Raw genomic sequence first — 72,089 nt, 5'->3', positions numbered from 1 at the left:
TCCGGCTGCAATGAGGCTGAGGACCATATGTCTCGCAAGTACTTTGGATCAGTCTCTTCCGATGCCAAAAACCTTTAGACAATGTCTACTTTCTTCAACTGCCATTCATTCAATTATATTAATCAATAATAACATGAAATTAATTCAATCCAGGACAAACATGACCTAGAAGGTAACTCACAGCTCGTAGCTTATCTTCTGAATTATGAATTGTTTCAATCTTGTCTTTGATTAATTTATAAACAAATTGATCTACGATTTTCATATTCTTCCTTAATGCTGCTTCTGATTCAATGTTTAAGAACCTTGTGATCTTCCAGGAGAAATCAACATAACCATACATAGTGCTTTCGTTTGCCACATCAAAAGAATTGGAAAACCGGGTACCTTCTTCATTTGTCCCACACACAGTGTCTAGTTCGACATCAAGGAGACTGAAAGAGAAACATATCCACCAATAGTCGGCTCCTCCAGCAACCACAAAGTGAAAGAAACCAAAGGCCAAGGTGTTTCATTCAGCTAATAGCTTGTATACCTCAAACGCCAAAGTCTTACCGGCACATAATCTATAGCATTAACTGAACCAAAAAAAAAAAAATAGATCACCTCAGTTGCAACCACTACCACGTCTCTAGAATTGTATTTGGAACAAAAATTAGAGCAGTTTCAAGAGAGAAGATTCTTACATGATGCTAAGAATACTTTATAGATGATCGAGTCTAGAACTTAGTTCTATCTCTTTAAGACGAAATTGCCCCCTCACAGGTGCTTTTAGGATTTTCTTGACAAACGTCTCTCAGGATACAACGATCGACTTCTTGTTGAAGTAGCACTACAATCCCCAAGAAAAGCGAACTCAAACTTGTATATGAATTCTCTCTTACTAACTCACTATATTTCTGAAAATATAATGCTATGAATGCTCTAAAAACTACTATTGTTGGATGACAATTGGATGAATGAAATGTTGTAGAACCTTCTCTATTTATAGGCAACTAGGCCTCTAATCAGAAAAGATGTGACTGAAAAATATCAACTAATGTGTCTTTTCATATTGCAATTTTTCACATAAAGTATTATTATTTTATTCAAAAACAAAATAAATAATATTTTATTTTTCCTCGGTTAAGAGCATGACTATTCCCAATGAATACATATCAATTCATAAAAGTCACGTACTTAAAGTCACAGGTCCCACAATTTAATTTCCATTCAATTATTAAAAAATTAAATATAAATATTATAATTTTCTAACAATATATTCTATTATATTATACAACATTCTGATTGTTTCCAACAAATGGTCGAGAGTCAGTTTAGATTACAAAAGATGTCCCACAAGAGCAAGGGCACATAAAGACCATATCTTCCTAATTGGCCGGCCCCGCGGATAAGAGATAAGGGAGAACCTTAAACATACGATCCCTTCCCTATAAATAGTACATAAACAATGTTTCCATATTTGCAAAGCAAAAGATCTGAAATTCTTTTACACCAGTACAAATCATGTCGCAAGAAGCTGGTTCAGCATCTCAATCAAAAAATCCTAAGCCTGATCAAATTGTTCGACGGACAGCAAACTACCAACCGAGCATTTGGGGGGATCAGTTTATCAATTTTGATTCTGAAGACATTGTAATTTATATATCCTACACACTGTTTCAATAACTAAATGCATGTTTTTTTTTTTTTTTTGTTCCAAAAGAAATTTGACATGTATTTTGCCCATTTAACGTACAGATAAATTATGCCCATAAGGAAGACGAAGTTGATGGACTAAAACTAGCAGTGAGGAGGGAAGTGTTCACAACCAGTCGAAATGATTTTTCAAATCAGATGAAGCTAATTGATGCAATCCAACAAAGGAAATAGAAGAAGCACTGGAACATATATATATGCTGCAAATCATTTCCATGATGATGATGGTGATGGTGACCTATACAATGTTTCCCTTGGTTTTCGGCTACTAAGACAACATGGACATAATGCTTCATGTAGTAAGTTATTAGAGAAATTAATCTAACGAGATTGAATTTGGCCAAAATTATTTCTTAATATTTATGTGTTATGTGTCCATTTGCTACAATCGAGCAGGAATATTCAACAAGTTCAAAGATAGTAAAAATGGAGGCTTCAAGGAAAGCCTAATCGCTGATGTGCCGGGAATGCTAAGCTTTTATGAAGCAACACATCTGAGGGTGCATGGAGAAGATATACTAGAAAAGGCTCTTGTTTTCACGACAAAACATCTGGAGTCGGCAACAACCCATGTAAGCTATCAACTGGCAGAACAAAAAGCTCAAGCCCTAGAGAGACCGCTCCGAAAGAGCCTAGAGAGGTTATGCGCCCGTCGGTTCATGTCCATCTACCAAGATGGAGCTTCACATAATGAAGCTCTATTAAAACTTGTCAAGTCAGATTTCAATCTTGTTCAGTCTTTCCACAAACAGGAGCTCAGTGAGATTATTAGGTAGGTTATCTTTTAATTTTGAGAGATTAGCACATGTAATTAAGTTAGTAATTCATTAACTAATATTAGCAATGAATTAGGCGGTGGAAAGAAGTAGACTTCAAAAGGAAGCTGCCTTTTGCAAGAGACAGAATTGTGGAGTTATACTTCTGGGTTGTGGGGGTCTATTTTGAGCCTCAATACCTCGTTGGAAGAAACATTCTCACGAAAGTGGTTGCCCTGATAACAGTAATGGATGATATGTACGATGCATTCGGTACATTTGAAGAACTCGAGATCTTTACGGAAGCAGTTCAAAGGTTGGATGAATTTTTATAAGTAAATAAAATAGAAAAATTTATTTATATCTAAATTTCTATTGAGGAGTAGAGTTTAATCTTCGGATTTTTTGGTGATTTTGATCTAAGTCCTTTGATTTTTGTGCCACATAAAATTACATTCCTTTTTAAATATTTTCTGGTGTAATTTTTTTATTTTTTATTTTTAAAATTATTTTTTATTCCAATGTTGCCCTTTATGACTTGAATCGGGTAATAATCATTTATGTCATATGGCATGTTGCCTGTTGCATATGTATATATATGTTTTTTCATATTTTCGACAATGTGTAATAGTATTTTATGTACCTTTTTTTTTAGTATACAATTTTATTTGTCTATTTTTTGTATCTGACTTATAGGTAGTCTTCTAATTTATGTTCTTCACTTATAGGTAACGCGATTTATCACTAAGTTTTTTTCATTGCTAATAATAACATTATTTACATGTATGTTATGTACATAATTTAATGTGTGTGCTTGTCTGATAGATTGGTAAAATATGTAGGTCTTTACTTTTTATCGATTAAATTGTATTTTATCCATATATCAGGAATATTATCAAGGAAAGAATTCAAAATTTAAATTCTGGAATTCAATTACAATGAAATAATTCATTAAATTTAGATTTTCAATGTGTTTTCCTTATTTACCTCAAAAGGTAAAATCGACACAACAAAAAAAGTAATAAATGTCAAAAGACCTACTTCTACAACCAAAAACTTGTGGACTAAACCCAATGACGGCTAATCTTTTTGGACATAGATCTAAAACCAAACCAAACCAAATTTTAATTTTGCTTGGCAGATATGCTTCAGATGAATATGGTGTGTGCAATTTACAGATGGGATGTCAATTGCATGGATGAACTGCCAGAGTAGGTGCAAATATTCTACCGTACGCTTTTGAATGTTTTCAATGAAATTGAGGAGGAGATGGTGAAGGAAGGAAGAGCATACGGAGCTTACTATGCAAAAGAAGCAGTATGTAATAATTAACCAATTAAACACACAGCTTAATTTACTTTTCACTATTTTAATTAATTTACTTTTCACTATTTTAATTAATTTACGTATTATTTATGTCCCATATATGCAGTGGAAAAATGCAGCCAAAGCTTACTTTGATGAGGCCAAATGGTTCCACGAAGGATACATCCCCAGCATGGAGGAATATATGCGTGCTACAGCATCTGCTGGTAACACCACGCTTACAACTATATCTTTACTTGGCACTGGACACACTGTAACCAAGGAGTCCTTTGAGTGGTCGTTGAATGACCCTAAAATTCTCAGAGCTTCCAATACCATTATTAGGCTCATGGATGACATTGTTTCAAGCAAGGTACAAAGCAGCTATTGTAGTTCACTATTACATGATTCTCACTTTGGTCTCTCAACAGTTACTAAATTTTATAGTCCTCACATATTTAGTAATGCTTCTGCTTTGGTCCTTCCGTAAAATTTTGTAAGTTTTTTTCTGTACTTTTTTCCGCCAAAAATGTTTGCTCACACCAAATATTTTTCCCCGGCTTCTCATTGTCCACTTTTCGGTTCTTATATTTCATCCTCATTTGAAGTTTGAAGTTGGAACTTCAATTCTACATGAAAAATGTCACTAGAAATGAATTATGAGAAGAAAAATGTTATTAGAATGTCATTATTAGAACTTCAATTCTACTTGAAAAGTTAGAAGTTGGAACTTCAATTCAATTTAGTAAAGACTTCTCTTACAATTATGGATGCGCTATGTATAACCAACTAAATAATTAAATATTTTAGATTCTTATTGTTATTGGATTTTGGATTATATTTTTGCAGTTTGAGAAAGAGTGAGGGCATGTTGCTTCTGCCATTGATTGTTACAGGAAGCAATATGAGGTGTCAGATGAGCAGGAAATAATTGATGCCTTCAACAAACAGATTGTGGATTCGTGGAAAGATATCAACGAGGAGTTCCTCAGACCAACCTCTGTGCCAATGCCTATCCTTGTAATTGTTCTTAATTCAACAAGAGTGGTGGATCTCCTCTACAAAAAAGATGATGGCTTCACACATGTTGGAAAAGTCATGAAAGAGTGTTGCTTCTTATTTCATTGATCCGGCACCACTATGAGCCTATGAGTCTGGATTGTATGTATGAGAAAGAAGAAAGAACTAGAGCTTGCTTTGCTTCTTATGGGAGGGGCCTTATTGGGTTTGATAAGTCCATGTTTCAAACTTCAAATAATGAGTGTGACCTGTTGATTTCTAAGATATGTTTGGGCTTTACTTAATAAAGATATTCAAATTATCCATTACTTTTGACTTACGTATGTGATAGAGAAAACTACTATAATTTGGGAAAATTTAATGACTTTAAATGGATTCTAATACATGACCTTTTAATGGATTGTGTATTTTACGTGGTAAAACCCCACCTCTGGGGAAAATTCACGGGACTTCTCAGTCCAACACAAATCCACCATAGAACGATGATTACAAAAAGTACTCATACACTTATGTACCGACTTCTTCGTAACTCAACTTTTGTCACGGGATGATCTTTGACACTCTTTATGTTGAACGCAATATTGGTCACGATTGCTTCAAGCTCGCTGGAAGAAAACCGCCACCACGGTCTTGGTAGGGACCCGATAAGATGTGGGGACACCTTATAGTATTTACCCAAAAAAAGAAGTATCTCCTCCTGATTGGTAGGGACCCGATAAGAGGATAAGGGTAATAATGACCTAAATCTGATAAATGGTCTGAGCCCACTTGAAATTACAAAAGATATCCCACTAAAAAGTTGACATCCCTTCCCTATATAACATGAGTACATAAACAATCCTTTTCATACTTGCAAAGCAAAGATGTAAAAAAATTTACACCAGTACAAATCATGTCACTAGAAGCTGGTTCAGTAGCTCAATCACAAAGTTCTAAGCCTGATCAAATTGTTAGACATAACAGAAGTTACCTCAGGTTTAGGGACAGTAACGGAGTGTTCTGCCTCCACTTCATCCTCAGGAACAGTAGCTAAGTGTTCTACCTCCATATCATCAAGGAGAGCCAATTCTGAGCCGGTGGGTTCTGCCCTCTGAGCTTTTTGATGCTTCTTGGCCTGTGCAATATTTTTTGCTATCACTTCAGCAGGTATCGCCTACATCTTGACCTCCAATATTCCTTGTCATAGAAGGATTTTCCATAAACAAACAGAATAGGGCTTAGAAATTTCCACTCATGTAGAATATGATAAAACAGGATAGGAAAGGGCAAAATTGAAAATCTACCTTCAATCACTTTTGTATTGATGTCCTTGATCATCTGCACCATGAATTGCTTGGATGCTGCCTCTGCGTAGACAGTCCAAGAGTCCCAACCATCAAAAAGCACTTTGGTTGCAGAACTGGAAGCAGGCAGACTATGGAATCTACCCTTCCACCAAGCATCAAACTAGGCAGAACTGCAGGAATTTGGCTCCCAAGACGGATATAAAGCATCCACGCTGTTGTTGATCTTGTTCATAGAGCATCTGCAGTCCTTGTGCACTTCCAGATCATCTGAGTCTCTCTAGGAAGTGGCCCGATTGCAGTTTTTGTAAGACTTGAGTGGGATCAATTGAGGGCAACCAAGTTGCCTGGCACAGAAGTTGGGGTGATACACTTCTACCCCCAAGTGATAGTTGGGAGGCTTCCCACCTCCAAAAGGTAAGTCCCGGGGCAATGTCACACTCAGAAACTTCTTCCTGAAGTATGTTCTGGCCACTTCTTCTTCGGGTTCCTTCTCAAATGGTCTGAATCCAGGTTGGAACCAAGGATAAGTCCTTCTGATCACCACTTGCCACTGAGAGGTAGACATTCTATTGCATGATTGTCGACGCCATCTCCAGTGAGATAAGCAGGAGATAGTGAAGAAAAAGAACCCTTGGCACGAGTGTTTGGAGAAGACATTTTTTCGAATTCAGATGAACAGGGAAGGATTGAAAGGAACAAGCCAAAAAACAGAGGGTTTCAAGAAAGAAATGAAAGCTGAGACAAGATTAGGTTTGCCGGTGAACAGTAATGGAGTTCAGTAATTTTTTCTAAACTGAGAAATAAGATCGTGGGGAGAGTGGGAAGAAAGGAGTTTCACTTGGATTTAATTAGCCGTTAGAACCCATTTCCCCACGAAGCCCAATTGAATAGGCAGACGAGCACTAGTGCAACGGCAGGAAATGGTGCGCATCATTGAGTCTGAAACTGTTTTAAAACGATTCAGACTTAAGGGGGTATTGTTTGGGCCTGAGAATTCCACACACCAACCCATTTTTTACAAAGAGACCCAGGAACAGAAAAACAGAAGACTGGGCCTTGGCTCCGGAAAGCAGCCCAATGAACATTAAGAAGCCCACGTCTTTTTCAAAAAATAGCAGAGTTTTAAGGAAAAAAACAACAACAAAAATAAATAAATCGAATTACCAATTAAATGGTAATTCGTCACCAAGCATGTCGATAAACTTCTAAAGAAATTGGACTAGGCCCAGCTTTTAAATTCTCACCGTTGATCTCAATCCCAGAGTGCAAGCCAGCAAATTTTTTTGGAAGATCTTTTCTCAGAAAAACCCACGTCACTACTAGACTTTGAAAAAGTCAAAAATTTCAACTATCACAGCAGAGTTGACAGAGAGTTAACGAAAGCAGGTATAAAAGGAAGACTTCTTTGAATCTTTGCAGCCAAAAGATCAAAATCCCTTTCTATATACAGAAAAATTCTACACCAGAGCATATGTCATTTCCAAGGGATAAGCAGACTACATTTTCTAAGGAGATAAGTAGGGAGTAGAGAGTTGTTCATTAGGAAAATCAAACTAACCATCATGACAGGCTGCATTCTTACAAAGGGCAGTTAAAGATTAAAAAGGGATTAGGTTTTCTTTCAAGAAAACGAGAGAAGTGATCACCATAAGAACTAACTGTTGATGGCTTTTCTACCAGAAAAGATAAAATTCCCCTTTTCTTGACATTTAAAATAAAATATATTTCTTTTGGAAAATCTGCCGCCCATTATTAAAAGATTAGAAGCCCCACTCTAGCATTTTCTATAAATATGAGAGGAGGTGAACATATCAAAAGAAGACAGCCAAAAAATAAATCAAAACAAAAACTCTCAAGATCACAATTGACAAACTCAAAATGATCACTTGATCTCAAAAGCCTTCAAACACTGAAGTAACCAAAGCTCATTGAGTTACAAGAAACAAGTCAGCTATAATTCAAAATTTCTAATTTCAGTTCAGTTTAGAGAAATATTTCTACAAAGCAAGATTTCTCTCATTATAAATTTGGTTCAGCATAAGCCAAATCAAGCAAAGTTCGGTTTTCTATAAATATGAAAACCTCAACAAATTTTTGGAAAGCCCTGATCAAGCAGAATAGGTACTACAGTGCAGTTCCAGCTCAGTAATCATCAAATCCAGCCACTTCTGCCCCTTTCAGACTGAAGAGGCTCCAATTCTGCCCTTTCAAAAAGCCTTCCAGGGCTTGAAATAGATAAAAGCTCTGCCAAACTCGAATGTTGGTATCGATTTACAACTGAAACTTAACGGTTGAAGTTGTTGATGGTCCAATCCAGCACAGACATACCCAATCCAATCCGGATCAAAAGCAGTTATCTAGGCAGAAATTGAAGTCCAACACTCTTTTGTCTTTTCTAGAGTTGGTCTTTCCCTTTCCGGGCTTTGTAAAAGGCGGTTCTACCTGAAACAGTTCACTTTCTTATCACTTATTATGGCCAGAACTACCAGTTTTGTATTGTGAAAAATTGTGAAGTCCTCACCAGTCTGAGGTAAGAAAATAACTTACTTGGGAGATATTCCTCACCCAAATTCACAATAACTTGGGGCGCAAGTTATCTCTTTTTAAGAAGTCTGCTAGGGTTTTTATTGCTAGTAGCAGCACGCTCATACACAAAAGAAAGTTGACTTGTTGACCACAAATGGTTTTCAAGCCAATGGGGAACTTTACCCTACCATTGCAGGAACAAATCTAAAACGGGTGAACAACCTCGTCCAAGGCCATAACTGCGTAATCCGTCTGATCGATGCTTTTTTCCGCTAGGTACTTGATTGGGATTGTTTAGGTAATCCGTCAGAATATCAATCCTCTCTCTCTAGTCATGCGGCATCTCAGTAGTTGTGTTGGTGTATTAGTGCCCGACCTCTAGGTCGCACGGTATCTCCTTACAGGCTCGGCTAGAAGGCCTCTTAGCGACACTTGGGGTGGTCAACCTGGTAATCTGTGTGTTGTGCCCACCCTTGTTCTAGACTAGACGATTCATTACAATAAATAACCGATTAGGGAAATGTTAGAACGCATTAATTAGTAGCACATTATGCATGAGCCCAAGGAAAGTAGTAGCTTGCCTAAACTGCAGCGCATGCATGAGCCCAAGGAAATTATTAGCTTGCCTAACCTGCAGCGCATTCATGATCCCAAGGAAAGTAGTGGCTTGCCTAACCTACAGCGCATGCATGAGCCCAAGGAAAGTAGTGGCTTGCCTAACCTGCAACGCATGCATGAGCCCAAGGAAAGTTGTACCTTGCCTAACCTGCATGAGCCCAAGGAAAGTACGTAGTAGCTTGCCTAACCTGCAGCGCATGCATGAGCCCAAGGAAAGTAGTAGCCTAAACTGCAGCGCATGCATGAGCCCAAGGCAAGTATTAACTTGCCTAACCTGCAGCGCATGCAAGAGCCCAAGGAAAGTAGTAGCTTGCCTAACCTGCCCCACATGCATGAGCCCAAGGAAAGTATTAGCTTGCCTAACCTGCACCGCATGCATGAGCCCAAGGAAAGCATTAGCTTGCCTAACTTGCAACGCATGCATGAGCCCAAGGAAAGTAGTGGCTTGGCTAACCTGCAGCGCATGCATGAGCCCAAGTAAAGTATTAGCTTGCCTAACCTGCAGCGCATGCATGAGCCCAAGGGAAGTTGTACCTTGCCTAACCTGCATGAGCCCAAGGAAAGTTGTACCTTGCCTAACCTACATGAGCCCAAGGAAAGTGCGTAGTAGCTTGCCTAACCTGCAGCGCATGCATGAGCCAAAGGAAAGTAGTAGCCTAAACTGCACCGCATGCGTGAGCCCAAGGAAAGTATTAGCTTGCCTAACTTGCAGCGCATGCATGAGCCTAAGGAAAGTATTAGCTTGCCTAACCTGCATGAGCCCAAGGAAAGTAGTACCTTGCCTAACCTGCATGAGCCCAAGGAAAGCACGTAGTAGCTTGCCTAACCTGCATCGCATGCATGAGCCCAAGGAAAGTAGTAGCTTGCCTAACCTGCAGCGCATGCCCAAGGAAAGTATTAGCTTGCCTAACTTGCAGCACATGCATGAGCCCAAGGAAAGTAATAGCTTGCCTAACCTGCAGTGCATGCATGAGCCCAAGGAAAGTATTAGCTTGCCTAACCTATATGTTGTGCCCACCCGTGTTCTAGCCTAGAAGATTCATTACAATAATTAACCAATCAGGGAAATGTTAGATCGCATTAATTAGCAGCGTATTATGCATGAGCCCAAGGAAATAAGCAACTTGCCTAAACTGCAGTGCATGCATGAGCCCAAGGAAAAGTATTAGCTTGCCTAACCCGCAGCGCATGCATGAGCCCAAGGAAAGTACGTAGTAGCTTGCCTAACCTGCAGCGCATGTGTGAGCCCAAGGAAAGTAGTAGCTTGCCTAACCTGCAGCTCACCAATAATAATCAATCTCTATGTTGTTTTATGCATGTTTCTTCATCCAAGTTAAGCGGTCTTGTATACTTTGATCCTTTTAGATGCCACTATATATAAACCAAACTGGTTTCTCTCATACAGTATGCAGCCAAACACAACTTGTAGATTGGTATGTAACCAGTTTAATAGTTGTCATACAACATAATGGAATGGTATTAAATGTCATCGAAATGCAATTTTTAGAGAATTGACTTGAGATAGCGCCACAATAATATTCTCCACACAAGTAAGTTTTTCCCAAGCCTGTCATGCATTAAATGTTAAGGCTGATCAATTTTTTCCATATATACTTGCAGAGGTAAAAAGATCTGACAGTTTTCCACCACAACTACAAATCATGGCTCTAGAAGCTGGTTCAACAGCTCAATCACAAAATTCTGAGGCTGATCAAATTGTTCGACGGACAGCAAATTACCAACCGAGCATTTGGGCGGATCAGTTTATGAATTATGATTCAGAAGACACTGTAATTTATATATCACACAAATTGTTTCAATAACTAAATGCGCATGTTTCTTTGTTTTGTTTCAAAAGAAATTTGACATGTATATTGCTCATTTAACGTNCAGATAAATTATGCCCATAAGCAAGAAGAAGTTGATGAACTGAAACTAGTAGTGAGGAGGGAAGTGTTCACAACCAGTGGAGATGATTTTTCAAATCAGATGAAACTAATTGATGCAATCCAGCGCCTCGGCGTGGCGTACCACTTCGAAAAGGAAATAGAAGAAGCACTGGAACATATATATGCTGCAAATCATTTCCATGATGATGATGGTGATGGTGACCTATACAATGTTTCCCTTGGTTTTCGGCTATTAAGACAACAAGGACATAATGTTTCATGCGGTGAGTTATTAGAGAAATTAATGTAACGAGACTGAATTTGGCCAAAATTATTTCTTAATATCTATGTGTTGTGTCCATTTGCTGCAATCGAGCAGGAATATTCAACAAGTTCAAAGATAGTAAAAATGGAGGCTTCAAGGAAAGCTTAATTGCTGATGTGCCGGGAATGCTAAGCTTTTATGAAGCAACGCATCTGAGGGTGCATGGAGAAGATATACTAGAAGAGGCTCTTGTTTTCACGACAAAACATCTGGAGTCGGCAACAACCCATGTAAGCTATCAACTGGCAGAACAAATAGCTCAAGCCCTAGAGAGACCTCTCCGAAAGAGTCTCGAGAGGTTATGCGCCCGTCGGTTCATGTCCATCTACCAAGATGAAGCTTCACATAATGAAGCTCTATTAAAACTTGCCAAGTCAGATTTCAATCTTGTTCAGTCTTTGCATAAACAGGAGCTCAGTGAGATTATTAGGTAGGTTATCTTTTGATTATGTGAGATTAATTACGAGCACCGACTGTAATTAAGTTAGTACCTCACTAATTAAAGCCGTCAATTAGGTGGTGGAAAGAACTAGACTTCGGAAGGAAGCTGCCTTTTGCAAGAAACAGAATTGTGGAGTTATACTGCTGGATTTTGGGGGTCTATTTTGAGCCCCAATACATTGTTGGAAGAAAATTTGTCACAAAAATTATTGCCCTGATGTCTGTGATGGATGATATCTACGACGCGTTCGGTACATTTGCAGAACTTGAGATCTTTACCGAAGCAATTCATCAAAGGTTTGAAATTATTTATTAAAAAAATTTGTTTTGTTTATATTCTATATGCTTCAGATGAATATGGTGTATGCAATTTACAGATGGCATGCCAATTGCATGGATGGACTGCCAGACTACATGCAAATATTCTTCCATACGCTTTTGAATGTTTTCAATGAAATTGAGGAGGAGATGGTGAAGGAAGGAAGAGCATACCGAGCTCACTATGCAAAAGAAGCTGTATGTAAATTAATTAAAGAAACACACAGCTTATTAATTTTCACTATTTTAATTAATTTACATAATATTTATGTCCCACATATGCAGTGGAAAACTACTGCCAAGGCTTACTTTGATGAGGCCAAATGGTTCCACGAAGGATGCATCCCAAGCATGGAGGAGTATATGCGTGTTGCTGCAACTTCTGCTGCTAGCTTCGCACTTTCAACTACATCTTTAGTTGGCATGGGAGATATTGTAACCAAGGAGTCCTTTGAGTGGTTGTTCAATGACCCTAAAATTCTTAGAGCTTCCAATATCATTGTTAGGCTCATGGATGACATCGTTTCGAGCAAGGTACACAGAAACTATGTACTAAATTGTGCTTTAACTATTACATAACTTAGGTCTCTCAATTCATAACTATTTCATCACTTGGATTCTTTTTTGGGATTCTGGATTCCATTTTTGCAGTTTGAAAAAGAGAGAGGCCATGTTGCTTGTGCTATTGACTGTTACATGAAGCAATATGGGGTCTCAGATGAGCAAGAGATAATTGATGTCTTCAACAAACAAATTGTGGATTCGTGGAAAGATATCAACGAGGAGTTCCTTAGACCAACTTCTATGCCGATGCCTATCCTTGAACGTATTGTTAATTTAACCAGAGTGGTGGATCTCCTCTACCAAAAAAATGATGGCTACACACATGCAGGAAAAGTGATGAACGATTGCGTCGCTTTGTATTTGATTGATCCGGCACCAGTATGAGCCTATGAGTTGGATTATGAGAAAGAACTAGCTGTGCTTTATATATTCTCTGTTTGAATAATATGACCTAATTGGCTTTCAGTTAGCCGTAGTGTCAGTTTAGTATTGTTGTACTTTTAAAAAAAAAAACTGTTTATCTTGAGAATAATCAACTTTGAAATAAAGCAGTTGAGTGTAGTGAAACTGTTGTGAGTATAAACAACACTATCAAAGTGTTTGGTAAACTTTTATGTAGAATCATTGTGGTTGTGTATAATAAGAAGAAAACTAATTTTTAGTACATACAGATACATATATTTTGAAATTATCAAAGAGAATTTGAAAGAACCAAATAATATCATTAACATCAACAAAGCATAGCCTAGAAGCATGCCTGCAAATCCACAATTTCCGAAGACCCTAGGTCTGGCTCAGAAGAATTTTTGTCATAATGACTTTTAGTAAAGCATGTGGCACGGTAAATTAGGGTGGTGTAGTACGCTATAAAACATAGGGAAAATTCTACCATGGGCGTGGTGTATCCATGCGCCCAAATTATCAATCATTGGATGAGTAAGTTGAGATGTGGGTTAAATCCACACCATTGAATGTTGTAACCGGTTAAAAGGGTTGCTGTAGGTAAAAGTGAATAAAATAAAAATTGAACAAAAAAATAAAAACAAAACAAGAAAAGAAAAATAGAACGATACAAAGGGAGAAAGGGCAAAGACGATGTTGAACTACTGAAGCAATCCCACCAACTCTCTCTTTCATCTCTCCCTCTCTTCCCCTACCTGTGAATCGCTTGATTCTGTGGATGAAATTGAGAAGATCTTAAATCTCTTGGTCCCTCTCTCTCTCTCTCTCTCTCTCTCTGTCCATCTCTCTCTTCGTCCGTCTCTCTCTTCGTCCCCCTCTCTCTGCTCCTCTCAGTCATCAGTTCAAACCCTAGAAAATTGGGGATTTTTCCAATATCAAAGGTCAGTTTGCTTTTTCTATTCCTTTTGTCTTTTGGTTTCTGGTTTTTTTTTTTGGATAGTTGGGTTTTATTTGTTGGTAATGTGATTTTTTGTTTAAATTTGATAATGGGTTTCTTTTGATTCCCCTGTTCCTGTTTTGTGACCTTGTTGTTCCAGAAACTCAAATTTTATGACTGGCATAGATCTATTATTGTGAATTTGTGATTAATTAGGATAAGTAGTCCCAATAGATGAAAGGTTGAGAAGCTCATATGAGAATTTTTATGGCAAGGCCAAGGAGAGGGAAATAAGTGCAGTTGGTGAAGTGGGAGTTAGTGTCAAAGGATGATTAGGGGTACTATCGTATTGTAAGTGGTGGTTCACACGTTAGATGGGTCTTTATGCTATCCATAGAAGAACTTGAGCTGGAACGATTTAGGAATAAAGTTGGAATGACCATTTTAGGACTGAAGTTGCTAGAATGAGTATTGATTTGTGTATATTGAATCTAGGAAAGTCTATTTATGTTGTTAAACTGCATGCAAAGTCTGAGATTTTGCTATCGATTTTCTTATCTTCTTTCAATTATTGTAATCTGAGAGTTCATTTTTGCTCATATAATAACATATGTCATGGTTTGGTTTTTATTTTTTTCTTTTGTAGGATTGACCAATCTTTCAGTCACAGGTTAGAATCCATCCTATCATTCAACTCAATTGTGTTATCCTTTTCCTTTATTACAATCATTAGTATTAGCTTGGCAACAAGGTCAATAGAACCTGTTAACAAATATTTAATAACCATTAGAAGCTTTCATCCACTGCTTATGGGAAATGCCTCCCCGAGTTGTTTATTGCGAACTATGTATAGGTACATGGGTCTGTAATTATTTTTGTTGATGAACAGATAGTGGAAGTAATGACCCAGATTGTGGTTGAAAAAGTGCTTAGTTCATATTTCAATATGTAGGCATATGTTGAAAATTTTGGAGCGGAGCAAGGGATGTGGAGGTGGATCTTATTTGGGATAGGCTTCGTTTTTGGGATTCCCTTTGGCCGTTGGTATCTTCAGAAGTTAAGGATTGTTCCTTTCAAGGTATATTGTATTATTAGAATTCTGCTGTCAACTACAAGTTTTGTTCGTCTAGTGCCATGTATCTTTGTTAAGTTGTTTACCTAGTATAGCTAGACCAGTGGACAACTTGTCCCTTGTATTGTTATGTTCTCTTCTTAATGAAATTATGTTTCTTATTACAAAAAAAAAAAGACAATGAAGTGATTGAGAGAGACAGTGAGTTGGAAATTGAACAAGAATAATGCAATCGTAAGTTCGAAATTGCAATACCCATCCGTAATCTTGTAATTGAGTGTTCCATAAAATTGTAAAACCCATCTGTTTTGGACAGCTGTGTTTCATAAAATTGTAAAATCCATCCGTAATCTTGTAATTGACAAACAGTTAGTGGGAAATTGAAACTGAATAATGCAATTGACAAACAATAAGTTGGAAATTGTAAACATGCAGTTATCATGCGTGCCTATTTTCTTCACTTTTGACTTCGTTTTCCACATGATTTCACTTCCCATTCCCCATTCCTAATGCTTTTGTAACCCCAAAGTGAAGAAGTTTTTTTTTTGGGTCAAAAAAATGCGATTTTTGGCCTTTGTAAATATGTTGTAAACATGTATTTAAAATATATTAAAATTAAGAAAATAAATTTATAAAGGGAAGGTGGGACATTAGGGAAGTAAATTAGGTCCTTATCCTTGTAAACCAAAGGGTTTACAATAGTAAGGACTCGTATGCAATTGACAAACAGTTAGTGGGAAATTGAAACTGAATAATGCAATTGACAAATAGTAAGTTCAAAATTGCAATTGATAAATGGTAAAGTGGAACATTTGGAAGGTACATTAGAGAAAATTCTACAGTGCGCCAGGCACACTGATGCGCCACTTATTATAGACCATTGGATGAGTAGTTGGGGCATGTGGGGTAATCTAAAGCGTTGATTGTTGGTTACCGGTTAAATTGATTGCTGTAGGTAAAACCAAATAAAAAATAAAAAAATACTTGCTCTCTCAGTCAGAGACATTTCAAGTTTAGGGTTGGGTTTCTCATTTCTTTATCTTCGAGTTTGATTCCTTCTACAGCAGCTCCTCTCCTCCTTCTGTGACGACGAGACGATGCCGGCGACCACATCTCCTCTCCTCTCAAGTAGGTCATGCTCCTTCTTCATTTCGTTCTCCTTTCGAGGGTTTTTGGTCTGGGTATCTTCCTTGTTGCTGCTGCTTCATCGCTGGTTTCTTTGTTTTGTTTTTTTAGGTTTTCATAGTTATGATTTCCCTTTCTCACTCTCATCTGGATCTCTATGGCTGGCTTTCTCTCAACCTCTCTGTGGCTGGCTTTCTCTCAACCTCTCTGTGGCAGGTAAGAACTCTAATTTTCTCCCTCTCTTTCTAACTGTGCGATTTAGATGATTCGCATCATAGCAGAAAGTATTTCAACTTTGAATTTTGGTCTAGACTTTCTAACAAAATGATTTATATGTCCTATTTTAATTTAGGGCTTAATGATTTGGGTATTGAATGGCAAGTCCTTATTTATTTTTTTTTGGTAATATTTTGGATTTATATAGGAATTTGGTAATTTTTTGAAATTATAATTATGTTTTTTTTTTCTTTCGAATTGTTCTCTCTCCCACCTCTCCCCTTTCTCCCTCTCAGATATATCGTTGCTAATTTCTTACTTTTTTATTATTTGAATTTGAGGGTTGGAAGCTTGAGAGTTGTTCATTCTTGATAATGATATGGGACTTTAAATTGATGGCCTTGAGACTGCATATTGTTCAAACCAAAAGCACTGGGTTCTTGAAGGAAGATGCTAGAAGATGGAGATAGGATTGAGACATTTTATGTACTCTGTTTACTTGAGATCTCAATGTTAAAATAATGATCTAGAACTTGAGATAGGATTGAGACATTTATTGTCCTCCACGACAATAGAGCAAATTGGTGTCCGTTACAACCCATGAGATCCATGACTTCTTATAATGTATTATTTTTGTGCTTGAGATAATTTAGTCTGAATTGTAGAGTAATATCTTTAGTTTCTTATGCAGTTTTAGAGATGCTCAACAACAGAGCATAGAATGTATGTGCTGTAAGTTCTTCATCCAATCTTCATATTTGACATGAATTACGCTATAGAATTTCATTGATAAAGTGACTGAAACTGATTAGTGATCATTCATACATCATTTTCATGTTCATATTCAAAAGATAAACAATTGATCATTGTCTCTTAATGCGTCTAATTCTTCGACTTGTGAGCCGTCCACCATCACAAATGTGCTCCTCTGTTTCCCAACTTTTTCTCTGCATTCACAAAAACAAAAAACAAAAATGCTATCATTGATGTGAATTTATGAATTTGAATTTATCTTCTTTTATGTATGAATTTGAATGTGTGAGATGATTCTCATATTATATATATATGTATATATATATATTGGCAATGTGTGAAATCATTGAACTCTCTGGCCTTCTAGGGGTTGATTTTAGATTCTCATTAGTTCATATTTGTAATAGCCACTTATCATCCAAGACCATCTTACAGTATTTTGGAATTGGTTAGCTTAGTCTTCAACAAATCTCTTGGTATTGAAAATGTAATCTTCATTAGCATGAACTGAAAGTACTCGGTACTGGCTTTTACATTGGGGAGAATTCATAATATTTTATTCGATAAAAAAATACCTTGTGAAATACAATTGAAGCTAACGAAAAGCTAGATAAGTAGACTTAGATTTATAGTCTAAGTATTCTATTAAAAAGGAGATGTGCGCCTCTGTATTCAGTTCATCCAGCAATTCTGTTAGAAAAGGGATTTCTTGTAGCATCTCTTGTTTTAAGTCTTTCAAGTGCTAAGAAGAAAAGAGTCAGTGTAAACAAATGCCTATGCATCATAGGGTTAGTTATATATATATATATATATATATTAAAAGAAGGAAATGAGAGCAATGGATATTCAGGTTACAATACAAAACTACATTTGCTAGCTGATATACTCTTACTTAAGTTATAAGGTGGTATTGCTTAAGTTATAAGGTTGTATTGCTCTCAAACCTGAAAATGTTGAGGCACTAACTTGTACACGAGACTGGATATTTATTTGTTTCTTTTTATCATCATCTAAAGTCTTATTTGGGCAGTTAGCTATAACTATTGTTTTATTTGGCTTGTATATTTTCATGTTTACAGGACTTCCCAACCCATTGAACATGAAACTTCACTGCAATCAATGGTACCATGATATGAAGAGTCCTAATTTACACGACTTCTATATCTTCTACATGGGAAAGGGACTTACTCTTCTTGGGCTTCTTAATTTCAAATTGGTTTTGATTATGTTTTTCAGTTAGGTATTGTTTTGATTTTGATTTTGGATTTGCAGGTATTCCAACTAGCGGCCCATCCACCCTTCCCAGCATCTGATAAGGGTTTTTTTTTTTTTCCTTCAAATTTATCTCTCTGTCTCTGTCTTTCATTTTGGTGAATGGTTGAGGATGTTATTTATTTATTTTAGTAATGCATGAGGAATATATATATATTATGAACTGCATGTTAAAAACTATCATGCTACATTGGAAGTGGTATTATTTGCCTAATCTTGGCATAGTGCTAAGAATAGTTAAGTTTGGAATCACAAAATGAGGACGTAAAGACAAACACCAGGCCATTGTACATTGCATTGGAGATATGGTTGAAGCTGGTCCCAGCTTTTGGCTGCTTTCGTTGCACTTTTTTGTTTGATATTCAAAGCCTATAAGATTGATGATCGTTATACAATCCAAAAAGTAAAAAAAGGAAAAAGAAAAGAACAAATCTCTACCCCAAACTGGCATTTTGCTTTCTATTCAAGTTAATTATGTTGTAGGTTTGTTCTTTTTTTGTTTACAATGATGAATTTCTAATTGTTTTCATATTAGCATATTGCTTTATGTTTCCATTCATTTTATTGATAGTTTCGTGATTGTTTTTCAGGTTGGGGTAAAGAATTAGGCCAAGTACAAGACTAATATACTATTTTGGAGTCTATTTATTTGGCTACTTGAATTTGTAATATTTTCATTGTATCTGGAGATTGTATTTTTTTATTATAAAAATATACATAATGACTTAAGATTTTAGATTTATAATTATTGGTTATGTAGAGTGAATGTATTGAACAATACTTTCAATTACATGAATGAAGTTTATGTTGGCTTTGATGAGGATATAGTACCATTGAGAATAAGCTTTTAAAGTAAATTTGACTGTTATATCATAGTTTATGTGCCAATTGAAACAATCTTCCCATTAGCATTGTGAATGGGCATTGTACCATAAAGTTGTATTATGAGATTAGTGTATGCATGTTATTGGCAGGCTTTTTTATTTTAAGAAAGTAAACACAAAATGTGATTTGTCAATGCAATTGACAAACAGGTAGTGCCATTTGCATTCCAGTCGTGCAATTGACAAAAAAAAGTAGTACTATTTGCATTCCAGTCGAGCAATTGCCATTATCTGTGCACAATTAATTGAAAATTTAAATTTAATATGTGATATGTCAATGCAATTGACAAACAGGTAGGGTAATTTGCATTCTAGTAGTGCAATTGAGAACTAAAGTAGTCCCATTTGCATCTAAGGCAATATTAACAGCTCAACGACATTGAAAATAAGCTTTTTACAAAGCAAAAAAAGCTCCCAACCCTATCCCCCCTCTCTTCTAGGGCCGCTAGGAGGGGAAGTGGTCATTGACCCTTCTCCCCTCCCCTTCTTGCCTCCTTGTTCCTCATTTCCTCCCTTCCCCCCCTTCCTTCCTTCATCTCCCTCTTTTTGGTTCTTTTTTTTTTTTTTTTTGCTTTTTCTCCCTCTTCTCCCCCTTTATTTCTTCTCTGGTTCCCTCTCCCCCTCTCTCCTTCGTCCCCCCTCCTCTCCTTTCTTTTATGTTCTCTTTCCCAAATCTCTACCTCACTTTTTTTTTTTTTTGGCTTGTGCTTTCTTTTTCTTTTTCTCTCCTCTCCTTATTGAATGAAACTCGATTTAGACCCAAAAAAAAATTTATATAAAAAGGAATATAAAAAAAAAAAGGTAGTCCCATTTGCATTTCAGTCTTGCAGTTATCATTATCTTTGCTCAATTATGAAACGTAGTATTTCTCACTAATGATAAATCCTTCATAATTAATTGTATGTTCAAAAGATTGTAATCCATGACCAAAAAACTTAGTAGAATGCATAAAAACGTTGCTTAATAGAATGCAATTCGTAATTTCTGTCCTTGCAATTGAATTTTATGCACATTATTGCAAATGTGGTTGCAATCATATTATACATTTTATTCCTAGAAATGCATGCTTTATAAGTTTAACATTTTATTCCTACAAATGCATGCTTTATAAGTTTATCTTGAAAATACAAAATAAAATTAAACTATGTATTTGGATAAGTTTATTTCCGAAAAGGAACATTTGAATTGATTAAGGGTAATTTGTCTCATGTTTGACAATTGCTTTTGATACCATAAAAAAAGGAAAGAAAAAAATTATGTATGATTTACGAGGTTTTGCAGCATGATTACAACTTTAAGGTTCTTATTAATCCCTAATCTTGTAATGTGGATCCATAACATTGTAAAATGGTGATTTACAATATTAAGGATTTGATGAACCCTAACGTTGTAATCCAGGAGCAAAATCTTACGAGTTTAGGGATTCTCCTTACGACGTTAAGGTACCATCGGTCCTTAATCTTGTAAACTATTGTTTACTAGAATAAGGACGGATTTTACATCCCTAAGGTCCACCATTACCAATTCCTTGTAATATGGATCCATATCCTTGTAAAAGGTTGATTTACAACATTATGGATTTGGTGAACCCTAACGTTGTAATCCATTAGCAAAACCTTGTAAATTGTTACCAAAAACTTGTAAGTTACGAGTTTAGGGATTCTCTTTACGACGTTAAGGTACCGTCGTGTCCCAAAATTGTAAAATCGGCCCTTTATCTTGTAAACCCTCATTTTACTAGAATAAGGACCCCAATTTACATCCTCATGGTCCGGACTTACCTGTAAACATTTGTGTTTACACATACAAGGACCCAATTTACTTTCCTAATGTCCCTAGTTACCTTAATATTATACTAGAAGTCATTCTCTTTGTAAATGACAATATTACAACATTAAGGATGTGTTTTACAATGTTGTGGAACATAACTATCCATAAAAGAGTAATACGAGCCCTTAATATTGTAAACATCCGAGTTTACAAGTAGAAGGACCTAGTTTACCTTTCGAAGGTTCTCCTTTACCCTAAAATTGTACTACATGCCTTTATCTTTGTAAATTATGATATTACAAAGTAAGGATAACTTTTACAATGTTGTGGAACATGACTGTCCTAAACAGAGTAATCTAAGACCTTAAAATTGTAAAAATTTGTGTTTACACTTATAAGGACCCAATTTACTTTCCTAATGTCCCTAGTTACCTTAATATTGTACTAGAAGTCATTCTCTTTGTAAATGACAATATTACAACATTAAGGATGTGTTTTACAATCTTGTGTAAATCACTGTCCAATTATATGCCAATTGCCAAATAGGAAGGGATAATTGTATGGCCCTTATGCAATTGCATTTTTAAAATAATGAAAACTTGATAACTTCATTTACAACATTATGGATAACTATCCATAAAAGAGTAATACGAGACCTTAATATTGTAAACATCCGAGTTTACAAGTAGAAGGACCTAGTTTACCTTTCGAAGGTTCCCCTTTACCCTAAAATTGTACTACATGCCTTTATCTTTGTAAATTATGATATTACAAGAGTAAGGATAACTTTTACAATGTTGTGGAACATGACTGTCCTAAACAGAGTAATCTAAGACCTTAAAATTGTAAACAATTGTGTTTACACTTATAAGGACCCAATTTACTTTGCTAATGTCCCTAGTTACCTTAATATTGTAATAGAAGTCATTCTCTTTGTAAATGACAATATTACAACATTAAGGATGTGTTTTACAATCTTGTGGAACATAACTATCCATAAAAGAGTAATACGAGACCTTAAAATTGTAAACATCCGAGTTTACAAGTGTAAGGACCTAGTTTATGTTTCCAAGGTTCCCCCTTACCCTAAAATTGTACTACATGCCTTCATCTTTGTAAATTATGATATTACAAGAGTAAGGATAACTTTTACAATGTTGTGGAACATGACTGTCCTAAACAGAGAAATCTAAGACCTTAAAATTGTAAAAATTTGTGTTTACACTTATAAGGACCCAATTTACTTTCCTAATGTCCCTAGTAACCTTAATATTGTACTAGAAGTCATTCTCTTTGTAAATGACAATATTACAACGTTAAGGATGTGTTTTACAATCTTGTGGAACATAACTATCCATAAAAGAGTAATACGAGACCTTAAAATTGTAAACATCCGAGTTTACAAGTGTAAGGACCTAGTTTACGTTTCCAAGGTTCCCCCTGACCCTAAAATTGTACTACATGCCTTCATCTTTGTAAATTATGATATTACAAGAGTAAGGATAACTTTTACAATGTTGTGGAACATGACTGTACTAAACAGAGTAATCTAAGACCTTAAAATTGTAAACATTTGTGTTAAAATTGTAAACATTTGTGTTTACACTTATAAGGACCCAATTTACTTTCATAATGTCCCTAGTTACCTTAATATTGTACTAGAAGTCATTCTCTTTGTAAATGACAATATTACAACATTAAGGATGTGTTTTACAATCTTGTGGAACATAACTATCCATAAAAGAGTAATACGAGACCTTAAAATTGTAAACATCCGAGTTTACAAGTGTAAGGACCTAGTTTACGTTTCCAAGGTTCCCCCTTACCCTAAAATTGTACTACATGCCTTCATCTTTGTAAATTATGATATTACAAGAGTAAGGATAACTTTTACAATGTTGTGGAACATGACTGTCCTAAACAGAGTAATCTAAGACCTTAAAATTGTAAACATTTGTGTTTACACTTATAAGGACCCAATTTACTTTGCAATGTCCCTAGTAACCTTAATATTGTACTAGAAGTCATTCTCTTTGTAAATGACAATATTACAACATTAAGGATGTGTTTTACAATCTTGTGGAACATAACTATCCATAAAAGAGTAATACGAGACCTTAATATTGTAAACATCCGAGTTTACAAGTGTAAGGACCTAGTTTACGTTTCCAAGGTTCCCCCTTACCCTAAAATTGTACTACATGCCTTCATCTTTGTAAATTATGATATTACAAGAGTAAGGATAACTTTTACAATCTTGTGGAACATGACTGTCCTAAACAGAGTAATCTAAGACCTTAAAATTGTAAACATTTGTGTTTACACTTATAAGGACCCAATTTACTTTCCTAATGTCCCTAGTTACCTTAATATTGTACTAGACGTCATTCTCTTTGTAAATGACAATATTACAACATTAAGGATGTGTTTTACAATCTTCTAGAGCATAACTATCCATAAAAGAGTAATACGAGACCTTAATATTGTAAACCCTCATTTTACTTGAATAAGGACCCAATTTACATCCTTATGATCCGGAGTTACCAATTCCTTATAATGTGGATCCATATCCTTATAAATGAGTATTTACAACATTATGGATTAGGTGAACCCTAATGTTGTAATCCTTGTTCAAAAACTTGTAAATCACTACTCAAATCTTGTAACTTATAAGTTTTATGATCCTTTTACAATGTTATGGTACTCTCATATCCAAACTACTGTAAATCACTATCCAATTATATGCCAATTGCCAAACAGGAAGGGCATAATTGCATGACCCTTATGCAATTGCATTGTTAAAAAAGTGAAAACTTGATAACTTCGTTTACAACAATATTATGGATTAGGTGAACCCTAATGTTGTAATCCTTGTTCAAAAACTTGTAAATCGCTACCTAAATCTTGTAACTTATAAGTTTTAGGATCCTTTGACAATGTTATGGTACTCTCATATCCAAACTATTATAAATCACTATCTAATCATATGCCAATTGCGAAACAGAAAAGGCATAATTGCATGACCCTTATGCAATTGCATTTTCAAAAAGTGAAAACTTGATAACTTTTATAACCGGTAACCAATTTTTAAAATTTTTTGAAAATATCATAAAGGACAAATGGTGCATGGGTGCACCTGGTGCACTATAGAAGGTGCCTAAAACATAGGGCTCATATACGGTTCTTTTTCTTTTTCTTGTTTCTGTTTTTTTTCTTGTCTCGCAGATTTCCATTACATCCAATCAATCAATCTTATAACTCTTTAAAAATAATATAAGGAAAAAAATCCAAAACCCCCAACCATATTTCCACCTCATAACCCTCCCTCTCATGAGCGTATATGATGTGACACTTACTCCCTTGGAGATGCTCGCCTACAATAATTCTCAGCGTATGTGACGTGACATACATAATAGTTTTGAAAATATTTGACATCGAAAGCTTGCCCGATGCATAATTTAATGCAATAATTTATGTGTTATATGATTGATTGATCGGATATAATGGAAATTTGCCCGAAAAGCAAAAGAAAAAAAAATAGAACCTTTAAATTCTAATCAGCAATTATTGATTGATGTGTATCGAGTGCTGCTATTTTCATCTATGTCCTGTTTTCTAACTCATCTTATATTGAAAATGTTAAAGACAAATTTATCCATGTGTAAAATGATATCTAAGAACTTAGAGTTTAACACCATAGTGGATTATCCATGTGTAAAACCAAGCTAGTTCATAGCTCCATAGACTAATTTTTAATATAAACCAAATAGGGTTTAATAGCATAGTGGATTGAACATCTAAGGCTTTTTACCTAGATTGACCTTAGATTCCTTCATGCATTCATATCATACATGAAAAGTTGTTTTATGTAAAAATATTGACTAAGTATGAAAAATTGATTTTTGGAATAATCTTTTTCTCAAGAAAATTTTTGGCGGCTTTTATTCCTTACACATCAAATAAGAAAACTTGATTTTATGGGAATTTAGTATGAAGTATATATTGACTTAATGAGCCATCATTTTTAGCCTAAATCGTATTTTGCATTAAAATCGATTTTTCATATATTTTGATTTTGTGGGAATTTGATTTTCTAGTATTTTTATTTGAATCCAAACGGGGAATACTTCCTTATTTACATTGTAAACTTAAGTAAATGTCTTTGTCATTTTACTTTTTACATTTAATTAAATGTTGAAAATAGAAATAAGGTAATCTGTACAGCGCCACTGATTGGGCTAATATTGAAAATAAATTAAATATATAGGTTTTATTTATTTTTTTCTGAAAAAACCACACTAGGCTACAGCCCACTGTAGCCCTTAGTGTGGTTCCGCCCATGTAGTGGTGCTTTTGGAAAACTAGAGGCCTTTCCCTGCTTCTTTGAGGGATTTTTGTCAAGGGGTAGGTGGTCATATTGCCATGTGTTTTGAAAAAGTGTTAGGAATTAAGAAAGCCGGAATTCTTAGTATAGATATGATCATATGACCTGCAGAAGCAATATTCCATGGCATAAAAGACATTCCAGGTATGATTTCTGGCGTAATAATAATCACTTAAAGAGTTAAAAATGTTTTTAAAAAAAAAAAAAAAAAAGTCTCTGTTTTGTATGTTTATTTACTCGAGAAAACATTTAGACAAGAGAGTTTGTGATTTGGTGATAATTTCTGCTTCACAAGGTTTGGGTATATGAAAATTTTCCCCTCAGAATCTCTTGTTAATGGGATTTTTTCTGTGTCAATATGGCAGGTTGATTTTGTTATCTTGCAAGTTCAGAACTTTGATTCCTATTAGAAGATTGCAAAGCTGCCAACAGTTGTTTCTGGGAAAAGCACCGAGGCTGATCCTATTATAGTTGATAATTATACCGTCAGATTTCTTGTCGCATGGAATAGCTGATGCCAATCTCATAGCATGGACTCGCACCAACATTTTGGATTTGGTGTGACTGGTGCAGGATTTTCATATACAGCTCCACAGTCCACTGTTCCATCTTTACCTACACAAATCCTTGGACCCGCCTGTTAAAAACAACAAATTTATTTAGAATTCCCCATAATTTATAAGTCTGCTCATCCTTTGTGCATGTTTTAATAAAATGTGGCATGTGTTACTGATCATATCAACATTAATTTATTTCTTACACTGAAGGCTGTGAATTTGAAAGGGCTTTCTTGTTGGAAAAGACCATTTTCATCAAGCCATCTCTCTGGCCGAAATTCTTCTGCATCATCACCCCATATATATATATATTTCATCCTGCCCATGCCATAAGCATGGTATGCCACCACATCACCTGTTTTGACACTAAATATCCATTTAGCCAGGTATCATCAGAAAGACAAACCTTCCCATTCTACGCATGGCCGGCCTTGAGATTTTGGTGGCCCAGGGCAAAGTTAAAAAGAAGGCCCTATAAATGCAAAACTACTTATAAATAAAAATATTTCTTTTGATTTATACGTGTGTATATAGAGTAGACCTTTTACAACTAGTAACAAAAATTAGGCCTTAAAAAAATTCGTTTTACTTGTGGAAAAGTATAAAAAATTTATATATAAAGCAATATGATTGAACCCAACGAAAATTTTTTGAAAGAGATTGGAAGAAAAATATGACATTTTAAGTAGTAGAATGCACCAAAGGAAGAAAGAGGGGTAGAACAATATATGTTAATTATATCAACCACAAATTACTCCTTCCAAAGTCAACCACTGTCGTTTTTTTTTTTCCCAAAAAATAGTCCATTTGATACATTTATAATAAGAACATCAACTCATCAATCATCATTAATATAAAAAAAATGAAGCCATATTTCTTAACGCTAGTGGATTTGAACATAGATTTGGTTTGAATAAAATCAAAGAGAACCCATTAATGCAAGATGGAACTTCAGAAATCTTGATGTTAGCTTCTTATATATACTCTAGACCTAGTATACTACTGTACCTCATATTTAAAAACAATTTTAAAAGCAACTTTTAAAAAAAATAATAAAAAATTAAATATTTTGTGGCCCCCCCTTGAGATGGGGCCTAGGGCAGTAGCCCTTCTCGCCCTGCCTCAGGGCCGGGCCTGATTCTATGATAGCATCAAACAAACTTGTTAAAAGTAATTGTAAAGATTCAAATTCAGAAAGGTCAGCAGACAATGTTGTTTATATCAGCTTAGCCTTGCAATTGTGTTTGAATTAGAATTACTAGTGGAAAAGCAGGGTACAGCCTGGTTGTCTCATTCAAAACTGCAAGGAGATATTGCATTTTCTCAAGGGCCTCATCAGTAAGGTTGTCTACAAGCTCATCAATGCTTGAATTATCTTTCAGATTTGTTGCTTCTCTAACTTCCTGTGAAATCTTTTCTTGTATATGAGGATGCTCGCAGAGCATGTAAATAAACCATGTAAGACTGCTAGCCGTTGTGTCTTTTCCGGCTGCAATGAGGCTGAGGACCATATGTCTCGCAAGTACTTTGGATCAGTCTCTTCCGATGCCAAAAACCTTTAGACAATGTCTACTTTCTTCAACTGCCATTCATTCAATTATATTAATCAATAATAACATGAAATTAATTCAATCCAGGACAAACATGACCTAGAAGGTAACTCACAGCTCGTAGCTTATCTTCTGAATTATGAATTGTTTCAATCTTGTCTTTGATTAATTTATAAACAAATTGATCTACGATTTTCATATTCTTCCTTAATGCTGCTTCTGATTCAATGTTTAAGAACCTTGTGATCTTCCAGGAGAAATCAACATAACCATACATAGTGCTTTCGTTTGCCACATCAAAAGAATTGGAAAACCGGGTACCTTCTTCATTTGTCCCACACACAGTGTCTAGTTCGACATCAAGGAGACTGAAAGAGAAACATATCCACCAATAGTCGGCTCCTCCAGCAACCACAAAGTGAAAGAAACCAAAGGCCAAGGTGTTTCATTCAGCTAATAGCTTGTATACCTCAAACGCCAAAGTCTTACCGGCACATAATCTATAGCATTAACTGAACCAAAAAAAAAAAATAGATCACCTCAGTTGCAACCACTACCACGTCTCTAGAATTGTATTTGGAACAAAAATTAGAGCAGTTTCAAGAGAGAAGATTCTTACATGATGCTAAGAATACTTTATAGATGATCGAGTCTAGAACTTAGTTCTATCTCTTTAAGACGAAATTGCCCCCTCACAGGTGCTTTTAGGATTTTCTTGACAAACGTCTCTCAGGATACAACGATCGACTTCTTGTTGAAGTAGCACTACAATCCCCAAGAAAAGCGAACTCAAACTTGTATATGAATTCTCTCTTACTAACTCACTATATTTCTGAAAATATAATGCTATGAATGCTCTAAAAACTACTATTGTTGGATGACAATTGGATGAATGAAATGTTGTAGAACCTTCTCTATTTATAGGCAACTAGGCCTCTAATCAGAAAAGATGTGACTGAAAAATATCAACTAATGTGTCTTTTCATATTGCAATTTTTCACATAAAGTATTATTATTTTATTCAAAAACAAAATAAATAATATTTTATTTTTCCTCGGTTAAGAGCATGACTATTCCCAATGAATACATATCAATTCATAAAAGTCACGTACTTAAAGTCACAGGTCCCACAATTTAATTTCCATTCAATTATTAAAAAATTAAATATAAATATTATAATTTTCTAACAATATATTCTATTATATTATACAACATTCTGATTGTTTCCAACAAATGGTCGAGAGTCAGTTTAGATTACAAAAGATGTCCCACAAGAGCAAGGGCACATAAAGACCATATCTTCCTAATTGGCCGGCCCCGCGGATAAGAGATAAGGGAGAACCTTAAACATACGATCCCTTCCCTATAAATAGTACATAAACAATGTTTCCATATTTGCAAAGCAAAAGATCTGAAATTCTTTTACACCAGTACAAATCATGTCGCAAGAAGCTGGTTCAGCATCTCAATCAAAAAATCCTAAGCCTGATCAAATTGTTCGACGGACAGCAAACTACCAACCGAGCATTTGGGGGGATCAGTTTATCAATTTTGATTCTGAAGACATTGTAATTTATATATCCTACACACTGTTTCAATAACTAAATGCATGTTTTTTTTTTTTTTTTGTTCCAAAAGAAATTTGACATGTATTTTGCCCATTTAACGTACAGATAAATTATGCCCATAAGGAAGACGAAGTTGATGGACTAAAACTAGCAGTGAGGAGGGAAGTGTTCACAACCAGTCGAAATGATTTTTCAAATCAGATGAAGCTAATTGATGCAATCCAACAAAGGAAATAGAAGAAGCACTGGAACATATATATATGCTGCAAATCATTTCCATGATGATGATGGTGATGGTGACCTATACAATGTTTCCCTTGGTTTTCGGCTACTAAGACAACATGGACATAATGCTTCATGTAGTAAGTTATTAGAGAAATTAATCTAACGAGATTGAATTTGGCCAAAATTATTTCTTAATATTTATGTGTTATGTGTCCATTTGCTACAATCGAGCAGGAATATTCAACAAGTTCAAAGATAGTAAAAATGGAGGCTTCAAGGAAAGCCTAATCGCTGATGTGCCGGGAATGCTAAGCTTTTATGAAGCAACACATCTGAGGGTGCATGGAGAAGATATACTAGAAAAGGCTCTTGTTTTCACGACAAAACATCTGGAGTCGGCAACAACCCATGTAAGCTATCAACTGGCAGAACAAAAAGCTCAAGCCCTAGAGAGACCGCTCCGAAAGAGCCTAGAGAGGTTATGCGCCCGTCGGTTCATGTCCATCTACCAAGATGGAGCTTCACATAATGAAGCTCTATTAAAACTTGTCAAGTCAGATTTCAATCTTGTTCAGTCTTTCCACAAACAGGAGCTCAGTGAGATTATTAGGTAGGTTATCTTTTAATTTTGAGAGATTAGCACATGTAATTAAGTTAGTAATTCATTAACTAATATTAGCAATGAATTAGGCGGTGGAAAGAAGTAGACTTCAAAAGGAAGCTGCCTTTTGCAAGAGACAGAATTGTGGAGTTATACTTCTGGGTTGTGGGGGTCTATTTTGAGCCTCAATACCTCGTTGGAAGAAACATTCTCACGAAAGTGGTTGCCCTGATAACAGTAATGGATGATATGTACGATGCATTCGGTACATTTGAAGAACTCGAGATCTTTACGGAAGCAGTTCAAAGGTTGGATGAATTTTTATAAGTAAATAAAATAGAAAAATTTATTTATATCTAAATTTCTATTGAGGAGTAGAGTTTAATCTTCGGATTTTTTGGTGATTTTGATCTAAGTCCTTTGATTTTTGTGCCACATAAAATTACATTCCTTTTTAAATATTTTCTGGTGTAATTTTTTTATTTTTTATTTTTAAAATTATTTTTTATTCCAATGTTGCCCTTTATGACTTGAATCGGGTAATAATCATTTATGTCATATGGCATGTTGCCTGTTGCATATGTATATATATGTTTTTTCATATTTTCGACAATGTGTAATAGTATTTTATGTACCTTTTTTTTTTAGTATACAATTTTATTTGTCTATTTTTTGTATCTGACTTATAGGTAGTCTTCTAATTTATGTTCTTCACTTATAGGTAACGCGATTTATCACTAAGTTTTTTTCATTGCTAATAATAACATTATTTACATGTATGTTATGTACATAATTTAATGTGTGTGCTTGTCTGATAGATTGGTAAAATATGTAGGTCTTTACTTTTTATCGATTAAATTGTATTTTATCCATATATCAGGAATATTATCAAGGAAAGAATTCAAAATTTAAATTCTGGAATTCAATTACAATGAAATAATTCATTAAATTTAGATTTTCAATGTGTTTTCCTTATTTACCTCAAAAGGTAAAATCGACACAACAAAAAAAGTAATAAATGTCAAAAGACCTACTTCTACAACCAAAAACTTGTGGACTAAACCCAATGACGGCTAATCTTTTTGGACATAGATCTAAAACCAAACCAAACCAAATTTTAATTTTGCTTGGCAGATATGCTTCAGATGAATATGGTGTGTGCAATTTACAGATGGGATGTCAATTGCATGGATGAACTGCCAGAGTAGGTGCAAATATTCTACCGTACGCTTTTGAATGTTTTCAATGAAATTGAGGAGGAGATGGTGAAGGAAGGAAGAGCATACGGAGCTTACTATGCAAAAGAAGCAGTATGTAATAATTAACCAATTAAACACACAGCTTAATTTACTTTTCACTATTTTAATTAATTTACTTTTCACTATTTTAATTAATTTACGTATTATTTATGTCCCATATATGCAGTGGAAAAATGCAGCCAAAGCTTACTTTGATGAGGCCAAATGGTTCCACGAAGGATACATCCCCAGCATGGAGGAATATATGCGTGCTACAGCATCTGCTGGTAACACCACGCTTACAACTATATCTTTACTTGGCACTGGACACACTGTAACCAAGGAGTCCTTTGAGTGGTCGTTGAATGACCCTAAAATTCTCAGAGCTTCCAATACCATTATTAGGCTCATGGATGACATTGTTTCAAGCAAGGTACAAAGCAGCTATTGTAGTTCACTATTACATGATTCTCACTTTGGTCTCTCAACAGTTACTAAATTTTATAGTCCTCACATATTTAGTAATGCTTCTGCTTTGGTCCTTCCGTAAAATTTTGTAAGTTTTTTTCTGTACTTTTTTCCGCCAAAAATGTTTGCTCACACCAAATATTTTTCCCCGGCTTCTCATTGTCCACTTTTCGGTTCTTATATTTCATCCTCATTTGAAGTTTGAAGTTGGAACTTCAATTCTACATGAAAAATGTCACTAGAAATGAATTATGAGAAGAAAAATGTTATTAGAATGTCATTATTAGAACTTCAATTCTACTTGAAAAGTTAGAAGTTGGAACTTCAATTCAATTTAGTAAAGACTTCTCTTACAATTATGGATGCGCTATGTATAACCAACTAAATAATTAAATATTTTAGATTCTTATTGTTATTGGATTTTGGATTATATTTTTGCAGTTTGAGAAAGAGTGAGGGCATGTTGCTTCTGCCATTGATTGTTACAGGAAGCAATATGAGGTGTCAGATGAGCAGGAAATAATTGATGCCTTCAACAAACAGATTGTGGATTCGTGGAAAGATATCAACGAGGAGTTCCTCAGACCAACCTCTGTGCCAATGCCTATCCTTGTAATTGTTCTTAATTCAACAAGAGTGGTGGATCTCCTCTACAAAAAAGATGATGGCTTCACACACTACTATGTTTTACTATTTGCGCGACAGAAGTTTGCGCGACGAATCTCCTCTACAAAAAAGATGATGGCTTCACACACTACTATGTTTTACTATTTACGCGACAGAAGTTTGCGCGACGAATATATGTTCGTCGCGCAAAACGCAATAAAGCGACGAAAAAAATTTCTCGTCGCGCAAAAAATTTAAAACTTGCGCGACCAAAGTTTTCGAAGCGCAAAACATATTAGGGCGACATATAAACAATTTCGCCGCGCAAAGGGGAAAAAAAAACCCGGGTATTCTCTTGGCGCCAAATACTTGCGCGGCGAGAGCAATCGTCGCGTAAGAAAACATAGTGCGACGATGAAATACTTCGTCGGGTAAAAGCGAGGTGATTTGGCTGCGAAAACTCTTGCGACGACAGTTTTCGTCGCAAAAGAAAACTTAGCGCGACGAAACAATTTATCGTCGCGTAAGAAAACGAAGGATATTTTTAATTTGGCGCCAAAATAATTGAGGGGGATATTTTAGTTTGCGCGACGAAACATATGTCGTCGCGTAAAAGAGATGTCGGTACATTCTTGCGCGACGAAAAATATTTGTTACGCGACGGAATTTTGTTTTTGGGCGACGAGGACAAGAATTTGCGCGACGAAATCTTGTGCGACGCAAACGTCATACGTCGCGCAAAAGTTTTTTTGTCGACAAGTTTTTACGCGGCGAAAAAACTCGATTTGGGCGACAAAAAAATGGTTTTGGGCGACGGTAATTTGCGCGACGAACTATGTTCTTCGTAGCGCAAAGTCGTTCTTCTTCATATCAGAACTCTGCCTCTCTCTCAACCTCTCTGCCGCTGCCTCTCTCTGAACCTCTCTGCCGCTGTCTCTGCTGAAAATTCAGTACGTTCATCGGGTAAGTATTTGTTGTCGTTACTTTTTAAGTATTAATGTAAATTCGTACTAACGCTATTAATTTTGTTCTCGTTAGGGATATTTGTAATTAGCGATTGGTGGAGAACGATTGAGAAGGTATTTTATTCGTTTTATATATTAAAAATGTTAAAGTTAGTTTGTTATGTGTACATTTTTTTTTTTGAAGTTATATTTATATTATGTTGTTAAATTGTGTGTGATGTAGCACAATGTGTTGTGATGTACGAAGTTAATTGAAATTAACTTCGTACTTTTATTTGTATGTTTAGTAACATTTAGTTTCCCGTTCGAGATTAGTTGGATTTTGTACATGGATGTGTAAAGCATGACTGCGGTCCAATTAATTCTTGAATTGTCCCACTATTTGGACAGTTTGGTAATGCATAGTGTTGTCACGTAATCCACGGCTACAGGATTAGGTTTTGATTGTGGAGATTTCGGTGTCATCTCGGTACGTTCTTCGGGTGGTACGTAGGTATTTATACCTATGCCCACCTCAAGAACTGTATCGAGATGCTGCCGAAATTCATCCATGTCGAAATCTAATCTCATGTAGCCGTAGGTTACGTGACAGGACTATGCATTCCCGAATGGGATAGGGCCCTTACAGGAGGCATAAGGTGACATTATAACTTCGTATGAAGTTGTTGTGATTGTTATGTTGTGATTATGGTTTCAGGAATTATGAGCAGAAGGTGGATACATAACCGGAATAGATGCTCAGACGAATACTTGGATGGAATCGAGGATTTTATTGAGTTTGCACGTAGATACAACCCGGGTGCAACTAGAATCCGATGTCCTTGTAGGAGGTGTAATAACACGTTGTGGGAGACAATTGAAAATGTTGGATTTCATTTAGTAAGGAATGGAATGATTGAGACATATAGCATTTGGAACCTTCATGGGGAACAATTAGACCATGCTTCGTCTTCAAATGCCACAAGAATGGACAATGTTGAACCTATTGTGGATCCTAATGATCAAGTCATGGATATTATAGAGGATGTTTTTCCATTTGCATCGACCAACATCAATCACGAAAGGGAAGATGACGTGCCAACACCAATAGATAGTGCGGAGTTTGAACAATATGAAAAACTGTTAAAAAATGCAAACCAAGAGTTATACCCGGGGTGCGAGAGCTTTTCCGTTCTCACGGCCATTGTAGAGCTAATGCACGGAAAAATAAAGTATCGTATGTCGAACCTGTGTTTTGATTACTTTTTGGGGGTTTTCAAGAGAATGCTTCCGACGGACAATTGTTTGCCGAAAGATCATAAACACGCGCAGAAGGTGTTGAATGGTCTTGGATTGGGTTATGAAAAAATTCATGCTTGCAAAAATAATTGCATGTTATTCTACAAGGAGCATGAAACGTTGGATACATGCCTTATATGCAATGAGTCGAGGTTCAAAATGACATCTCAGAATAGAACGACTAAGATCCCACAAAAAGTGATGCGTTATCTGCCCCTGAAACCTAGGTTGCAGCGATTGTATATATCGACGCATACTGCAACAGACATGAGATGGCATAAGGAAAAACGGGTAGACGATGATGTAATGCGGCATCCTGCAGATGGGGAGGCATGGAAAGAGTTCGATCGAACGTTCCCCGAGTTTGCTGCTGATCCCCGAAATGTGAGATTAGGACTTGCCACTGATGGATTCAATTCGTATGGGGTTCTAAACCAACACCACAGCACTTGGCCGATTTTCGTATTCCCATATAATTTGCCGCCTTGGAAATGCATGAAAAAAGAATACATGATGATGACTGTTTTGGTAACTGAGGATCCTGGCAGGTCAATTGATGTGTACTTAAGGCCTCTGGTTGATGAGCTGAAGGATTTATGGACAAGCGGTGTTCGCACGTACGATAAATCAACTGGGAGGATGTTCACTTTGCGGGCAGCAGTTATGTGGACTGTGAATGATTTTCCAGCATATGCAATGGTTTCTGGGTGGAGCACAAAGGGTTATATGGCATGTCCTGTATGCAAGGAAGATGTAACTTCTGGTTGGCACGCGGGAAAAGTTTGTTACCTTGGTCATCGGAGATGGTTGCCATGGGACCACGAGTGGCGGGAAAAAGATAAAGAGTTCGACGGGAACACAGAGCGTCGCCTCAGACCAAGAGAATGGTCCGGTGATGAGATCTTGGAACAGCTTAACCGTTTGGATTTTGCTCCGTTCGGAAAAACAGTTAGTCGGACCAGACCTTCTACACATATGAACTGGACTCACAAGCCTATGTTTTTTGAGCTCCCATATTGGTCGAAACTCAAATTGAGGCACAATCTAGATGTGATGCATGTTGAAAAAAAATGTATTTGACACATTGGTGGGCACGATTCTAGATATCGAGGGCAAGACAAAGGACACAATCAAAGCCCGTCTTGATTTGGAAAGAATGGGCATACGAAGGGGTTTATGGATGAACAGGGACAGTGATAAAGCTAGAAGGGATCTTGCATTCTTTTCTATGAAACCGAATGACAAAAAAAGAGTTTCTAAAGTTTGTATCGTCTGTAAAGTTTCCTGATGGGTATGCTTCTAATATCGCACGTTGAGTGAATGTTGACGGGGGTAAATTTACTGGACTGAAGAGCCATGACTGCCATGTGTTTATGCAACGCCTACTTCTTGTGGGTATTCGACATCTATTGCCGGAAGATGTTGTGAAGCCAATCATGTTGTTGTCCAGATTTTTTTTCCCAACTGACGGCAAAAACATTGCGAAAGACAGACATATTGCAGTTGCGCCATGACATTGTCCAAGTCCTATGCAAGTTTGAGATGATATTTCCTCCAGCTTTCTTCACAAGTATGATGCACGTGATGGTTCACTTGCCATAAGAGGCATTGCTTGCTGGTCCTGTCAACTATCGCTGGATGTATCCAATAGAAAGGTATATAATTCTTTTCGTTTGTGTATGCATCATTATCACAGGTTTGTTAATTTGTGTATGCATCATTATCACAGGCTTGCTAATTTGTATCATATCTTTTTATTTTGACAGGCTTCTCGGAGAGCTGAAAAAAAGTGTACGCAACAAGGCGAAGCCCGAAGGATCAATTATAGAGGCTTGGGTTCAATATGAGTCGCTTACTTTCTGTGGAATGTATTTAAAAGATGTGGAGACGACTTTCAATCGTCCTCAGCGTAATAACGACGGAGGTATGAGAAAGGAAAAACTTTCTGTTTTTGCCCAAAGCGCACGGCCCTTTGGAGATCCTGGACGAGGAGAGTCTTTTTCTACAAATGACATGGAAGTAGCGCATTGGTTCGTACTGAACAATTGTGATGAGATAATGGCATACTTAGATGAGCATGAAGAGATGATGAAGCGAGAACATCCATCACATTTAGTTGCCCAAAAACAACGTGAATTGTTTCCACAATGGTTTTTGGAATCTGTAAGTTATAAGTGTTTTGTATTTGACAAATATAAATTTTAGTATTTAATTTTATCAGACTAACATGTGAATGGTTTTCTATTATATTAGGTGAATAAGTTGAAATCATCGAATTCCCCCACTTACAATGATGAGTTATATAACTTGGCCTTCGGCCCGATTCGCGCTGAATTGTTTTCGGGTTGTTATATTAACGGCGTTAAATTTTTGGGGGCTGCACGAGATGACAAGTTGTGTAAGCAAAACAGCGGTGTCCATGTCCCAGGTGGAGGCGAAAGTACGAACATTGATTTCTATGGCAAACTCACAAATGTCGTTCAATTGCTTTACAAAGATCGATACCAAGTGATCATGTTTAAGTGTCGATGGTTTGATAGCAACCCAAATAGGCGGGGAAGTGTTAAAATCGACCATGGCTTACTATCTGTGAACATTAACAGAACTTGGTATGATGACGACCCTTACATTTTGGCGAACATGGCAACACAAATTGTGTATCTAGATGACCCTAAAGCCGGGAGCAGTTGGAAAGTTGTTCAGAAGATGGATCATAGGAACGTGTATGCTATACCAGAACTAGACCTAACTGACAACGGCGTCGACAATGTGGCTGACCAACGTTTAGAATCATCAATGGAAAATGATGCGGAAACACTTTGAGATACACATGTTATACAAGAACCGTTTCAAATCCAAGGAGTGTCTTCAATCGAAATACCGATTCAGTCAATTACAATTGACCTCGGGGATCTTCCAAGATTCGATGTTGCAGTGGGCCCGAGCAGCGAAGATGATGTAGTTATAGTAGACGAGGAGGAGGAGGAGGATTGGGAGACCGAAAGTGATGATAGCGACGATAACGAAAGTTATTATAGTTCAGATGATGAATAATTAAATTTTTTGTAATTTTATTATGTTTGTGTACAGACTTTGTGTAATACAAATGTTTGAATATATGTAGTTGTTATATCCAAACCTTATATATGTGGACAACTGAAACATTATTCAAATAAATTTAGTTATAAAACATTGGTAAATCAATATATCCAAACCCTTTTAATAACAAATTTTAATTTTTTTTTGACAAAACACATTTACAAAATGAAAATGATACAAAATTTGTTATAAAACATTGATAAATAAATATATCCAAACATTTTTATACAAAGTTTGAAAATTATTGACAATAAACATTTTTCAAAACTGAAAACCCTTGTGCGACGAAGTGCACATCGTCGTGCAATTTTTGCGCGACGAAGAAAACCTCGTCGTGCAAAGTTTGCGCGACCCAAAATACACTAGTCGCGTGAAGTTAAATAATTGCGCGACAAAGTGTCTTCCGTCACGCGATGAAAGTTTGCGCGACGATCAAAATTTCTTCGTCTCGCAAATATATATTATTTTAGAATATATATTATATATACACATATATATATATATATATATTTGAAATTGACGATCGAGTTAGTTCATTGTATTCATATAGGGTCATGGAGTGTAGGTGTAAAAATTCATCAAAATCGGAGTTAAAATAACCGTTAAATCATGAGTTTTCATTTATAACCGTTCAAAAGTTTTGTCCTGTTACTTGATCTCTGAATGTTTTATTTTTCCGCTTTTTGGGGTCTAAGATCTCAAAGTACAAATAAACAAGTTTGACGGCTGGATTGCTGAAACTACTTTCGTAGAATGCGTTTGCCATCAAAACCATATATTCACCAACAATGAATAGTTTACTTATACTTTCGTTAAATATAACATAACATTATGTCGTATCACCCTAGTGTAAACATCTGAAATTGAAGATCAAATTCAGTAATTGTATTCATATAGGGTCAAGAAAAGTAGCTGTAAAAAATCATACAAATCAGAGCTAAAATAACCATTAAATCATGACTTTTCATTTAGAACCGTCGACAAGTTTCGTCCCGTTACTTGATATTTTAATGTTTGTTTTTTTCGATTTTCGGCATATACAATCTCGAAGTATAAAAAAACAAGTTTGCCGGTTGGATCATGAAAACTAGTTTCGGGTTTAGGGTTTCTGTGGTTTAGGGTTTAGGGTTTAGTGTATAGGGTTTGCGCGACGAAAAGGTGTCATTGGTCGCACCAAGCCTGAAGAGAACGGTCTTGCGCGACGAAGAAAGGACTCGTCGTCGCGCAATCATGTCACCCCTCCTCCTTCAACACTTAGTCACAAAATTTTTCACGTTCACAGAAAGCTGGCTTGCGCGACGTTTCTCATATTCGTTGCGCAATCTCTCCACAATAAAACCGAAAATGTTGCCGTTATTACAACAGTGCGCGACAAAGTTTATTTGGTCGCATATAGCTTGCAGGGAACAGTCTTGCGCTACGAAACAATTCCCTTCGTCGCGCAATATCAGCCAGACCTTTCACCCTTCGCCCTCTTCCTCCTTGGACACTTAGTGAAAATTTTTAGCGAGTTTTTACGCGACGCTGTGCGTACTCGTCGCGCAATCTCAGCCAGCCCTTTCTCATCTCACCCTCTTCCTCCTTGGACACTTAGTATACATTTTTTTGAGAGTTTTTGCGCGACGCTCGACGTATGCGTCGCGCAAGTTCTTGCCCGCTAAACACTAGGCCCCAAGTTCTGATGGACTGGCAACTTTGCGAGATGAAACATAAAGTGCATGCGTCGCGCAAAGTTTCAATCTCTCCCGCTAAACCCTAAGTCCCAAATTCTGGCGTATTGGCAACATTGCGCGACGAAATACAGTGTAGTGCGTCGCGCAATTTTTCAATCTCTTCCGCTAAACCCTAAGTCCCAAATTCTGGCGTATTGGCAACATTGCGCCACAAATACACTGTAGTGCGTCGCGCAAGTTTTCAATCTCTTCCGCTAAACCCTAAGTCCCAAATTCTGGCGGATTGGCAACATTGCGCGACGAAACGCAAAGTCATGCGTCGCGCAAGTTTTCAATCTCTCCCGCTAAACCCTAAGTCCCAAATTCTGGCGGATTGGCAACATTGCGCGACGAAATACAATGTAATGCGTCACGCAAGGTTTCAATCTCTCCCGCTAAACCCTAAATCCCAAAATTTTGGCGGACTGCCAACATTGCGCGACGACAAACTATGTTATGCGTCGCACAAAAACTACCCTTTTACCAAATTTTGGCGGATTAGAGACATTGCGCCACGGAACACACATATGTTTCGTCGCGCAATAGTCATTTAAAATTTCTTGCACGACGTTTTGTTTACTTCGTCGCTCAAAAACGAATAAAATTTCAGAAACCACGCGATGGCCTCCTTCTTCCCCAGATTTCTGAAAATTCCTCATTCGCCGTCTCTCTCCCCGCCGTCAGCGCAGCCTCCTACCCCGGTGGATTTGGACCGCGCCGCCACAACGGTGGTACCCCTGAGCTTCCCCACCGTCACCGTCGAGCCAACCGCCACAATTTCTTCGGTTTTCACCGAATCTGCGCCGCCGTCGTTCTCTCTCCTCCGGCGACCAAATCTGACACCTGAGGTATGGTTTTTGTCCTATTTTTGATGCTTTAGCTGATGGTTGGGTAGGATTTCTGAAATTGTTGCAATAGGGCAGTTAATTTGAAACCCTAAGTTTCGGCCGATTTTTGATTTTCAATTCCGGCCACTTCCGGCCATTTTTCGGGGTATGTCCGAGAACAAAAGTGGCTCCAATTGATGTTTTGAACCTAGGGTAGGAACCTTGGCCCTTAGTTTTAAGAATTTTTCGGCGATTGGTATCGCTTTGGACACCCGCGTGGGGCGGCGCGTGGGGCGGCGCGTGGCTCACTGTAGCCACCTGAATTAGGTCATAGTGCAATCCTCTAGTTGTCACGAGCGCATAGGTGTTTTCGGATTGGAATTTGGTTACCGTTTGAGTCTCGAATGGATTTTGCCTATTGTGCGATTTCCGGGGTTGTTATGTTCGGACCGTTGGATCGAACTCAAACTCACGTATGGTGTAGGTTGTATTTCTTGGATCGGCTAGGATTCGACGGATCATGGATCGGAGTCCCGGATACTTCGAACTCGCAAACCCTAGGTCAATAATCTAAATAAAATTATATCAACATCGGATATTCGTATATTTTATTAATTTGTTTGTGTATTAATGAAATTGTGCAGATGTCAGACCTGATTAGACGTCGTAGGGCGGTGACGCTCACGCAGATTTCGGAGCCCCCTACTCAGCCGACATCTGCTGCCACTGCTCCAGCATCTGCTGCCACTACGCCAGCACAGATGGACCACTTGGCAGTTGGACCTGCGGGGTCCCAGGCGCCTGCCTCATCAGCGTCATCAGTGGCGCAGCCTGTTAGCGCCAGGCGGCGTCATCGGCCCGCCAGCACCACCGACACCACATCCACGGATGCGTCGGGGTCACAGCCAAGTATAGCTTTCCTTTTTATCCAGTTAATTTTATTTTTTATTTCTTGTTTTTGTTTTTTAATTTTTGTGTGTGTGTATTTGATTGTTAAATTTGTTTTTTATTTAACATTCATGTCATCTTTCTTTGCAGCCAAGAAGAACATCTGAGGGCCGTGTCGGCAATTGAAGACGGCGAAGGTCACCCGGGTGACCAACAGTCGTATCAACATCGGATACGACGAGCGACATCGGGCTGCACCGAAGGCGGAGTTGCATAGCTCCTTGGCCCACGACATTGGTCATGTCATTCGGAGCTATTGCCCGATGCAATGGAAGTCTTGGAAGGTGATGCCTGACGAGACCAAGAATGAGGTTCGCGGCCAGTTGTCGGTATGTAGGCCTTTTCATTCTTTTTCTTTCAAACGTTATATTTATATTATTTAAATGTATGTAATTAATTTATTGCAGACGAACTACAACTTGGAGAACCTTGATGAAGAGTCGTTGGCGTACGTCAACAGACTCTTCTCTGAGAGGTGCAAGCAGTGGAAGAGCGACTTGCACCACCATTTTGAGGCGTTCGATGATCCGCAAGTCGCTCTTCAAGAGGGTTGCCCGAAAGAGCTTGAGGGGCGGGAGGATAGTTGGGCGTGGCTCTGCGCTCATTTTCAGGCGCCCGCTTTTGTGGTAATTTTTTATATTTAATTTTATTTTCTTACTAATATTTTTTTAATTTTTTTAATTTAATTTCAATTTCAACTAATACGTTTTATTTTTTGTATAACATAATAAAGCCAAAGTCAATAAGGACAATCGGAAGAAGAAGACTCTTCTCCATCATTCGGGTTCCAGGCCCTTCTCCTATAGGATGGATGCACGGCGTCAGGTAATAATAAAATAATTTTTATTTAATTTTTTAATTTTTAATTATTCTTAATTTATTTTTACGTTCTAATATTTTTCTTCTTTTCTTCAATTTAGAGGGGGTCCAAATTCCCAGAGATCGACATCTTTGGCCACGTTTATGTTCGACCTGGGAATGAGTTGGCCGAGTCCCTTCATGTAAGTATTATTTTATTTTAATTCTTATGTTACGCATTCAACTTTAAAGTTTATTATATGAATGTTTGAATTTATATTTTATGTTATGCTAAACAGACGACGATGGTGGAGAGGAGCCAGTTGGTTCTTCAGGAGTCCGCCTCCCAACTTCCTCCCGATACTCCGATCGAGTCTGTGGATCCTCCACAGGATGCTGGATTTCAGATCTTGACGGAGACATTGGATTAGACTCTAGGGAGGAGACCGGGGACATATTGTCGAGGGATGGGGAATGCCAGGCGGAGGGAACCCAGACCCCGCTCATCAGCGCAGTCAAACAGTCAGGTCACTGCACAGGTGGCCACTCTTCAGAGCCAGATGTCGGTCATTCTGCAGTCCCTCGCACAGTCCGGCATTCCAGTCCCGCATTTTGATGCGCCGACCTCCGAGCCCGTCCATCCCGAGCATCCCTACCAGATGCTGGCCCCTGTAGACCCCCAGACCTTTGAACCGCATGTGCCAGACAATAATGTAGATTTTGGAACATTATTCGATTATTTTTTTATTTTTGTAATTATTTTTAAAATCTTTCTCTTGTAGCATACATTTATTTTATAAAATAAATTTTCTATTTAGTTAAAATAGATTACCGCGACAACAGTATTGCGTCGTATACCCCTTGGGTTTGTGTCTGAATTTTTACAAGGTGGCTTGGAGTTGGGGTACCTCATATATATATGATAGCAACTACAACTTGCTTTCAAATATTTGTTGACGTGAGTCTCCTAATTAATCAATGAGATTTATTTCCTTGATTAATTAAGGGATTTCCTTTCTTATTCTATATAGTTGACAAATCATTGTATAATTAAGAGATACTATCCTAATTGATTACTGTATCTATTTCCTTGTAAAGCACTCATGTAAACTCCTATATATACCTCCTTATGGAGAAGAATAAAACTTAACCCAAAGTATTCAAACCATATTCACACTACTACATTTTATTTTATTGCAAAACCTAACCCAATGTATTCAAACCGAATATGCAAATCTTATGTCCACAAGATTTAAGATATTTACAACATGTGCCAGTGAACAGAAAAGGCAAATATCAAACATATCCCTAAATCATGTTTCCTTCATATCAATTTATGTTGATTCATGCTTCTTCAATGCATAGGTTTTTGGGTTTCAATTAATATCTACTCTATAAACTTGGAGTATTCTCACCTTGTGTCGTCAATTACAACACCTGTGTTTTAGGTAAGTTTGTGACGTGTATACCTATACAGTTATACTGTAGGTTTTTAACTCTATTGTAGGTAATTTTTGGGTCAAAATAGAAATAAAAATACCTATGGTATAGGTAAGGTTTGTGTGAAAATACGTAATTATCAATTTTTATCTTATTTACGTTTTTAGGGTAAAATTGAAACCACAAAATAATTTAAAAAAGGGCTAATATTATTTTACCCCCTGAAAGCTTGGGTCATTCTTGAAATATAAGAGGATATGAGTTTTTCACACACACACACACACACACACACACACACACAATCAATGTGTCATGAGAGTTAGAATACGAAACCACTGATCTACAAATTAAGGCCATTTTCCACTAGTCTAGACCCGATTAGTGTTAAGACTTAACTATTAAGCTTGGGTAAGAGTATAAATACTTTGTTTAGCTTTCTAAATCAATACAGTGAAAAATCTTCAGAACTATTCAGAAAAAACATTTCTAGTTTTCTCTCATTTTCATAGCTTTATGTTTATTATTCTTACAAACAGAAAGTATAAACGATGTAGATTTATTGCGAGAGAGTAATACTGAACTCTCAATGATTGTAGATTTATTGTCATAGATTCATCTACTCTAAATTGAAGACTTTTCCAAGTCAAGCTTTTGGCTGCATCTACTCTAAATTGAAGATTCTTGATCAACATCAGTCAATTTAATAGCGACTTTGATAACAACTTAACTTCTTTTTTGGGTTGGCCGTGGACTTGAAGAATTAACAAGTCTTTGGATTACAATTTGCACAAGATAATAAGAGGACATCGGATAACAAATGTATGTAAAGTGAATTGGCCGAGTGATAGTCAACGCCCTCATCATGGATGCTAGGAAACAACCAAAATGAAATGTAATTTATTAAAAATACACTCTAAGAAAATTTGAACGGTAATTTATCACTACAAAATTTAGAGTCGAAGTACGACAATAAGAGATTTCAAAGGGTAGCAATGATAGTGAGAAAAGGAAAATTAGAAAAATACAAAGAAAGAAATGCGTGGGCACTTCAAATTTTGGTTAGAAAAGTATGATTATATTAATAATACAATAGCCTAAAATAAAATTTGAGAGGGGGCACATGCCCACCTTGGGCCTTAGCTCCCTCCGTCATTGGGTACGGATATTGCATTCATAAATTACGCCACGAGAGAAATACAAATACAATAGCCACAATGGCCACTACAACTACCCAAAAATGTATTACAAACAACACAAAAGGATCCATCGGCAACATCAAACTCATACACACATAGGACAAAAGACAGTATGTCATAAACACATGTCTGGAAAAACCAAGTATAGCATCCACAACCACTGGTGGATCCAGGAATTTTTTAGTGGAGGTGCAATTTTGAAAGGCTAAAAGCTTTATAAAAAAAGATTGACAACCTAATATTCTTATATAAAAAATTGAACTACCCAAATTATTCGAAAGAGGATTTAGACATTTTCTCTTAAAGTAACGTTACATAAGTATATAAGTAAAGCACATAAGGGTTTTAGGTCTATGACTAATTGACTATAGTTTGTATATATATATCAATTAAAATGGAAATTAATATCAAATCATCAATTAATTTAATGAAAATCAATATCAATTAATCTAATGAAAATCAATATCAAATTATCAATTAAATAAACAAAGCATAATTGATCATACCTCGAGTCGTGCATCGCGTAGTCTCTTCCTTCTCGAGTTTGCTACTGAATAATGATCATAAGAGCCAAATCTGTAAGGGGAAAAAAAAACAGATTACACAAAAAGGAAAAAAAAAAAAAGGAAACAAATTGGCTACGATCAAGAAGTTAAAAAAAGTGCGCTCAAGAAGAAGAAAAACACAGCATCATTGTTTAAATAAGAACGAAAACCTCATACCCAAAAAAATAATAAAAGAAAGAAAACCAAGCCCACGAAATGTAGCAGGCCTTTTTGTTTTGCAAGGCTACCGGTGATTCTGTGATTACCAAAAATTGCTATAATTCTTTGATTGCCAAAAATTGCCAAAAGAGTGTGCTCAAGAAGAAGAAAATCATGCTTGCTTGGAGTTTCTGATGTTACTAAATGAAAATCAATTTCAATGTGCTTTAATCAGTTTATAATAGCTTTTTCTAGAAGCTCTTTATTAGAAGTAGGTTAAAAATATGATTAAAAATCCAAGTGCATTGTGATTTATGATGCACTTTTCAAAGCTGCAAATAGATATGGATCAAGCTATAGTGGACAATACAAATATCCTTTATTAAGGTTTAGTTTCTGTCTGGCCCGAAACATAATAATACAGCATAGCAAGCCCAACAACCATCTCTCTCAAAAACTCGTAAATCCAATCAACATGGCAACTGCTATAAAATTAAGAGGATTTTGGTGAGAAATTTAGAAGAAGAGAGAATAATTATGGAAGAACAATTCTCAAGAGCTCAACTATGAGTTCCTACTCATCTAATCTTGTATCTAGTGCTTCATTCTCACTAATGTTGGTGCCTATTTATAGGCATATGTAATACACTATTTACTATAATTTAAAATATAACATAGAGTGGTGAGTCATATGGTAGGTTTCAATCATAATGGTAGGAATTTGTGGGGTAAGGATATAATGATAGGGATGATAGTCAATGATGGGCATCCACATTATGATAGGTAGATGGGTATCCATATAAATCTTTGGTGATTTACAACAAGGATTTACAACACTCCCCTTTGAATGTCCACCATGCATGGAATATGCCTCATTAAAAACTTTGCTAGTAAAACCCAGTGAGACAAAAACTGGTCGAAAGGAAAAATAGTACACAACCATGCGTAACATAAAACATTATTGACAAGCGTGCGACAATGCCTCGTTAAAACCTTGCTAAGAAAAATCCAGTGGGATAAAAACTTGGACTAAGGAAAAAGTGTACAGTGTGTGAAGACCTTATTGATGGCACACTCCTCCTGATGGTGGTAAAATATCTTTAAGTCATAAGATAAACCATCTTTCTGAATGTATCTTTCTGAATGTTGTGGTCGTCGTAGCTTTGACAACCCATAATGGTGATGGAGCTGAGCTTTATCTGGAAATACCATGTCCGGTTTAGTATACTGCTAGGAAATCATTTAAGTGCTCAACGGATAATCCATATAAAAATGCTTCAATACTTTCTTATAATATAAGCCGATTGGTGGCCAAGAATCTCGTTGGCATAATGCTCGATCTTCAGGTCGATACACTATCTTGAACTCTTCAAGAGTTTTAACCATGTATTAACACTTCAGGAGTTTTAATCAACTATTAACTCTTTAGGAGTTGTAATGTGTTGCAACATGTCATAATTAATGTACTCACTGAGGCAATTTATACTAAATCCATATTAATATTAAGTACGAAATTCGTGCTTCATGCACTTGTCTTTCAGAGACTTGCTACATGCAATTTGAATCCTTCAGGGATTTTCTTTCGGGGATTACACTTCATGACCGTGGTGATGGATTGGAGGCAGCTGCGAGGCAGCTGAAAGCTATCTCAGAGAAATTTAACATCCCAGTTGAATTTAATGGAGTGCCAGTTTTTGCATCTGATGTCACACAAGACATGCTTGATGTCAGGCCTGGAGAGGCTCTTGCTGTGAACTTTCCCCTGCATCTTCATCACACACCAGATGAGAGTGTTGATGAGAACAATCCGAGGGATGGGCTGTTGAGAATGGTAAAGTCACTATCTCCAAAAGTGACCACTTTGGTGGAGCAAGAGTCAAACACAAACACAACCCCTTTCTTCAATAGGTTTGTGGAGACTCTAGAATACTACTTGGCAATTTTTGAGTCTATTGACGTGACCCTGCCGAGGAACAACAAGGAGAGGATCAACGTGGAGTAGCATTGTCTGGCAAGAGATATGGTGAACATCATTTCTTGCGAGGGAAAGGAAAGTGTTAGTATGAAAATTGTATTGTCATTTCCTAGATTTTAGCATAGGTCGGGATGTAGGGTGTGAATATCTTTTACTAGAAGTTTTGGCTCAACACATTCAAACCCGGATTTTCGAAGAAAGACTTGATCGATATGCGGAACCTGATTTTAGGTAAATCATGACATAATCATGCATTCATTATAGGATTCTTGTAATCATCGTTCTATAGTGGATTTGTGTTGGACTTAGAAGTCCCGTGGATTTTCCCCAGATGTGGGGTTTTACCACGTAAAATAATTCTCTGCGTGCTCCTTTATTTTATTTTCAGCACGTTTCAGAATTGATAAGCCATAAAAATTTATCTTGTACTATATATTATATTATTTTATTAAAAAAATTTCTCTTCATTACATTTTTTATTGAAAAAAAACAAAACAAAATTTATTTTTTTACAAAATTAAAAAAAAGTAAAATTAAAATTAAATAAAATATATTTTATTTTTGCGCGACGAAACTCTTTTCGTCGCGCCAATTCACATTTTTACAAAATAAAAAAAACGTAAAACGAAATTTGAAATAATTTTTTTTATTTTTGCGCGACGAAATCTTTCGTCTAGCGAAAAAGAAATACACGACAAAGACAATTTCGTCACGCAACAAAAATCGTCGTGCAAATGTCTAAGACACGAATTGCGCGACGAATACAAATCGTCACGCAATTAGTTGCAACACGAACTGCGCGACGAATATAATTCGTCGCGTTGCATACTCGCAACGAACATGCTGTCGTCGCGCAAAGGTTTTTGAGACGAACAATTCTGTCGTCCCTAAGCTTTTTATGCAATGAAGGTTAACCATCGCTCAGTTTTGTGCGACCAATGAAAAAACTTGGTCGCGCAAAGTCTTTTTTTACGATCTTTGAGCGACGAATTTTCTGTCGCGCTGAAATTTATGCAACTAAAATGTACTTTGCTTGACGATATTCTCTTCGTCCTGCAAACTGTAAAATGTAGTCATGTCATATTTTAGCAATATCGTGGTATGGCCAACAAACTGCATCTCCAGCTGGCGAGCTACCCAGTGCCTCAATGGCAAGAGTTTGAAACCCTTTAGAAGCACTTCGTGGTCAGGAGAAAGCCGATCCCCTAGCAGGGATTAATCCCACCCTTCAGATGTGGGGACACCTTATAGTATTTACCCAAAAAAAGAAGTATCTCCTCCTGATTGGTAGGGACCCGATAAGAGGATAAGGGTAACAATGACCTAAATCTGATAAATGGTCTGAGCCCACTTGAAATTACAAAAGATATCCCACTAAAAAGTTGACATCCCTTCCCTATATAACATGAGTACATAAACAATCCTTTTCATACTTGCAAAGCAAAGATCTAAAAAAATTTACACCAGTACAAATCATGTCACTAGAAGCTGGTTCAGTAGCTCAATCACAAAGTTCTAAGCCTGATCAAATTGTTCGACATAACAGAAGTTACCTCAGGTTCAGGGACAGTAACAGAGTGTTCTGCCTCCACCTCATACACAGGAACAGTACCTAAGTGTTCTACCTCCATATCATCAAGGAGAGCCAATTTTGAGCCGGTGGGTTCTGCCCTCTGAGCTTCTTGATGCTTCTTGGCCAGTGCAATATTTTTTGCTATCACTTCAGCAGGTATCTCCTACATCTTGACCTCCAATATTCCTTGTCATAGAAGGATTTTCCATAAACAGACAGAATAGGGCTTAGAAATTTCCACTCATGTAGAATATGATAAAACAGGATAGGAAAAGGCAAAATTGAAAGTCTACCTTCAATCACTTGTGTATTGATGTCCTTGATCATCTGCACCATGAATTGCTTGGATGCTGCCTCTGCGTAGACAGTCCAAGAGTCCCAACCATCAAAAAGCACTTTGGTTGCAGAACTGGAAGCAGGCAGACTATGGAATCTACCCTTCCACCAAGCATCAAACTAGGCAGAACTGCAGGAATTTGGCTCCCAAGACGGATATAAAGCATCCACGCTGTTGTTGATCTTGTTCATAGAGCATCTGCAGTCCTTGTGCACTTCCAGATCATCTGAGTCTCTCTAGGAAGTGGCCCGATTGCAGTTTTTGTAAGACTTGAGTGGGATCAATTGAGGGCAACCAAGTTGCCTGGCACAGAAGTTGGGGTGATACACTTCTACCCCCAAGTGATAGTTGGGAGGCTTCCCACCTCCAAAAGGTAAGTCCCGGGGCAATGTCACACTCAGAAACTTCTTCCTGAAGTATGTTCTGGCCACTTCTTCTTCGGGTTCCTTCTCAAATGGTCTGAATCCAGGTTGGAACCAAGGATAAGTCCTTCTGATCACCACTTGCCACTGAGAGGTAGACATTCTATTGCATGATTGTCGACGCCATCTCCAGTGAGATAAGCAGGAGATAGTGAAGAAAAAGAACCCTTGGCACGAGTGTTTGGAGAAGACATTTTTTCGAATTCAGATGAACAGGGAAGGATTGAAAGGAACAAGCCAAAAAACAGAGGGTTTCAAGAAAGAAATGAAAGCTGAGACAAGATTAGGTTTGCCGGTGAACAGTAATGGAGTTCAGTAATTTTTTCTAAACTGAGAAATAAGATCGTGGGGAGAGTGGGAAGAAAGGAGTTTCACTTGGATTTAATTAGCCGTTAGAACCCATTTCCCCACGAAGCCCAATTGAATAGGCAGACGAGCACTAGTGCAACGGCAGGAAATGGTGCGCATCATTGAGTCTGAAACTGTTTTAAAACGATTCAGACTTAAGGGGGTATTGTTTGGGCCTGAGAATTCCACACACCAACCCATTTTTTACAAAGAGACCCAGGAACAGAAAAACAGAAGACTGGGCCTTGGCTCCGGAAAGCAGCCCAATGAACATTAAGAAGCCCACGTCTTTTTCAAAAAATAGCAGAGTTTTAAGGAAAAAAACAACAACAAAAATAAATAAATCGAATTACCAATTAAATGGTAATTCGTCACCAAGCATGTCGATAAACTTCTAAAGAAATTGGACTAGGCCCAGCTTTTAAATTCTCACCGTTGATCTCAATCCCAGAGTGCAAGCCAGCAAATTTTTTTGGAAGATCTTTTCTCAAAAAAACCCACGTCACTACTAGACTTTGAAAAAGTCGAAAATTTCAACTATCACAGGAGAGTTGACAGAGAGTTAACGAAAGCAGGTATAAAAGGAAGACTTCTTTGAATCTTTGCGGCCAAAAGATCAAAATTCCTTTCTATATACAGAAAAATTCTGCACCAGAGCATATGTCATTTCCAAGGGATAAGCAGACTACATTTTCTAAGGAGATAAGTAGGGAGCAGAGAGTTGTTCATCAGGAAAATCAAACTAACCATCATGACAGGCTGCATTCTTACAAAGGGCAGTTAAAGATTAAAAAGGGATTAGGTTTTCTTTCAAGAAAACGAGAGAAGTGATCACCATAAGAACTAACTGTTGATGGCTTTTCTACCAGAAAAGATAAAATTCCCCTTTTCTTGACATTTAAAATAAAATATATTTCTTTTGGAAAATCTGCCGCCCATTATTAAAAGATTAGAAGCCCCACTCTAGCATTTTCTATAAATATGAGAGGAGGTGAACATATCAAAAGAAGACAGCCAAAAAATAAATCAAAACAAAAACTCTCAAGATCACAATTGACAAACTCAAAATGATCACTTGATCTCAAAGCCTTCAAACACTGAAGTAACCAAAGCTCATTGAGTTACAAGAAACAAGTCAGCTATAATTCAAAATTTCTAATTTCAGTTCAGTTTAGAGAAATATTTGTACAAAGCAAGATTTCTCTCATTATAAATTTGGTTCAGCATAAGCCAAATCAAGCAAAGTTCGGTTTTCTATAAATATGAAAACCTCAACAAATTTTTGGAAAGCCCTGATCAAGCAGAATAGGTACTACAGTGCAGTTCCAGCTCAGTAATCATCAAATCCAGCCACTTCTGCCCCTTTCAGACTGAAGAGGCTCCAATTCTGCCCTTTCAAAAAGCCTTCCAGGGCTTGAAATAGATAAAAGCTCTGCCAAACTCGAATGTTGGTATCGATTTACAACTGAAACTTAACGGTTGAAGTTGTTGATGGTCCAATCCAGCACAGACATACCCAATCCAATCCGGATCAAAAGCAGTTATCTAGGCAGAAATTGAAGTCCAACACTCTTTTGTCTTTTCTAGAGTTGGTCTTTCCCTTTCCGGGCTTTGTAAAAGGCGGTTCTACCTGAAACAGTTCACTTTCTTATCACTTATTATGGCCAGAACTACCAGTTTTGTATTGTGAAAAATTGTGAAGTCCTCACCAGTCTGAGGTAAGAAAATAACTTACTTGGGAGATATTCCTCACCCAAATTCACAATAACTTGGGGCGCAAGTTATCTCTTTTTAAGAAGTCTGCTAGGGTTTTTATTGCTAGTAGCAGCACGCTCATACACAAAAGAAAGTTGACTTGTTGACCACAAATGGTTTTCAAGCCAATGGGGAACTTTACCCTACCATTGCAGGAACAAATCTAAAACGGGTGAACAACCTCGTCCAAGGCCATAACTGCGTAATCCGTCTGATCGATGCTTTTTTCCGCTAGGTACTTGATTGGGATTGTTTAGGTAATCCGTCAGAATATCAATCCTCTCTCTCTAGTCATGCGGCATCTCAGTAGTTGTGTTGGTGTATTAGTGCCCGACCTCTGGGTCGTACGGTATCTCCTTACAGGCTCGGCTAGAAGGCCTCTTAGCGACACTTGGGGTGGTCAACCTGGTAATCTGTGTGTTGTGCCCACCTTTGTTCTAGACTAGAAGATTCATTACAATAAATAACCAATCAGGGAAATGTTAGAACGCATTAATTAGTAGCACATTATGCATGAGCCCAAGGAAAGTAGTAGCTTGCCTAAACTGCAGCGCATGCATGAGCCCAAGGAAAGTATTAGCTTGCCTAACCTGCAGCGCATTCATGATCCCAAGGAAAGTAGTGGCTTGCCTAACCTGCAGCGCATGCATGAGCCCAAGTAAAGTATTAGCTTGCCTAACCTGCAGCACATGCATGAGCCAAAGGGAAGTTGTACCTTGCCTAACCTGCATGAGCCCAAGGAAAGTTGTACCTTGCCTAACCTGCATGAGCCCAAGGAAAGTACGTAGTAGCTTGCCTAACCTGCAGCGCATGCATGAGCCAAAGGAAAGTAGTAGCCTAAATTGCAGCTCATGCGTGAGCCCAGGAAAGTATTAGCTTGCCTAACCTGCAGCGCATGCATGAGCCCAAGGAAAGTAGTAGCTTGCCTAACCTGTAGCGCAGGCATGAGCCCAAGGAAAGTAATACCTTGCCTAACCTGCATGAGCCCAAGGAAAGCACGTAGTAGCTTGCCTAACCTGCCTCGCATGCATGAGCCCAAGGAAAGTAGTAGCTTGCCTAACCTGCAGCGCATGTCCAAGGAAAGTATTAGCTTGCCTAACTTGCAGCACATGCATGAGCCCAAGGAAAGTAATAGCTTGCCTAACCTGCAGTGCATGCATGAGCCCAAGGAAAGTATTAGCTTGCCTAACCTATATGTTGTGCCCACCCGTGTTCTAGCCTAGAAGATTCATTACAATAATTAACCAATCAGGGAAATGTTAGATCGCATTAATTAGCAGCGTATTATGCATGAGCCCAAGGAAATAAGCAACTTGCCTAAACTGCAGTGCATGCATGAGCCCAAGGAAAAGTATTAGCTTGCCTAACCCGCAGCGCATGCATGAGCCCAAGGAAAGTACGTAGTAGCTTGCCTAACCTTCAGCGCATGTGTGAGCCCAAGGAAAGTAGTAGCTTGCCTAACCTGCAGCTCACCAATAATAATCAATCTCTATGTTGTTTTATGCATGTTTCTTCATCCAAGTTAAGCGGTCTTGTATACTTTTGATCTTTTTAGATGCCACTATATATAAACCAAACTGGTTTCTCTCATACAGTATGCAGCCAAACACAACTTGTAGATTGGTATGTAACCGGTTTAATAGTTGTCATACAACATAATGGAATGGTATTAAATGTTATCGAAATGCAATTTTTAGAGAATTGACTTGAGATAGCGCCACAATAATATTCTCCACACAAGTAAGTTTTTCCCAAGCCTGTCATGCATTAAATGTTAAGGCTGATCAATTTTTTCCATATATACTTGCAGAGGTAAAAAGATCTGACAGTTTTCCACCACAACTACAAATCATGGCTCTAGAAGCTGGTTCAACAGCTCAATCACAAAATTCTGAGGCTGATCAAATTGTTCGACGGACAGCAAATTACCAACCGAGCATTTGGGCGGATCAGTTTATGAATTATGATTCAGAAGACACTGTAATTTATATATCACACAAATTGTTTCAATAACTAAATGCGCATGTTTCTTTGTTTTGTTTCAAAAGAAATTTGACATGTATATTGCTCATTTAACGTACAGATAAATTATGCCCATAAGCAAGAAGAAGTTGATGAACTGAAACTAGTAGTGAGGAGGGAAGTGTTCACAACCAGTGGAGATGATTTTTCAAATCAGATGAAACTAATTGATGCAATCCAGCGCCTCGGCGTGGCGTACCACTTCGAAAAGGAAATAGAAGAAGCACTGGAACATATATATGCTGCAAATCATTTCCATGATGATGATGGTGATGGTGACCTATACAATGTTTCCCTTGGTTTTCGGCTATTAAGACAACAAGGACATAATGTTTCATGCGGTGAGTTATTAGAGAAATTAATGTAACGAGACTGAATTTGGCCAAAATTATTTCTTAATATCTATGTGTTGTGTCCATTTGCTGCAATCGAGCAGGAATATTCAACAAGTTCAAAGATAGTAAAAATGGAGGCTTCAAGGAAAGCTTAATTGCTGATGTGCCGGGAATGCTAAGCTTTTATGAAGCAACGCATCTGAGGGTGCATGGAGAAGATATACTAGAAGAGGCTCTTGTTTTCACGACAAAACATCTGGAGTCGGCAACAACCCATGTAAGCTATCAACTGGCAGAACAAATAGCTCAAGCCCTAGAGAGACCTCTCCGAAAGAGTCTCGAGAGGTTATGCGCCCGTCGGTTCATGTCCATCTACCAAGATGAAGCTTCACATAATGAAGCTCTATTAAAACTTGCCAAGTCAGATTTCAATCTTGTTCAGTCTTTGCATAAACAGGAGCTCAGTGAGATTATTAGGTAGGTTATCTTTTAATTATGTGAGATTAATTACGAGCACCGACTGTAATTAAGTTAGTACCTCACTAATTAAAGCCGTCAATTAGGTGGTGGAAAGAACTAGACTTCGGAAGGAAGCTGCCTTTTGCAAGAAACAGAATTGTGGAGTTATACTGCTGGATTTTGGGGGTCTATTTTGAGCCCCAATACCTTGTTGGAAGAAAATTTGTCACAAAAATTATTGCCCTGATGTCTGTAATGGATGATATCTACGACGCGTTCGGTACATTTGCAGAACTTGAGATCTTTACCGAAGCAATTCATCAAAGGTTTGAACTTATTTATTAAAAAAATTTGTTTTGTTTATATTTTATATGCTTCAGATGAATATGGTGTATGCAATTTACAGATGGCATGCCAATTGCATGGATGGACTGCCAGACTACATGCAAATATTCTTCCATACGCTTTTGAATGTTTTCAATGAAATTGAGGAGGAGATGGTGAAGGAAGGAAGAGCATACCGAGCTCACTATGCAAAAGAAGCTGTATGTTAATTAATTAAAGAAACACACAGCTTATTAATTTTCACTATTTTAATTAATTTACATAATATTTATGTCCCACATATGCAGTGGAAAACTACTGCCAAGGCTTACTTTGATGAGGCCAAATGGTTCCACGAAGGATGCATCCCAAGCATGGAGGAGTATATGCGTGTTGCTGCAACTTCTGCTGCTAGCTTCGCACTTTCAACTACATCTTTAGTTGGCATGGGAGATATTGTAACCAAGGAGTCCTTTGAGTAATGGATATAGTCTTTTGTGTAGTTGAGTCTAACTCTTGGTAGGTACCAAGTTTCAGGGATCCCACAGTGCACATGCTTTTTATTGGGTGATTCGAGACTGGCGAAAGAGAGTTAGACAAGATGACTAACAAAAGGGGAATTATGGGATGATTGAAATGGGTGTTAGTTCATATAAATAGGCATTCGGGGGACCAAGTGGTATAAGCATGGTACGGGACGTGCAGGTTTGCTTGTCCAGTTATATGAATTAACGGGATTAGAATTGAAGAGCATTCATGCATCATTATTATTATTATTATTAATGTGATATTTTGGTTGTGTGATTGCATGTCACATAATTTAGTTATATCAATCTATTGTGGTAAGGTCTCATGTCCCTACTGAGCGGTGGTTGCTCATCCCTCACCCTGTTTAATTTTTAAGATGAATTAGTAGGTAAGAAAAGGAGTAAACCAGTTGAGGCCGAATTAGATGAGAGTAATAGAGCTGTATTTATTTATTGCAAAGTTGTAAGATTTTGGGAGCTATTTTTATAAGAGAAGTTTAATTTTAAACACACGTTTCAGCTTTTATTTATTTTATTTGTTCTTTTTATTTTCTCATGCACCGGGCGCGGGGTTTGCACCTACCCCCGGGTCCGGGGCGTGGCATTGTGGGTGTTATACTTATTAAGGTGCAAGGAGGTGCAGTTCCCCTCCTCCAGCCGGAAAAACCAGTCGCCATGCTTCAGATTGCACCTACCCCCGGGTCCGGGGCGTGGCATTGTGGGTGTTATACTTATTAAGGTGCAAGGAGGTGCAGTTCCCCTCCTCCAGCCGGAAAAACCAGTCGCCATGCTTCAGATTGCACCTTTGTTAAAGCTACTGGTGGTGCACTCCAAGTATTCGACCATTTGCCTCAACGAAAGATGGTTCGTTGTGCTGTGCTACTTGCCTGCGCATAACGAGGCTATTTTATTTTATTTTTTTGCAAGGCCTGGCCAAAACGATGTTGTCATTTTGGGCCAGGCAAAAAAACAATTGAGGAAATAGGCTGATAGTTATTTGTGGGCTTTCATCAAGGCCTGCTACATTTCGTGGGCTTGGTTTTCTTTCTTTTATTATTTTTGGGTCTGAGGTTTTCTTTCTTATTTAAATAAGGATGTTGTGGTTTTCTTCTTCTTGAGCACATTTTTTTTTTCTTCTTGACCAAAGCCAATTTGTTTCTTCTTCTTTTTTTCTTTCCCTTTTGTGTAATCTGTTTTTTCTTCTTCTTCAGATTTGTCTCTTATGATCAGTATTTAGTAGCAAACTCGAGAATTAAGAGGCTACACAACGCACAACTCAGGGTATGATCAGTTATGCTTTGTTTCATTAGATTAATTGATATTGATTTTTATTAAATTAATTGATGATTTGATATTAATTTTCATATTAATTGATATATATACAGTCCCCTTTTATTGAGGGATCCCTCAAATTAAATTATTTGAGGGACACCCTTTAGGGTTCCCTATGAAACTTTTTTCAACGATCCAAACCATCTATTTTTTAAGTATACATTCATTGATCATCCTTGCAAAAAATTAGACAACTCGGAAACCGTTTCGACATCCAATTATGTCATACAAAATCAATAAACACGGTGCTTCAAGAAAGTACTAAAATTTCAATAACACAATTGAGTGGTCAAACGATATCGGATTCAAGTGATTTTTTGTAGAGATGATCTTTGAATGATTATCTAAAACATAAATGGTTTGGATTAATGAAATACAATGCGAAGTGGACCTTACAAGAGTGTCTCTCAAATAAGCTAATTTGAGGGATCCCACAATGGAAGCTCTCTGTATATATATACAGCGTCAATCTCTTGGACCACAGTGGTCCAAAAGATTGTGGTCACCTACTGTTGGATATTAATTCAATGGTTTAAAAAAGTTCCTTAAAAGGAGTACAAGAGTGAGTGAGCCGTTGAATTTATATCCAACGGTGATTGACCACAAATCTCTTGGACCCCTGTAGTCCAAGAGATCAGGACTGTATATATATATACCATAGTCAAATAGTCATTGACCTAAAACCCTTATGTGTTTTACTTATACAGTTATGAAACGTTACTTTAAGAGAAATGCCCAAATCCTCTTTCGAATAATTTGGGTAGTTCAATTTTTTATATATGAATATTTCGTTTCAGTATTACTCACTGGCAATAAATCTACATCGTTTATATTTGCTATTTGTAAAAATAATAAACAGAAGGCTAAGAAAATGAGAGAAAACCAGAAATGTTTCTTCTGAATAGTTTTGAAAAAATTTCATTGTATTGATTTAGAAAGCTAAATAGAGTATTTATACTCTGACCCAAGCTTAATAGTTAAGTCTTAACACCAATGGAGTCTAGCCTATTGGAAAATGGCCTTAATTTGCATATTACTGGTTTCTTACCCTAACTCTTATGACACATTGGTAGTGTGTGTGAAAAACCTCCATCTTCTTATAGTTTAAATTATTGCCTATATTCAAAATAATTAAGTCTAAACTAAACGCTTAGCTGTATAAATAACGATCTAACTAATTTGTAAACAGACTAACCAATCCTACAGCTAAGGAGACACGCGGGTTTCCTAATTTCAATTATTAAGTTGAATATGAGACATTCTCCTACCAAATGGGGACAAATACTTAACTGCATGTACTTGGTATATATGCACTCATCCTATCTCGCTTTGTGTCTGTTTGTCTGTCTCCAAGCTCAGAATAAGATTAGGATCATTGGAGGCAAATTCAGTTGATGTTTAATAGTCATGTTATGGCCGTCATTGCTTACGATAAGTGTTGACGAAAAAATAGAATTTTATTATGAAGAGAAAAGGATAAATTATTAATTTATTATGTGTATAAGTAACAACCAGCTGTCTTAATGGTTTCTAATTTTATTAATTTTTTACAAGAATGATTTTTGAATAAATACTTAAAAATAAATGGTTCGAATAGTTGATATATGAATATTTTGGATAAAATGTACAGTTACGGATATTAGCAAAATATCATTTTGGATCAAAAGCTAATTTGTGCAAATCGTGACTTCATAACTAATGCCTAACTGCAAATCAGGCCATATCCAAGGCAACCTACCAGAAACCCACTCCTTGGGGGCGATGAAAGGCTTCTTCAATCTAGGAAGCAGCCGGGAAACAAAGAATTAAAAATGGTGAACCATTGTTTGGGTTTACTAAAAAATAATAGAAAGAAAGAGAAAACTAAAGGCAATAATTACAGAGTAGGAGCTGGTGGTGTTTGCTTGAATTGGATTGGGGTTACTGCATACGACGGTGATGAAGCCGTCGTCTGAAGTTGAAGAAACCATGCTCTGGTTTTCCGACACTCCGTCTGTAAGAAAAGGGAAGCAGAGAATATGCAGAAGTTTACAACTTTGTTCATGGAGTGACGAGCTTCTTCTTCCTTTTATAAATTTAATTTCTAATGGAAAAGATGTTTATTTATTTAAATATTAATATATTCAAAGAGTATAGCCAATCAGTTAATCCTTTTAAAATTTAACAATAAATTTATATTTAACATACCTAATCAGTTAATTTAATAAAAAAAAATTTATTTATTAATTTATGAAGTATATGTGATTAATTATCTATTATATTATTATTTTATATAATGAGGGAGAATCAATAAAAACAATAAAAACAATAAAAACAATAACAAATAAGTCGCATTTCCTCCTCAACTTGTCGACCTAGCCATGAAAAGAAACCATCTGATATTGGAGAGGAATGAGTGGGAGAAAATAAGCCATGAAAAGGTCCTCTCCCTGCATTAGCGTTGCTATTAGAAAAGAAATCAACATGATGTTCATAATTCCAGACATATTTTTTGAAAGCTAATTCATTTGTTTATGCATCTTTCATGAACAATATATATAAGTTTAGGGTTAATTTTAGTGATACAAAACTCTTTTAAAAAGAACGTTTCAATGAAGGGAAGAAATTTTTTTTTTCTTGTGTTAAAAATAAAGAATTGTTTTTAGAAATTAAAGGTGACTTTTGGTGAAGTATATTTGCTAGTTAATTTGTTCATGAATAATACTAATAGTGATTAGTTAGATGCTTGCCTAATGGTTTAACAAGGCATTGCAAACATGTTTGAGCTCCCACATTGAAATAATAGAGTTCCTTGGAAGTCTATATAAAACTTACTCTTGGAAATAGAATAGATTGTATTGACTCAGTTCCGATCTCTTGGACCACAGGAGTCCAAGAGATTGTGGTCACCCACCGTTGGATATTAATCCAATGGTTCAAAATGATATATATAAATGCAATATGACATAAATGATTATTACCCGATTCAAGTCAACCGTTGAATTTACATCCAACGGTGAGTGACCATAAATCTCTTGGACTCCAGGGGTCCAAGAGATCAGGACTGTGTATTGACTATGCAAGTGGCCCAATTGATTGGCTTGTGGGTATGCCATTTTTTAAATGCCTAATGTTCAATTAATATATTTAATTAATAAAAAAACCTAGGCCTTGGCCCTTGGGCTCACTAATTTAAATTAAAACGGATTATTTAACTAATTATTTAAACACGTATTGTTTACAAAATTTCAATAAGACACAAAAAATTCACGTATTTGGACAGTCCATTTTTATTATTAATTTTTTATATATTAAATAGTATAGCCGGGGGGCTATGCTGCGATTTCTTAATAAAAATAATAGTATAGCCGGGCGGTTATAGTTATTTATTAAAGGAGTACAGCAGGGCGGCTATACTCCATGTTTTTAATTTTTTTAAAAACACAAATGTTGACACGTGGCAGTTCATGAATAGGGGATCCTCTTTTTTATATTAAAAAATAGTATAACTGGGCGGCTATACTTTTTTTACATGTGGCTTTAATCGATAGAGGTTCTCTTTTTTTACATGTGGCTTTAATTGATAGAGGTTCTCTTTTTTTCCCCAAAAAAAAAGAAAAAAAGAACACGAGTACAGCCGCACGGCTATACTCTATGTTTTTAATTTTGTTCTTTAAAACATGTTGACACGTGGCGCAATATGGGTGGGGGTCTTTTTTATGTATTAAAAATCGTAAAGCCGCACGGCTATACTATTTTCACACAGTGGGCTAGTCGGTTTTTTTTTTTGGAAAATAGTACAGCCAAGCGGCTATACTAGGTTCTTTGTCTATTTTTTTTATAAAAAAAAATAGCATAGCCGGGGCAACATTACTTTAAATAAAAAAAACAATTGTCTTTATTAATAAATAGTATAGACGGGTAGCTATAGTCTTTTACATATATATATATACATATATATAGGTATGTATATTTCAACAACACATTCGTGTTCTATACACGTCTCTCCTTTTCTCTTAAAAAAGAAAACATACAATATACATACGTATTTTTAATGTTTTATACACGTATTGTTTACAAAATTTTCAATAAGACACAAAAAATTCACGTATTATACAAATAATTGTCACATATAATATAAGAGTAACATATGTTATAAAAATTATATTAAAACATCATATAGTGGAAAATTAATATCTACTTTGGATATGTTGCAAATTAAGATCTATAAGGTACAAACTAATGCAACTAGGACGGTCCATTTTTTTTTAATTTTTTTATTAATAGTATAGCCAGGGGGCTATACTGCGATTTCTTAATAAAAATAATAGTATAGCCAACCGGCTATGGCTATACTTATTTGTTGACACGTGGCGTGGCATTAATTGATACAGGTTCTCCCTCTACAAAAAAAAAAGAAAAAAAAAAAAAAAAAAAAAGGAGAAGTACCGCCGGTCGGCTATACTCCATGTTTTTAATTTTTTTTAAAAGACATGTGTTGACACGTGGTGGTTCATGAATGAGGGATCCTCTTTTTTATATTAAAAATAGTATAGCCGGGCAGCTATACTGTTTTTACACGTGGCTTTAATTGATAGAGGTTCTCCTTTTTTTTTTCTTTTTTTTTTAAGGTGTACAGCCGCACGGCTATACTTTATGTTTTTAATTTTGTTCTCAAGACATGTGTTGACACGTGGCGCAATATGGGTGGGGGTCTTTTTTATATATTAAAAAATCGTATAGCCGCATGGCTATACTATTTTCACATAGTGGGCTGCTCTGTTTTTTGTTTGGAAAATAGTTCAGCCGCGCGGCTATACTCGTTTTTTGTCTTTTTTTTTTTAAAAAAAAATAGTATAGCCGGGGCAACATTACTTGTTTTATTATTATTATTTTTTAAAATTGTCTTTATTAATAAATAGTATAGACGAGAGGCTATAGTCTTTTGCATATGTATATATATAGGTACGTATTTTTCAACAATACATTCGTGTTCTATACACGTCTCACCTTTTCTCTTAAAAAGAAAACGTAGAGTAGTCATATTGTACATCTACCTACGTATTTTTAATGTTTTATACATGTATTGTTTACAAAATTTTCAACAAGACACAAAAAATTCACATATTATACAAAAAATTCTCACATATAATATAAGAGTAACATATGTTATAAAAATTATATTAAAATATCATATAGTGGAAGATTAATATCTACTTTGGATATGTTGTAAATTAAGATCTATAAGGTACAAACTAATGCAACGAGGAGGGTCCATTTGTATTATTAATTTTTTTATTAAATAGTATAGCCGATCAGCTATACTGCGATTTCTTAATAAAATTAATAGTATAGCCGGTCGGCTATACTTTTTTGTTGACACGTGGCTTTAATCGATAATGGTTTTGATTATTTTTTAGCAAGAGGAGTGAGATCTGATTATTTGTTGACACGTGGCTTTAATCAAGAAAGAAAGGGTGAGATCTGATTTCGGAAGGCTTTTAAACAAAAAGGGTAAAATTGTATTTTACCTTTACAATTTAGACAGGTCCAAAGAATCTGTGCCTCCTCTTTGGCCAAATCCAAAACAAAATTTGATCCCTATGTATCAAAACCAAAATAGAAATACTCTAGGTATCAAATCCTCATTAGTAAATATTTTTATGTATAATACCTAATTTTTCTTAAATATTATAGTTATTTTTTTTAATTCAATATGATTGGTTTATCTCTATAAAAAAGTAGTTAGCATTAATTAAAAGTTTAAATTATGCATAAAACAAAGCAACATTAAATTATAGGCAGTCACTAGGAGTCATTTCTCTCTCCTCAAATTTAGGAGCTCCTAAAGGTCTCCTTATTTTAGAGCAACCACAAGGGCTCCCTAAATCACTTCCTTAAACAAGTTTTAGGGAGGAATTGGAAAAATATAGCTCCAACCATGCTCCCTATCCACCTCCAGCATGATTATAGACGCTCTTAGAAGGTGGATAGGGAGTATGGTTGGAGTTGTATTTTTCCAATTCCTCTCTAAAATTTGTCTAAGAAGGTGGTTTAGGGATCCCATTATGGATGCTCTAAATATCTTCAATCTTAAGGATATAAGATTTGCTTACTTGGCTACATTATTGGATTTGTGGACTGTAATCAACAATAGACAATTAATGTCCTGCGTTCATTATATCTTAATGAAATTGGATCTATTTCCAAGAAGTCCTAATATTTTTCCCAATATGTCATACTTCCCTCGATTGGTTTACTTATATTGGTTTTTATTATTCCTAAGGTGTTTTATTTTATAGAGCATCCCAACAAAAACATATTCGTTTTTATTATCCAATAATTATTATTAGTTCCTGCACACAGAATACTAAAAAAAATCATTAATTTATCATTTTTTTTAATAGGTGTTCACCTGATTTTTTCATCCAAAAGTCCGGCGTGATCTTATATATGGAGCACCCTACAAACTTTTTATTTGTGAAGCACAAACACAACACCACCTAAATAATTAAGAAGTGGAAGAAGATGTTAAATCTCCTGAATGAAACCTTCTCAAGCTTGTTGCAACCTTTTTCCTTCAAGCATTTAGCACTTCTTGCAATTTTCCTCATCCTTATATACAAACGGTTCTCCACTTCCGCAAACTCATCACCACCTTCTCCACCAAAGCTCCCTATCATTGGAAACCTTCACCAACTAGGCCAGCACCATCAGCGCTCTCTTCAAACCCTAGCTCAACGCCACAGGCCACTCATGCTCCTCCATTTCGGAAGTGTGCCGGTCCTTGTGGTCTCCTCAGACGAGACTGCCCGCGAGATCATGAAAACCCATGACATAACATTCGCCAACAGACCCAAGAACACCTTCTTCAAGAAGTTTTGCTACAACTTCAAAGACGAGGGCTCGGCTCCTTATGGTGAGTATTGGAGGCAGCTGAAAAGTATATTGTGTCTTAAATCTCCTTAGCAACACAAGGGTTCGTTCTTTTCGTGCCATAAGAGAAGAGGAAACTAAATCCATGATCGACGATATAACTAAGCACTGCTCCTCATCCCCCTCCTCAATATCATCAGCGTTTAATTTAAGTGAAATGCTCGAGACGCTTACGAATGATGTTATCTGTAGAGTGGCTCTTGGGAGGAAGTACAGCGATGGCGAGGAATGTGGGAGGACGTTTAAGAAGCTTGCCGGGGAGCTGACGTTGGTGATGTCGCGTATCCATATTGGAGACTATATCCCATGGCTTGCCTGGATCGCCCGTCTCAATGGTTTGGACCCAAGTTTGGACGGTTCGATGAGTTTTTAGAACTAGTTGTTCAAGAGCATATGGATGAATTTCGTGGTCTTACAAAGAATGAGGACCAAAAGGATCTTAAGGACATTCTGCTTTGCCTTCAGGCTGATTCTCCTATTGACAGAGTTAGCATCAAGGCTGTCATCTCTCTCTCTCTCTCTCACATGCATAGTGGTGTTGGATTGTCTTATCTTTTTCACATAGTAATGCTAGAATTACTCAGTTTGTTAAAAGAATGATGTTACAATATGCTTGTTATGGGATCATATCTAAAGAAATAAATAAGTTTAACCAAAATTGGACCATATCTGAAATTTTTTATTGTCAAACTTGTGCTAGCCAGCCAAGAAACACAAAGGAAAAGATGTGTTGTGTGACAAGAGACTAGTAATATTAAAAAGAAAATATTTTGTAAAAAACTAGTATAAGCCAAACATTTTGGACTAACTTGGTATTTTTTTTTTAGGCTTATTTATTGATATGCCTCTTATGTTGTACCGAAAATCTCAATTTGCCCTTACAGTTTCAACTGAGTCAATGTGCCCCCTATGCTTTCATTTCGTGTCCGACGTTTCCCTCCTTCCGGCAATTTCTTTGGTAACACTGTTAACTTGTTGACGTGGCATGGGTATTTTTATAATTTTAGCTATTTAAAAATTCAACTTATATTAGATTGTGGTGTTCTAATATTTCTTTGAAGAGCAGACATGGGCTTAGCCAAGTTGGCTAGAGCAGATGTTCTCCCACTCTATACTCGAGTTCGAATCCCCCTCCCCGTAATTTATAATAGAACATCACTTGTATAAAAATATTAAAAAATTCTTTGAAGCATGAGTATTTTCAAGGTTTTTGAATGTTTCACTTTTAATGCCTTCTACTTTTTTATATATATAGATATATAGATAGATAACATGTGGGTTATTCCTAACCCCAATTCTTTGGGTTTTACATATAATCTTCCATTAATTTTTAATCGATTTTTACCATTAAAATTCTTGTAGAATGTGTTTGTTGGTGGCACTGATACCTCATTTACACTCCTAGAGTGGACAATGTCCGAGCTTTTAAGGCATCCAAGAATCATGGAAAAATTGCAGAATGAGGTACGGGGGATAGTGGGCAAGAAAACAGACATAATTAGAGAGGATGATTTGGGTGGAATGCACTAGTTGAAGGCAGTTATCAAGGAGACTCTTCGCCTACATCCTTCAATTCCATTGCTATTGCCCAGGCTATCGACCCAAGATGCACAAATAAATGGCTACGACATTAAAGCCAACACACAAGTTATAGTGAATGCATGGAAAATTGGAAGAGATCCCAAGTCATACAACAAACCAGAGGAGTTCGAGCCAGAAAGGTTCTTGGACAGTGCCATAGATTATAAAGGCAATTACTTCCACTACATTCCATTTGGGGCTGTCAGAAGAGGTTGCCCTGGAATTCAGTTTGCCATGGCTGTCCAAGAGATTGCTTTGGCGAATTTAGTGCACAAGTTCGACTGGGCGCTGCCCGATGCCACAAGAGGGGAGGACTTAGACATGACTGAATCTGCTGGAGCAAGCGTTCGCAGAGCATATCCTCTTAAAGTTGTTGCTATTCCATATTAGGGCTAATATAGTGTTGGTGTATCCGAATTAGATATTGTTTATTCACAACAAATAAGAAATTATCATATCTTACGCTATTATTTGGTAATCAAAATTTGAAATAATGGTATTGATATAAATATGTATTTATGTATATGTATGTATCTATTAAGAAAATTGTGGAATTGCTTGTGGGCTCACTGACGATCCAGTTGTTGAAATGTCCGTTGTTTGGTTTCCCAGGAAAGGATTTTCTTATGAACTCTCACTTTGTCTTTTATTTATTTATTTATACGATACTAGTCTCTTCGCACACGCTTCCGTGCCTGTGAGAGGTATTTTTTAAAAAAATTTAAATTTATTTTAGAATTAAAAAAGATAATGGTTAGTTGTGTTCCATAAAAATAGGATCAATTATCTTATTTTTCTTTTAATTTTAATTTTTTTAATATGAAAAAAATGTGAATTTATCATATTATCCTCATTTAATTAATAATTTCAATTCTTAATGTTTACATTAACCAAGGGCATTTTTTGATATTTTGAATGTTTTATCATTATCTGCCTTTTGTTTTATATATATATGGATAATATAAAAAGGCACGCGAAAAACACATAATTACCATAATTTTATGACTTGATTTGGGTATTATATGGCATCCAATGTATTAAAAAGAGTACAGAGGTACAGTACAGAGGTGGGTGCTTGGGGAAGTGGAGGAGATGGCTGCTGTGCGGTGGAGGAAGAGGGAGAAGGGTGGGGTATGCGTGTTGTGAGGTAAGGGGGTTGATATTTGTTAATAATCTTTTTAGCTTTTTTTTATAATCATTTTCTTATGTTTTTTAATTAGTTTTAATGATTTTCCCTTAAATATGTAGAAGTCATTTTATAAAGAGATATTTAGTGATATACCCATTTCTAGCACTAATATTATAAATAAACCCTACACAATTGAATTCCTATAAACAAACCCAAAAAAAACCCAAAAAATGATAGCTAGCTTTATTGAATTTAATATTGATTATTAAATTACTTTGATGCCCTATTGAGTGCTTTGGGTATTTTTATGAGATTTTGGGGTTGGGCTTGTTTTAAGAAATTGATGGCAGTTTTGTAATTTATAAGAAGTTAAAAGCTTTTTTGTTATGTTGTAAATGGGCTTTGGGTGTGTTTCTAAAGTCCATTTTATATAGGGTATTTTTATAATTTGGGCCCCCATATTGGGTATAATAGTGAATCCCCCTTTTATAAAAGGGTAAATTTATCTCTAAAATTTACAAAATTAAGTGGGTAAAGAAATAAGACAGTTGAGTGAAAGTAGCAGCACTCATTAAAAAAAAAAAAACAAAAATAATCATAACTACCACGCATTCTACAAATAAACCAACACTTCCGTAAAATAATTACAATAGCTTATGTTTTTTATATTTTATGTTCTCCTTATTTTTGGTCTAACTGTAATTTTTTAGACATTATTTATTTCTGTATTTGGTCATTATTTATTGTGGATCCAAATATTTTTTATTGGAATATATTTTTTTATACATTTTCTATGTTGCAAATTGTGAACTCCGTTAAAAAAATGGTAATGCTAGGGAAACCATCTATTTGTACCATATTTGTGTACCAACTGATGTGGCTGTTGAGTTAGTTATGCCATATCATTAAGTGAATTTTTATTTTTTTACCTTTCACTTTAAAGAGTCATTTAAATCATTAAAAAAATATTTACTCTCTTCTTCCCTCAGCCATACTCTTGTACATGTACCTACCCTCAACCATCCAAAGGATAAACGGAGGCCCGTGGAGACCACATTGGGATTGTTGTGGTCGTGGTAGTGGCTGTAAAGTTGGGAGAGGTCGATGAGCTGAGGAGGAGGAGGTTGGGATTGTTGTTGCAGAGAGAAAGGAAGGATTGAAGGTGAGATTTCAGTGGCAACTGAAGTTTCTCTTCCTCTTTTGCGCTGATTGATAGTATTATTGACTGCTGTGATCAAATCAATCAAAACCAAATTCAAAAAAACCAATCTTTTATTGATTGAATTGGTGTTTATAGCCCAAAAGCAGAATTGGGTGATCAAAAGATATGAAGAGACTCACCTCCTCCTCCATTGTTGAATAGCATGTGGGATTGATCAAGATATCCTCCTGGCTGTGCTTGTAAGGAATAATCATGCCCTTCTTGTGAGTTTCTGCAGAATCAGTGGAAACCCAAGCAGGGATTAATTAGATAAGAAAGATATATAGATTGCAGATATGGTTTGCTGATAAAAATCCAAAACCAAGGAAGCAGAGGAGAGAATGCAAACCTGTTTAGAAAGAGGATATTTGAAGGGTATGTTGTGCGGAAGCGTCAACCAACTGTGAGTGAAAAATAAACAACTACTGGCAGGAGAAAAATTGAACAAAATAATCAACAAGAACAATACCAAGATTTATACTGGTTCGGCAATTGCCTACATCCAGTTTGGAGACGATGGAGTATTCCACTATAATCAATGGAGATATACAATAGTGTTTACCACTCAATTTCCCAAAGACCCAAATACACCCAACCTCTCACACTCACAAAGGAAGAGAAAACAATGATACAAAGCAAAGAACAACTAGAGAGAATTTGTTTCTCTCTTTGGCAAAATGCCTTTCTTGCTATTTTTCTCTTCTACTCAACACTTGGTTAGATCCTTGGTTTGGATGCTTCAAATGAAACCATCTTCTTCCAATTTATAGCCAAAGATGCAAGAGTGTGAATGCAAACTCAAACTATTCATATGTTGGCTACCAACCATGGATGGCTACCAAACAATCCACCCATTTTGACCAAGATAGCAAGCCAACATTGATTCACATGGGCAACTAACATTGACACACATGGGCAACTCCAAAATTCTTCTACATTTGAGCCAATTTTCAACAATCTCCACCTTGGCTCAAAACCTCGAAGCAACACTCTCAATGGTCGTCTCCCAATCCCCCATGGGGCAATCAACAAACTTTACAAATGCCAATTAAGTCTAAGCAGTGCTTAAACTTGAGCAACGAAACTGGCTTTGTCAACATATCCGCCGGATTGTCAGGCTTTGTACACACCATAGCATACATCAAACTACCAACAGCACTTGCATATGGAATTTGAGCCATGTAATGACTCTCTTCACCAGTTTTAGGAGACATAGAAGCACTAAGTTTGAAATGAGGGGCAAGAGGTGTACTAACCGGTTTTGAATTTTCATTCATCCCGAAACGCTGTAGTACCTTCTTCAAATACTGCTTTTGACACAGACTAATCTTGCCCTTCGCTCTATCTCTTTCAATTTCCATACCCAGTATCTTCCAAGCTTCTCCTAAGTCCTTCATCTCAAATTCATTACTCAGTTGAGTCTTCAACCTTTCAATCTCCACTTTGCTTTTACATGCTATAAGCATATCATCAACATATAAAAGCAGATAGATGAAGGTTCCATCTTGTAGTTTGCGAAAGTATACACAATGGTCATAATGACTTCTTGTGTACTTCTGCCCGATCATAAACCGATCAAATCGCTTATACCATTGTCTTGGAGACTGCTTCAAGCCGTACAATGATTTTTGCAATTTGCAAACCCAATTTTCTTTTCCAGCAACCTTAAAACCTTCTGGCTGAGACATATAAATTTCTTCCTCCAAATCACCATGTAAGAATGCAGTCTTGACATCAAGTTGAGCCAACTCAAGGTCAAACTGTGCAACCAAAGCCAACAAAATACGAATAGAGGAATGTTTTACTACAGGAGAAAATACCTCATTGTAGTCAATGCCTTCCTTCGGAGCATATCCTTTAGCTACTAATCTGGCTTTGAATCTCACATTGTCCTTTCCCAAAGATTCCATCTTCTTGGCATAAACCCATTTGCAACCAATTGCTTTCTTCCCCTTTGGTAACTGAACCAGCTCCCAAGTCTCATTTTTATGAAGAGACTTCATCTCCTCATCCATAGATTTCTTCCACTCCACGCTCTCTGAACTTCTGACAGCTTCTTTGTAGGCGGATGGAATATCATCTTCAATAACGGGAAGTGCATATGCCACAATATCAGTAAATCGAACAGGCTTTCGAATCTCCCTTCTCGATCTTCTGATTGCAATAGAATCTTGTTGCTGTGGAGGCTCTTGGGTAGGTGCCTCCTCTTCATCATCCTCGTCCTCTTCATCAGAATCAACTGTAGGACTAGTGTCTGTAGTATCAGACCTTACTGGAACAACTGGAGTTTTCAGTAACTCCACCTGCTTTGAACTACTCATGGTCTTAGTTGCTTCAATTTCACCTTCATGCTTGTTCTGATTTACCATAGCAGCCTCATCAAAAGTCACATCTCTGCTTACAACAATTTTCTTCTCATCTCGACACCAAAGTCGGTATCCCTTCACGCCAGTGCTAAATCCCATAAATAGAGCCTTCTTTGCTCTTGGATCTAACTTGCTTTCCCTGACATGATAGTAAGCAGGACAACCAAATATGTGTAAATACTTGTAATCAGTACAAGGTTTACCAGACCATACCTCCATGGGCGTTTTGCCCTCATTCGCAGCAGCAGGCAACCGATTAATGAGATGGCTTGCATAAGTAATCGCCTCAGCCCAAAACGCCTTGCCTAAACCAGCATTAGACAACATACACCGAACTTTCTCAAGCAAAGTACGGTTCATGCGCTCCGCCACCCCATTCTGTTGCGGTGTCTCCCTAACCGTGAAGTGCCTCACAATACCCTCATCTTGACAAACTTTCAAGAAAGGATCAGACTTATATTCACCACCATTGTCTGATCTGAGAGTCTTGATCTTTCGACCGCTTTGAGTTTCAATCATCTTTTTCCACTTCAGGAATATCTTCAAGACTTCATCTTTACGCTTCATGGTGTACACCCATATTCTTCTAGAGAAGTCATCAACAAAGGAGACAAAATAATGGCTACCTCCCCAAGATGCATTCTTGGAAGGTCCCCAAACATCAATGTGAACATAATCTAGAATGCCTTTAGTGTGGTGAATAGCAGTGCCAAATTTCACTCTAGTTTGCTTACCCAGCACACAGTGTTCACAGAATTCCAATTTGCATGCCTTTGCACCTTTCAATAAGCCTTGCTTCACCAATCCTTGCAACGCTTTTTCACCAGCATGCCCAAGACGAATATGCCATAACCTTGTGGTGTCTGTGCTATCTGCGTCAGCAGCTTCGGTGACAGCTGCTCCACCAATAACTGTACTACCTTGCAAGAAATACAAGTTATTTCGTCTTGTACCTTTCATCACCACCAGTGCCCCATGCACAGCTTTAAGAACTCCACCCTCCATGGTGATCTTGAGACCCTTGGATTCCAAAGCGCCCAATGAGATGAGATTCTTCTTCATATCCGGAACATACCGAACATCACTCAATTCTCTGACTGTTCCATCATGCATCTTTAAACAGATTTTGCCTATCCCTTGTGTTTTGCAGGCATTATTGTTGCCCATCAAAACAACTCCACCATCCAGCTCCTCGAAGCTAGAAAACCATTCCCGAATAGGACACATATGATAGGTGCAACCTGAATCCAAAATCCACTCAGTTGAGTGACCATCAGCAGATGAACTAGCCAAAGCAAACTCGAAATCTTCATCTCCAGATTTTGCAACATTTGCTTCAGAACCCACTTTCTCCTTCTCCTTGTTCTTCAATTTGGGGCAGTCTTTCTTCCAATGACCCTTTTGGCGACAAAAGGCACATTCATCTTTAGCAGGAAACTTCCCTCGTGACTTTGAACGAGATTTTCCCCGCTTCCCAGATTTTCTTTCCTCTGTTCGACCCCTTGCAACGAGTGCCTCGGTTTGTGAATTTTGAGTCTTCTGTTCCTTTTTACGACACTCATGATTCACCAATGCCGCAGACACCTCATCCAATTTCACCTCGGATTTTCCATACAACAAAGTAGTTGTCAAATGATCATAATCATCAGGCAATGAATTTAACAAACATAGTGCCTTATCCTCGTCAGGAATTATCACATCAAGGTTTGCTAAATCAGCAAGTATTTTATTATAATCATTGAGGTGTTCATGCATAGAAATACCTGAACGATATTGAAATCGAAAGAGTCGTTTCTTCAAGAAGAGCCGATTTTCTGCGCTCTTGGTCATATACTTCTCCTCCAATTTCATCCATAACTTCTTAGCAGAAGTTTCCTTCATATACGGTTATTTCAACTCCTTATCAAGGAACGATCGAATAGTGGCACAAGCATGGAGATTAATTCGAGTCCATTGCTTGTCATCAATATCTTCTGGTTTATCCTCCAGAACCATATCCAACTCTTGTTGATACAACACATCCATAACTTCACATTGCCACATACCAAAATTATTGGAGCCATTAAATTTATCAACCTCTAACCTTGTACTGGCAATTGGATGTCTATTGGATGTAGGTGCCGACGAAGACGATGTCGATTCCTTCTC

At 36.8% G+C, this 72,089-nt stretch overlaps 3 protein-coding genes and 5 pseudogenes across 7 annotated transcripts; 6 read left to right on the top strand and 2 right to left on the bottom strand.

Moving 5' to 3' along the window:
* The window catches only part of LOC117625387, a 2,081-nt pseudogene extending 1,518 nt beyond the window's left edge, over positions 1 to 563 (bottom strand).
* Positions 564 to 1,506: 943 nt separating this feature from the next.
* On the top strand, positions 1,507 to 4,902 carry LOC117625386 (annotated as a pseudogene).
* A 5,817-nt stretch (positions 4,903 to 10,719) lies between these two features.
* LOC117625162 ((-)-alpha-pinene synthase-like) lies at positions 10,720 to 13,129 on the top strand. The gene is made up of 7 exons (XM_034356765.1): positions 10,720 to 10,998; positions 11,102 to 11,381; positions 11,477 to 11,852; positions 11,939 to 12,160; positions 12,241 to 12,379; positions 12,467 to 12,715; positions 12,833 to 13,129. Exons 1-7 carry the CDS (start codon positions 10,870 to 10,872, stop codon positions 13,127 to 13,129), a joined length of 1,692 nt encoding a protein of 563 aa, XP_034212656.1. The 5' UTR covers positions 10,720 to 10,869.
* Positions 13,130 to 13,999: 870 nt separating this feature from the next.
* LOC117625686 lies at positions 14,000 to 19,223 on the top strand. Of its 5 annotated transcripts, XR_004585442.1 has the most exons (9): positions 14,000 to 14,088; positions 14,731 to 14,754; positions 15,037 to 15,162; positions 16,221 to 16,284; positions 16,393 to 16,497; positions 16,839 to 17,229; positions 18,330 to 18,372; positions 18,523 to 18,568; positions 19,113 to 19,223. XR_004585442.1 is itself a non-coding variant. In XM_034357214.1 (8 exons), the coding sequence occupies exons 3-7, from the start codon at positions 15,070 to 15,072 to the stop codon at positions 18,533 to 18,535; spliced, it is 318 nt and encodes a 105-aa protein (XP_034213105.1). In that variant the 5' UTR covers positions 14,000 to 14,088; positions 14,731 to 14,754; positions 15,037 to 15,069; the 3' UTR covers positions 18,536 to 18,568; positions 19,113 to 19,223. The 5 variants fall into 5 exon arrangements, 1 of the variants encoding a protein (XP_034213105.1); XR_004585441.1 differs by having other exon boundaries at positions 17,189 to 17,229; positions 18,330 to 18,568; XR_004585440.1 differs by having other exon boundaries at positions 18,330 to 18,568.
* A 6,860-nt stretch (positions 19,224 to 26,083) lies between these two features.
* Positions 26,084 to 28,164, bottom strand: LOC117625385 (annotated as a pseudogene).
* Positions 28,165 to 29,106: 942 nt separating this feature from the next.
* On the top strand, positions 29,107 to 47,342 carry LOC117625384 (annotated as a pseudogene).
* Positions 47,343 to 53,368: 6,026 nt separating this feature from the next.
* Positions 53,369 to 55,925, top strand: LOC117624235 ((-)-alpha-pinene synthase-like). The gene is made up of 6 exons (XM_034355381.1): positions 53,369 to 53,730; positions 53,834 to 54,113; positions 54,209 to 54,584; positions 54,671 to 54,892; positions 54,973 to 55,111; positions 55,199 to 55,925. The coding sequence occupies exons 1-6, from the start codon at positions 53,602 to 53,604 to the stop codon at positions 55,370 to 55,372; spliced, it is 1,320 nt and encodes a 439-aa protein (XP_034211272.1). The 5' UTR covers positions 53,369 to 53,601; the 3' UTR covers positions 55,373 to 55,925.
* Positions 55,926 to 63,256: 7,331 nt separating this feature from the next.
* On the top strand, positions 63,257 to 65,635 carry LOC117624234 (annotated as a pseudogene).
* The last annotated feature ends 6,454 nt before the right edge of the window (positions 65,636 to 72,089 follow it).

This window comes from Prunus dulcis, chromosome 4, assembly GCF_902201215.1.
Source record: "Prunus dulcis chromosome 4, ALMONDv2, whole genome shotgun sequence".
NCBI lineage: Eukaryota > Viridiplantae > Streptophyta > Magnoliopsida > Rosales > Rosaceae > Prunus > Prunus dulcis.
The sequence above is the reverse complement of the archived record's forward strand: the minus strand, read 5'-3'. Positions and strand labels throughout refer to the sequence as shown.

What these genes read in the sequence shown, in the direction of transcription:
- LOC117625686 (XM_034357214.1), top strand. Translation starts at nt 15,070, where the DNA reads ATGTGGAGGTGGATCTTATTTGGGATAGGCTTCGTTTTTGGGATTCCC. An exon ending in TAAGGATTGTTCCTTTCAAG is followed by an intron (nt 15,163 to 16,220) that starts GTATATTGTATT and finishes TTCCTTCTACAG; the next exon opens with CAGCTCCTCTCCTCCTTCTG. An exon ending in TCTCAACCTCTCTGTGGCAG is followed by an intron (nt 16,498 to 18,329) that starts GTAAGAACTCTA and finishes TCATGTTTACAG; the next exon opens with GACTTCCCAACCCATTGAAC.
- LOC117625162 (XM_034356765.1), top strand. Translation starts at nt 10,870, where the DNA reads ATGGCTCTAGAAGCTGGTTCAACAGCTCAATCACAAAATTCTGAGGCT. An exon ending in ACCGAAGCAATTCATCAAAG is followed by an intron (nt 12,161 to 12,240) that starts GTTTGAAATTAT and finishes TGCAATTTACAG; the next exon opens with ATGGCATGCCAATTGCATGG. An exon ending in CTCACTATGCAAAAGAAGCT is followed by an intron (nt 12,380 to 12,466) that starts GTATGTAAATTA and finishes CCACATATGCAG; the next exon opens with TGGAAAACTACTGCCAAGGC.
- LOC117624235 (XM_034355381.1), top strand. Translation starts at nt 53,602, where the DNA reads ATGGCTCTAGAAGCTGGTTCAACAGCTCAATCACAAAATTCTGAGGCT. An exon ending in ACCGAAGCAATTCATCAAAG is followed by an intron (nt 54,893 to 54,972) that starts GTTTGAACTTAT and finishes TGCAATTTACAG; the next exon opens with ATGGCATGCCAATTGCATGG. An exon ending in CTCACTATGCAAAAGAAGCT is followed by an intron (nt 55,112 to 55,198) that starts GTATGTTAATTA and finishes CCACATATGCAG; the next exon opens with TGGAAAACTACTGCCAAGGC.